The 62,064-nt window shown below is 44.1% G+C and overlaps 1 protein-coding gene and 2 long non-coding RNA genes across 5 annotated transcripts in view; 1 reads left to right on the top strand and 2 right to left on the bottom strand.

Moving 5' to 3' along the window:
• The first annotated feature begins 1,342 nt into the window (after positions 1 to 1,342).
• Positions 1,343 to 9,136, top strand: HMGB1 (high mobility group box 1). The gene is made up of 4 exons (XM_008926143.3): positions 1,343 to 1,505; positions 1,785 to 1,930; positions 2,860 to 3,034; positions 5,026 to 9,136. The coding sequence occupies exons 1-4, from the start codon at positions 1,356 to 1,358 to the stop codon at positions 5,200 to 5,202; spliced, it is 648 nt and encodes a 215-aa protein (XP_008924391.1). The 5' UTR covers positions 1,343 to 1,355; the 3' UTR covers positions 5,203 to 9,136.
• A 1,297-nt stretch (positions 9,137 to 10,433) lies between these two features.
• LOC108639434 lies at positions 10,434 to 34,263 on the bottom strand. 3 transcript variants are annotated; one of them, XR_001920480.2, is made up of 5 exons: positions 27,972 to 29,289; positions 26,187 to 26,346; positions 25,055 to 25,232; positions 16,622 to 16,874; positions 10,434 to 11,479 (listed from the first exon to the last, which is right to left on the bottom strand). It is a non-coding gene; the product is annotated as an uncharacterized LOC108639434 (long non-coding RNA). The 3 variants fall into 3 exon arrangements; XR_001920479.2 differs by lacking the exon at positions 10,434 to 11,479 and adding an exon at positions 33,898 to 34,263 and having other exon boundaries at positions 16,115 to 16,874; positions 27,972 to 28,083; XR_001920478.2 differs by lacking the exon at positions 10,434 to 11,479 and having other exon boundaries at positions 16,115 to 16,874.
• A 5,389-nt stretch (positions 34,264 to 39,652) lies between these two features.
• The window catches only part of LOC108639418, a 27,448-nt gene continuing 5,036 nt past the window's right edge, over positions 39,653 to 62,064 (bottom strand). The window contains exons 2-3 of the long non-coding RNA XR_001920456.2: positions 52,756 to 52,823; positions 39,653 to 39,898 (exon numbers count right to left, since the gene is read on the bottom strand). This is a non-coding gene — a long non-coding RNA (uncharacterized LOC108639418). The remainder of the gene's footprint in view (positions 39,899 to 52,755; positions 52,824 to 62,064) is intronic.

Here is a 62,064-nt window from a genome sequence, read left to right as displayed (position 1 = left end):
CTTCACAGCTTTTCCCTAATAACGGGACTCTTTTTTTCTTTTTTTTCATTTTCTTTTTTTCCCCCTTTTTCCCTCTCACCCCCAGCAGGTCTCTTGAGGGACTTCTGAAGTTTCCCTCTGCCCCCTCACAGGGAAGCGTCCAAAATGGCGGGAAGGAGGAGGCTTTTAAACGCCAGCCCTTCGGCCGCGGTGCCCATTGCTCCCCGCGGCCCCTCCGTGCCCTGAGACCCCCCCGCCCTCACCGCCAACCCCGCGGCCAGCTGGGAGTGCCCCGGCCCGGCCGAGCGTCCGTGCCGTTTGGCGCTGGAAGCGTCTCCATGGCAGGCAGGAGCGGCTCCTGGTTCCTCAGCCTTCTTGTTTACTTGATAGAAACTTCAAACCGGACGTGTTTAGTCACAGAGCAGAAATCTGTTTCTGTCTATCCGCCAAACCGATAGGAAATGCAGCTTCTGTGGCAGTACGGGCAGGCACTGCATGCCCTTTATTTTTTTTTTCCTTCCACACTTTTTTTTCTTCTTCTTCTTTTAACTCCTGCTGAAGAGCAGAGTTTGTCAGGGTGCAAGTGACTTTTTCCAGGGAGCTATGGAGAAATAGTCTAGATGTCTGACTTGGGTGTGAAAGTTCCAGGAAGGTATTTTTCAGTCCCTGAAAGAATCAGATAGTCCTCATACTGAGCTTTGCAGGCTGTGTGTAAATGTCATACTTTTCCCTGCCTAGGTTAGAACAAGTTTGTCCAAGTGCAGTGTTTCATTTTCGTATTTCTAGGTATATATACAAAGAGGGAGTAAGTTTTTGCAGTACATATAAAGGAGAGTGACAATATATGTCACATGACACATAGAAAATAATAAAAAATACACATATTTTGTAAGTGAACACCCAAGGCCTACAGGGATGTAGATACATGGGCTGTAGAAAGAAAGAATTTAGTAACCCAGAAGGCCAGCTGAGACAGGATACTTGGGTACTTTTTCCCTTCTCTTGATAGAATTTATTCTGCCCAAACATACGATAAATACACTGGTAATAATCATAGTGTGCAGTCTCCACTGCAGTACTTGCCTTCAGATTTCTTAGAAGGAGAGTTTTTGTTTGCAGGAAACCATAACTGGACATTTTGAAGGGCCTTTGAGATTTCAGGTTGCTTGCATCCAGGTTGCCTCAGACAGGGATGACAGAAATGTTCAGTAAATTTTCCAGAAGGCAAACTTCTTCCTCTTGTGTGATTCCAGAATACTGCTCCAGTGGGCCTTGTTTGGCGTGATCCTTCATTGTGACTTACTTCCCACCTGAGTTTGTTGAAAGTACAAGTTTTAAAGGTGTCTCTCTTGCTTTGTTACAGAAAATCAGCAAAAATGGGCAAAGGCGATCCTAAGAAGCCGAGAGGTAAAATGTCTTCATATGCCTTCTTTGTGCAAACCTGCCGGGAGGAGCACAAGAAGAAACATCCAGATGCTTCAGTGAACTTCTCAGAGTTCTCAAAAAAATGCTCAGAACGATGGAAGGTAGGAATAGTTTCTTAAAAAGAAGCCTTAAATGACTGCTTTGTGTGAAATACTATTTGAGCTTGTAAATGATTTATTTAGAAATTCAGGTTTTAGGTAAGTACGAAGTGCAGTTGAAGGATTAGTGGTAACTATCCGTTGTCCTTGTCTTACCTTTAGCTCCCCCAACTGAAATTTTGAAGTGGACTTCGATACATTTTTGAATTTTGAATCTTAAAATACTGTTTTGACCCTTCTGTATCCCTTCCGAGATATTCTGTGATTCTAATTACCTTCCAGACTATGTCTTCTAAGGAGAAAGGGAAGTTTGAAGATATGGCAAAGGCTGACAAGCTTCGTTATGAAAAAGAAATGAAAAACTATGTACCACCTAAGGGGGAAACAAAAAAGAAGTTCAAGGACCCAAATGCACCGAAGAGGCCTCCGTAAGTACATTTCTAGTTTTAGGTTGTCTTGTTCAGGACCATCACACTGGTGTGTATCTATAAAATGATAATTTTTTCCAGGTTTAGGAGCTTCAGAAATACCAGACTAAAGATAGGTTGAGATATTAGTTATGAATATTAGGCTTTTATTTTCAGGCAGGCTGTCCCACTATCAAAGTTGGAGTAATGGCAGCCTTTAAAGGTAAATGCAAAAATTGAAGATGTGTGATGCTGACTGATTTTTCTGATTTCTATTAAGAGAGTAATTCTAGTGTAATATAGCAGTAGAGTATTGTGGGCATCACCTGTTGGCCTTAGCAGAATTTTTGGTTGGCAGTCCGTTTAAAATTGGAGACTTTTACACTGAACAGGTTAGAGGGATGATCTTGCTCAAAACCAGCTTGGAGAATTAAAACCTCAGCTGCTACATAATGACAACTGGCTCCAGGTTTGTCTCCTACTACACACCAATGCTTTCCACAAATATGTTTTTGTGTGTTTGTTTGAAATGAAGCTAATGCTGAAAGGAACAGGGAAATTCCTTTACAAGCTAATGTTCTTATTTGGGCTAATGCTGTCATCAGGAAATCTTAACTTCCATAACACATACTGCAGCCCCTTGGCCTTTAACAGTTCTGACATAACGTTTGCTCCTTGGTATTATTCGCTCATTCCTTCTTTTTAAGATTTTCTCTGCGTACGGTATATAAAATTTGCTTTTCAGGGGGTCCTGCCAGAAACGGGAGAGCAGTGTGTATAAGTTCACAAAGTAGGTCATTCGGTTCTAATACCTTCCATTGTAATCAACATTTGTCTCACTTTGGGTGCTGCTCCGAAATGCTCCTAAGGAACAGTAACAAAGATCACAAAAGTTGCTGTGATAGCAAGGTCTAAAATTAAAATAATGTTGTCTTATTTTTCCTCTGTAGTTCGGCTTTTTTCTTGTTTTGCTCTGAGTTTCGTCCAAAAATCAAAGGAGAACATCCTGGTCTGTCCATTGGAGATGTCGCAAAGAAACTGGGAGAGATGTGGAACAACACCGCTGCAGACGATAAACAGCCTTATGAAAAAAAGGCTGCTAAGCTGAAGGAGAAGTATGAAAAGGTAACATTGATATCTATGGAGATGGTTGGGGGGGTCAAGTCTCAATTTAGACAGTTTTTTCCTTCTCATGAACTCTTGATACCTGATGTTGCAAATTATAATATTATCCGTAATTACAGATTTCATTATAGTTGTTGAAAAATACCACATAAGGGGACATATGGTTTGTTGCTGTAACGTCAAATTGCAGTCATTTGTCTTGAACTATTGGCATTCATCTGTAATTTTGGGCTGTCACCGATGGCTCAATAGACACCATGGTGTTTGTGTCGTTATTAAATCCATAGGTCACAGTGGTGTCTGAGTTAAGGGACTAGTAAGTAACACTAGTAAAGAATGAATTGGTTCTTCCTAATTTTGGCCGTAGTGATGAGCATCCCTGAACATTGGGATAATTGATACACATCGGTGCGTTTTAAAATTTATTCTTGGGATAATGACAAAACACTAAGGAGATGCTAGTTTTAGACATGTTTTTCCTAGACCTACTTTGTGTCCATCTCTTCTAGTAATTAACTTAGTTAATTATACATATAAAGCAGCTTGTCATACAGTTTTTTTAATTATTAAAGCTAAATCACATTGTCGTAATTGGAGCTGTAGAATTCTGTTGTGCACACGGGGTTGTGCTGTGCATGGTTTTATTTCTAGAGGCAAATTCCCATCCCAAGTATGTGGGAGCCAAAGGAGGGGGGGTGCACATTAGCATCCCCTGATGATGCTTTGCAGTGGGTCAGTGACCACCTATAGCTAACGTATAGCACATACGTCTGTTTGTGTGCCGTGACCTTCCTCTGGGTATTGCTTCTGCTGGCAAACAAATCCAGTTTAAAATCTTAGCACTGTAGTGAGCAAGGTGGAACCTTTGAGCCCTAATTACGTACTGGCGAGGAGTTGCAGGTCTAGAAGCTTTCCCATGTGATGCTTTGTGTACGGTATCATGGTAATTGTTTGTACATACAGCCAAGGCAATTCATAAGACATTTTCTTTACATGGTAGAATTATTAGTTTTTATGCAGAGATACTTTAATTTTCACTAGTATTGTCTTTATTTCTTAGACTTACAAATGAGTTTTTAAGGTGGAGTTATCTCAGTATTTCACTGCTTGGCCTTTGAGTTAGTGGCTATTGTATCTTCTCAAAATTTCATGCTGAGCTTCAAGGGAGTCCAAGGGACCTGTAAGATTAGTGGTGTAGTGTTCATTAGGTGGGAACTATTTAAAGATCTGGACCATCTGCATAAACATGTTGACTTTGCCCTGTAGCTGGTGTGTTTAAGTCTTGTAGATCAATTCTCTTACCTAATTGTTCTTACTGTTTTGGCATGAAGTTGGGAAGTCTTAACTGCTTTTCTGACTTGGCCTTCCAGGTATGGTTCGGACTTGCCTGTAACAGGAACTGAGTTTTGTGCGTTATAAACTACTGGAATGAATTTACTGTGTGCAGAAGGTGGCACTGTCTACCCTTTAATCAAGTTCTTATACCTTTTTATTTTGTAAATTTCTGTTAGGCAGAATTCTGTGTAACTGCTTTTCGCTGAGGCATAACATTGCAACTGTTAGGCTGGGTCATTCTATGTGTTCTGGGTGGGTAATTCCAGATTTGTGCCTCAGACAAGGGTTTTCCTGTGCATTTCTTTAGGCATTGTAGAAGGTAGGGCTAGAAAGGGACCTTAAGAGGTCTCCTTACTTTGTTTCCTTATGGGATAGTGGACTCAGCTGTGCCTTTGTCATAAGAGGCAGCAGCTTTTCCAACCTGTTCGCAGAAGCCTAACAGTGGAGATTCCTTAGCATCATAAGCAGTGTGTTCTCTTGTGCCAGTATTCTTTTTTTGTTAGAGGGTTCCCCTTTCTTTGGCATTGGGCTTCAGTTCACCTTGTAACTGAAGCTGCAGCTCCCAGTCCAACCCCAGTGGATGTGGAGAAAGGGCAGACACTTGGCCACTTGGCTGGTTAAATCTTTGAGATTCTTCCTGCTTTTTTTTCTCCAAGGATATTGCTGCATACCGGGCCAAAGGGAAGGTTGATGGAGGCAAAAAAGTAGTTGCCAAGGCTGAGAAGAGCAAGAAGAAGAAGGAGGAGGAGGAAGATGAGGATGAAGATGAAGAGGATGAAGATGATGAAGAGGAGGAAGAAGAGGAGGATGAAGATGATGATGATGATGAATAAGTCTCTTTTAGAGCAATTTCTTTCTTGTCTATAAAGCATTTAACCCCCCTGTACACAATTCACTCCTTTTAAAGAAAACAAAATTGAAATGTAAGGCTGTGTAAGATTTGTTTTTAAACTGTACAGTGTCTCTTTTTTTGTATAGTTAACACACTACCGAATGTGTCTTTAGATAGCCCTGTCCTTAGTGGTATTTCAATGGCCACTAACCTTGCCTGGTACAGTGTGGGGGTTGTAAATTGGCATGGGAGTTATAAAGCAGGTTCTTGTTGGTGCACAGCACAAATTAGTTATATTCGGGGATGTAGTTCATTTCTCATCTTCAGTTGTCTCTGATGCATCATAAAAATAATTGTTGTTCTGTTAACTGAATACCACTCTGTAATTGCAAAAAAAGAAGAAAAAAAGTTGCAGCTGTTTTGTTGACATTCTGAATGCTTCTAAGTAAATACAATTTTTTTTTATTAGTATTGTTGTCCTTTTAATAGGTGCCCTTGAGAATCACACTTTTTCTTTTCTCTCTTTTTTTTTTTTTTTTTTTTTTTGAGGGGAACTCATCTTTTGCTTTATTGAATGCCCATATGGGATCACGGGAATATTACAGTTTTCATCTTTCATATAACCAGCTGATAAACAAAGCTTTGATCTGCATACCCTGCATTATCATGATAGGGTAAGAAAAGAAATATATAGGCATATGATGAAAGAATATACTTCCATAACTGGAAACAAAACAAAAAAAAATTCAATCTCAGCAAACTGATACTTGTTCTGATTTTTGTGAAATGTAATATTCTATTGAGTTGCATGAATTTACCAGTCTTGGAGAGTTGAGAAGTACAGAGTTCAATTTTACAGAAATTAAATACTTTGGGGGGTGGGGAGGGAGGGAATGTTAAATTTTGTCCTAGAAGGACCCATAGGAAGAGTGTATGTCCATCCGGTGTAGAGAAATTTACATGTGTGACTCTGTTACCATGTAATGGAAGTTATATTTGTAAATCTCTGAACACCTGAGAGCGATGAGCGTACCTAAAATGTGTAAAGTTAAAAGCATGAAATGACCATATTATTTTTTGGTGACAGGTCTGGTGATGGCCACGGGCTTTATACCATGAAACTCCTGGTAGTAAATGGCCCACAAGAAATGAATTTTCTTTCTAAGATTTCTATAAATGATACCATTATTATTTGTTAAATCTATGTAAATTCATATTTGTATTCTTGAAATTCTAGTTTTAGCCCTTTAAAAAAAGTTGTATATTGTCTCAAATTGAAAATGAGATAAGATGTATTTTTCCTGTTAGGTTTTATACCGCACTCTTGATGTTTGCCCATTTTTAAGTTAAATATAGTTGTATGGAAAAGTACATTTTATTAAATTTTGCATTAAAAAGTTAAATGTTTATGGTATACCAACAATGTCTAATTTGGTCAAATACAGTTCTCTTCCAAAACCAAAGCTAAGGGGTTTTTTGCATATTTAGTAAAACTTCAAGTGCTGGCAGCTGTAACTATTTTCACATATACCTGCTTACCAGTTTGGGGGACAATTTGGCAATTTTGTGGTTACAAAATTATGGTTCTCTTAAGTGCCAGTGTTTAAAAAAAAAAAAGCATTCTTGTAATTTTACACGCTTTTGTGATGGAGTATTGTTTTGTTATACAATTTTGACTTTCAGATTCTTATTTCAATTTGCATTTATGTATAACTTCAGGAGAAATATTGAACATCTGAAATCCTGGATGATACTAATAAACTAATAATTGCAGAGGTTTTAAATACTTAAGTTAAATGGCTCACTTAATATCCGAAGGATTTGGGGGTTTTTTGTGTGTTGGTGTTCTCAGATATGTACATTCCTGCTTTCTGTTTCAAGCAGAAGAATAATGCTGTTTGCAAGGTCTCGATATAGAAAGCTTAGGACAGACAGACTTTTTTGTCTCCTTAAACTGGATATTACACATTCAAATGCTCGTAACTGATGACAAATAAATTTTCTGTGCTGAAGGGTTTTTTTGTTTCCCCAGGTCATCAGAGGAAAGTAGACACATTTCTTGTTCTTGGAACAAACATACTAAATGAGATCCCTATAGTCTTGTGCCATTGTTCTCAGTGCTTGATGCTGACAAGAAGTAACCTAGAGGATTCAACTGAACTTAAAAGAGTAGCTAGTGCTTACCTGGCAGCCAGGCGTGGCCTATGCCTTGTCTTTGGGGTTAGAACATTGAGAAAGTGTGTCAAGGCTGAAGAGGGTAGGTAATACAATAACTATAAATGCTAGAACTGCCTGTTTTAGTGCTGCAGAGGCTGATGTTGGGTGGGAGCAGCACCAGCACTTAAATAATCCTCTTGGTCAAAACTGATTCTTGACACAGATAGGTCGGACTTGACCATTCCAAGATTCCTTGATCTGAGGTCAGTTACTACTGACATTTGAGCTTGAATATGCCTCCCCTTGATCTTTAAAAGTGACTGCTTTCTGGGGAATAATGAGCAGTGAAATTGCAATTGTTTAGGCAGTGGTTGCCTACAAGGGAATTAGACAGCACTGGCATCACTGTCAAAACAGTAAAAAAGCATTTCCTACACGTTTAACCTTCACGTAAATGCTAAATGCCTGATGTAGAGGAGAAAAAAGGCTTTTCCTGTTCTAAACAACAAAAATGTTTTGGTCTGGAGAGAACTTGAATGCTAATAAGTGGTAGTAATGATACCTTGAATGCCAAATGGAGCCAGAATGATTTTATGGCTGTTTATCTCAAGTTGGTTCTGAAAGGAGGTACAGCTGCAGCCACCTGCCTTCCAGGTACACTCTGTAACTTTAAACTGGTTTAACTAAACAGAGGCAGCGTTCAATCTCTTCTGCCGAGCTTTCAGCAATCACACCACCCGTAGTAAAAAGTTGAGCTAATTTCACAAAAAGTTTCTGTCCAGGCAGATGGGCCCCTGCAAAGCTAAACTAATGGGTATAAAGTGGCTGATTTCTGCAGCCTAATTAGGGTGCTGTTGGCACTGCCGACACTGAGTCTCTTCACAGCTGCTTTTATCAGTGTAACCAGCCCATCGTGAAGGAGGAGAAGGGCTGAGTAATAGCTGGGTTTAGGCTTGCTAGAAAGCGGCAAGATGGATTTGACTGACTCCTCAAGAAGAGGAGCCAGGCAGACTGCAGCCACAGCATTAGGTTCTCTAGATGGGTGACAAGCCCAGCTTGGAAAAAAACTCTCCTAATTCTTGCTAGCCTAAGGGTTAGACCTGTTAGTTAGAGTAAACATTCCCATTCTGCCTTCCCAGCTATGCCTGACAGGAGATTAAAGGAATAAAGACAATGTGCTGTGTTGGGTTATAATGTTGGGTTATTCAATACAGTGTCTGTAACAGAGACATGGCAAAATACAAAGATAGTATTTAATTCCAGAGACGATTAATTTTCACTGTTTCCTTGCTGTACCATTACAGGCTTTTAGGACTCAAATGTACCAATTGTTTCATTAATAACAGAAAAATGCCAAATACTGTCAAACAACATTGCTTTATGATATTCTTTAGCTTACAGGTCTGCCCTTGACTACAGATCACATCTTTTTGGGGCTGCTTTAGAAGAAAATAACAGTGTGTGCCATTTTCCTTTGTCAGGCTGCAGTAGACATTATTTTAGTACCTGAAATACATTAAGGGACGTTTTACAAATGTGTTAGTCCAACGTGGTACCTAAGTGTGGGTATGTGTTTTCCTCAGACTTTGCTACTGGATTGCACCCTACATCTGAAAACCACTTTTGAGATGGTATTAATTTAGTCTAGAATAGATTCACTTTAAATTAACACCAGCCTTTATTCCAAAATAATGTACTTGTAGACAAGCTGTCAGACTTTCTTCCGATATTGGAATAAGAAAAAACAGGAAAAGTAAATCTCTGAGAGTTTTTTATCATTTTGCTGAAGTTGTCTTGTACTTTTTATTTTGTATATGTCGTGTCCTGGCTTTTCTTTTGACAGTACTTCAAGCTGAAAAACAAAGATGGATTTTTTCCCCCAATGAATTTATTATGAAGAATGAAGGTCAGATTGCTCTTACGGCTGCTTTGTGCTGCTGAAAAATACAGTGTGGCTTCTGCTTCAAGAGCACCTAATTTTGAAATCCATCTTGCTGAAGCAATTGCTATTAGAGGTGACCCGCAAGAGAGAAGAGCCTTCCCTTTTCCCACTTTATGATGGAATAAAAGACTTAAGCGCTAAATTAGCTTAGTCTACCTGTTTGCCACATCAGAAGCTCAAGCCTTCCCTGCAGCAGGAGTGCTCAAGATCAAGCTAAGTGGCAAGAGGCACAGCAGCACAGAGCAAGGAGGACAAGCAAATGTGGGGGTTTTTATAGCTACACCCTTTTAAAATCTTGCTTCTATTGTTAAAAAGTGTTTGACTTAAATGACGGTCATTTGGCACAAAGGAAGTTCATCCACATGCTTCCAGCAGCCCTTAACCTGTTAAGGCAGCAAAACCTCAATTCCTATATTTCTGACCTCCCAAAAGTTCCCTGGTAAAAACAAGAAAGACCAAGCACTACAGCTTGAATGCCTGGAAAGACCATCTCCCCACATATCTTACAGCAGCAAGAGGTCACCATTTAAATGCTTTTTGCAAGACACCATTCAAAAAATTAGGCTTACAGAGGGGAAACTAAGGACGCGTGCTGCCATGTTTGTCAAGTGCATTTGTTACCAAAAATTAAAAACCATCCCAGCCCAGGGGAAAATGCCTATCCCCTAAACACCAGCCAGTGGCATTACAGATGATGAAGGCGTGCAGCAGTGCAGGGCCACCAATGGCAACTGGAGTGGGGGGTTGCCCTGGCAGCCCCTGCCTTGCTGCCAGTTCGCTCCTGGTGCTGGGGAGGCGTGAAAACTGCCAGGAGGAAGGACGGTGTGGAGCTCTTGCCCATGGCCACACCATACTGAGCACAAGTTGTGGGTTGTGCCAGGGCTTGGTGCCACACACCTGGCTTGAAAATGTCAGATGCACAGGGAGCAGAGCACCGGGCTGCAAGCAGGGATAACAGGCACCAGCCCTCTGAAGACTCAGCTATGCAGTTAAAAGTAAAATCACAGTTCTCTTTAAATTAAACTCTCAAATTTGTGTGGTGGTGATCCTAGAGGAGAGAACTTTGTTGTAGAACGTGCGCTGGTAAATGATTGAATAACAGTGACTCATATTTCATTATCTGACTTGTCGCTTACGCTCGCTTTGGTTTTGTTGACACGCATTTCTACTGATGCCTGCCAATAAGGAAGGTGCTGTGAACTACTACTGTAATGTAAAACTGGAACTGGGAAATGCAGGTGAGGACTGATCACAGCCTGAGCCCCTCAGCACAGGAGCAGCTTTAACAGCAGGTTTTTGGGACTGAAGGCTTTGGGTTTGCTTTGTCACCCACCGGTAGCAAAGTGCTGGTGGGTTTGTGCTCTGGGGCAGGGGCTGAGAGGCACAGCACCCATGTGGGTGTCAGGGCATTTCACAGGACTAACCCCTTGGATCCTGCCTGGGACTGATGGCTGGTCCAAGAGTTACATGCCAGGAGGTGTAATAGTCTCCAAGTAGGAGGCTGCCAGTAAACCCGCCTATGGCAGGGGCCCTTCCTTGCACCAGCCCAGCTATGACTGAGACTCCTTCCAGCACTTTCCTTTGAGGTGGAAGAAGGAAATTATCTATTTTTGGGGAGCATTTGCACCAGATGTTCAGTGACAGCAACAACATCTCTAGCACTTCATGCTCTGATTCCACGCAGGAGCACTGAGGTTCTGCCTCTGCTAGGGGTCACTCGGTGGTGACCCTACCCCCTTCCTCCTGCCCTGCCTGACATCCACTGCTGCCAGCCCTGCTCCAGGAGGAAGTAGTGAGTTCACCTCCCCCCCAGCTGCTAGAGGCTGGATCTGTGCTCCCCAGATAGGACAGGAGTGTTGTCCTGCTGCCCCACCATCCCCAGGCAATCAGTGCCATTCCTGTGGTGCCAGGGGTGCTCAGGGACACCCCTAATACCGGGAGCAGCACCTGCCTTCCACACACCCACAACAGAGAAGGGGAAACCATAATGTCAGTGCTGTCACAGGGTGCAGCATTGCCAGGATGTGCTACTGCCTGGGATTGATGCCTCTGGTCTGTCGGCCTCGACGCTCGAATTTGAGTCCCCTGTTCCTACTGACGTGGGCTTTTCTTTCCATCTGAATCATTCAGTATGCCTTTGGAGCACAATGGAGCTGTGATTTTTTTCAAAGCCGCCAGCCTGCAGGAAACAGAAGGTCTCTGAATAAAAGGGAGGCTCTTGTTACAACTTCCCTCTTATTTACTGTTCCCAGTAGCAGAGAAGTAAAAAGACAATGAATGAAATGGAGGATTAATCATGCGTAGCACTGAAATATAAACAAGGAGACTACACATCCCAGAGCAGTGCTCCAAGCCATGGCTCGTGCCTGCAGTGTGCAAAAATCTTGCAGCACCATGACCACCTGGACTTAATGAAAAAGGGCAAAAGGCAGAGGAGGCTCCACAGGTGGTTTTTCAGAGGTAAACTAGCAAACTGGGAATTTTACATGGACTTTTCTCTGTTCAGTGCTCTCAAAAGTTGAATTCAAGTTGATATCCCCTGTGCTTAATCACTGGTCCATGACTTTTGCAGAGGAAACTCCCTATTTTCCCATTTTTTCACACTAATTTTAAAACAATAAAAGTTCAGGACAACTCCTTTGTCCCACAGAAGACTTTAAAAAATGCTTCAGAGAGAACCTACTGTGCTGCACGTTGTGTAGCTTTGCTCCTAAAAAGGGTTGTGGCCATTAGGCTTGCTCCCTTTTCTACTTGCTTTTGGGTCGGTATCCAAATACCAAAAGATTACTAATCATGTTCCTCATTTATTTTTTTAAATCAGAGTATTGATTAATACAGTAAAACCTGTATTTGATTTTCAGCTGTAGAATTTGAGCATTCACCCCAGTCTTTGCAAAGGTGTTGAGCACCTCAACTGATAATAAATTAGCCTTGGAAGGTTGTTTGTGTGAGGCAGATTACATGCATACAGCTTTGTGAAGGACTTCAGTGAAGCAAAACACAGGAAAGAAATGTGGAAACAGGGATGTGTAACACAATTCAAATGGCCTGAAATATCTGTAATAAATAGCTGATTTGTGTATCCGAATATCTGCATCTGTCAGGTAAGTTGATTTTTCTGGCCTTGGAATGATGCATTTAATGTGAGGGTTGAAGTGAAGTGGAGACCATAATTGTACAACTTACAGGGAAGCTGCTCCTTATCCTTAATCAAAAACTCCAACAAAGCTCTAAACTGTTCTTTTTACAGTTCTCTTTAAAAAGTATACATGAAAAAGTTAGTGAAAATTTATTTAAGCCACCTGCAATAATAAAACTGAAGTGACCCAAGTCTGAAAATACCACAATACGTCTCTAAGTGAATATAAAAAGCCAGAACATGTGATATAATTAAGCTAATAACCAAACCCAACCGATGTGTGTTAATACAAGACTTGGAGGATTATGTGAATACAAGTCTAGGAAACCAAAGCAGCAGTGCTGCTTAACTAATCTCTGCTAATAACTCTGCTACCCAGCCTTGGCGGCCTGGGGCAGGCAGCGGGCAGGGAGCAGGCAGCAGGCAGGAGCACTGCCAAAGGCTCCTGGCCTTGCTGTCTCCCTGCTTGCCTGAAGGCTTTACAGCTTGCACTGAGGGATTTGTTTCACTTTCTCTTTCTGCTGTGCAGGGCTGCACTGGATGGGTTGCAACATCCTCCATCAATTACTTACCCTGCTTGCATGGAAATCAAAATATGTATTCTTTTTAATAATAAAATTAATTTTTTTAATACTACCTTTAAAGCCATGCTGATGCTGCATTAAATTCGTCAGTGATACCCTTTTAAATGCCCTTTCTAAATACTTTCTAAGAGGGGAATTGCATTAACCTCTAAGCTGCAACTCCCCTGTTTACACACAAGCAAAGGTGCTGCCAGCCTGAGCCTGCCAGGTCCATCCTGGCCAAGACCCCTGCAGGCCCCACCAACCCAATCCCCTGGCACTTGCAGCCTCCAGGTGACTCATCTCCAGACTTTGATTTGCCAGTGGTTCCATGGTGAGGAAGAGAAGGTGGGGAAGAGCTGCCTGGAGTCTCTCATCATGGTCTGAGTGCTTCCCAGATAGGTCCTTCATTGCTTGCCTTTGATTTTATTCATTTTAGGGTAATTAATAATAGAGAGCTCCTGAGCAAACCAAATTTGGACAGTCTTTGGAGATCCAGATAACGAATTCTGGGAAGAGTCTGTTTTTAATCCTTCTACCCACTACAGCAGATGTTGGAGGATCTCAAGTCAGGATGTGGGTTTGCCGTGTGACCTGCTGAGGCCCCTGTGGTTGTGGCATCCCCTGAGCTGGAGAGACTGATTCTGTCCCAGCATTTTCCCATGAGGATGTGCACGCTGACAGCCTTGGGAGATCACGGAATCTGTGTGGCACTGGCTGACTCAACCACACACTGCCAATGCAGCCAACAGCAAACGCGGTTAAAAGAATGATTTTCCAAAAAGCTGCAGTTCCTCAGGGCAGTGAAATACTGAGGTTGACTCAATAGTTCATCCCTATAAAAAAACCCTCCACTCCTTCAAGAAGACTTACATTCTACACAGATGATTTTCATCACGTGCCAGTGAGTTACTGTGAGGGAGGGAGGAGCTGTGATGACGATGGAGCCGACTGGACTGGTGCGGCCTCACCTTGAATATTGTGTGCAGTTTTGGGCACCACAATATAAGAAAGATATTGAGCTCTTAGAGAGCGTCCAAAGAAGGACAACAAAGATGGTGAACAGCCTTGAGGGGAAGCTGTATGAAGATTGGCTGAGGTCACTTGGCCTGTTGAGCCTGGAGAAGAGGAGACTGAGGGGAGACCTCATCTCAGTCTACAACTTCCTCATGAGGGGAAGAGGAGAGGCAGGCACTGATCTCTTCTCTGTGGTGACCAGTGACAGAACCCACGGGAATGGCCTGAAGTTGTGTCAGGCGAGGTTTAGGTTGGATATTAGAAAAAGATTCTTCCCCCAGAGGGTGGTTGAGCACTGGAGCAGGCTCCCCAGGGAAGTGGTCACAGCACCAAGCCTGACAGAGTTCAAGAAGTGTTTGGACAATACTCTCGGGCACATGGTGTGACTCTTGGGGATCGTCCTTTGCAGGGCCAGGAGTTGGACTCAATGTTCCTGGTAGGTCCCTTCCAGCTCAACATGTTCTGTGATTCTGTGACTCGAAGCAGGTACTCTGAGACCAGGAACTGCAAAATGTTACCTATACCAGCGGCACTTCTGGGGGCAGTGGTCAGACTGGGGCATAAGTAAGACTGTGCTTTCATATTTTGGTGTTGTAACTGAGCTGCCAGATTTAATGTATTCCATTTCCAGGGGTTGATGGAAAATGCAGGGATGCTTGTGGTGCTGGCTATTCAGAGAATTGCAAAGAGATAATGGTACAAAATGACCTGACTCCTGGACTTTCCCCCACTGCATCCCTGCCAGCCCAACGGGTCCATCATCCACATGGCCCCATTGTCCCCCCCATCCCCATGAGTGGCAGGTGTTGAGTGGGGCTCTTGGGGCTCCTTCTGGAAACGCAGGACGCACCACCTACCCACCCACTGCTCATCCTGGTATTGAGATTCCATGGCAGTCTTGTCACATTCCACTGCTAGGAAATCCTGCTCCGACCCATGGTTTTGAACCTCCTGGACAGACATCCCATTGCTCTTATAGGCATTTTCCCTGAGGCCTTGAATTCAGGAGAATAAGATGTTAAATGAGCTCTGAATATGAACTGAAATACTTCCATAAAATCATCGGATCATAGAATCACTTAGGTTGGAAAGGACCTTTAAGACCATTGAGTCCAACTGTTAACTCAGAACTGCCAAAAAGTGCCACAACACACATCTTTAAATACCTCCAGGGTTGGCAACTCCACCACTTCCCTGGGAAGCCTGTTCCAATGCTTGACAAAATGCTAATAAGGTGTGCTGGATTTTTTTTTTCCCTTTCCCCCCTAACTTTCTAGTTTCAACTTCTGCTAGCAGAACCTTGATGAATCTTCATGATGAGAAGATTCCCAAAGTTCATAGAGCTTTGCTTGCTTTTGGACTTGGTCATGACTACTCCAGCAAGTCACCTGGAATTTTGTATAATTGCCATTATACGATAGATTGAAAAACATAGATTATATATTGTTATAAAGTTTGAGGGTCTGTCCTTGCCAGGGTCCTCACAGGCTTTAGTCTCCTTGCCAAGGCTTCCGGGTGCAAGACCTCTGGCAGGGAGCCTTAAACCTCGACCCTCAAAATTAAGGGGAATTTCTAAAAAGGGAGTTGTGTGTTCAGTGTATCACCCAGCCAGGGCAAGAAGGAGCACAGGAAGAGGGGTGCAGGGTGCTTGCTGCCTGCTGTCCCAGACCCCTGCGCCTCTCTCCTCCTGTGTCCCACGGGATGCCGCAGGTAATAGGAGCTGCACGAGGTGGTGACAAGCTGCCGGCGTTCCGGGTGTTTGATCCGAGGAACTTACCAGTGAGACAAGAAATGTCAAGATTACATCACATGAATAATTTTTTTAAAGCCCTGAAAAAGACCTTGTTAAAGTCCGTGTCTCTGCAGTGTGATCCCAGCTCCTTTTGGTTTTGCTTTGCATTTCCACTTCATAGGAACAGGCAGGCATACCCTCCCCCCAGATATCGCTTTTTAAAATCCTTTCCTTTGATTTTACAGTGCTTTTGTTCACCATGGCCTTGGCACTCACTGGGGCTGGTGGAGCAAGTGCCCCCCAAAGGAAAGATGTGTGGGATGCCCACTGGGCCGTGTGGAGCAGGCCATCACTCCAGCATCTGAAGCAAAGCGCAGGCCTTGGGCCTTTGGGGATGCTGGCTGCAGCCCAGCTTATCTGCACTGGGAAAGGATGGAGAAGATGTGGAAGTGGAGCTGCCAGCCCCTTTCCCATGTGTTTGCTTATGTTCTGGGTGGGCACCCTGGGCAGCCCAACTGTGCTGCAGGGAGACACCATAACTTCATAGAGCAAAACTGCACCTCGTTATTCCACTGATTTTGCAAAACTATTAAGGAGCATCCAACAGAGTATGTGACCCACACATGTTTAATTTATTTTATGGTTTCTGTTATGATATATGCTGGATGTGTTTTTATAAAATGAAGATTTATTGGAACCTGGAATTTTATGGCTTTAAGGTTCAATTGAGTCCAGATTGTGAGTTTCTCCTTTTGGAAGAGGAGAAGAAGGTTTAAAAGAGCCCATCTGCCTGTGGCACTTATGAAACTCTGGGCCAAGGATGACACCTTTTCCCTTAACTTCTACTATAACGTCAAAGCAAAAATTTACCATCAAATGTTATGTCTTCCATGTGTGAGGCTGTAGATATAGATCGTGGAAATTCTGTTGGGTTTCTTTCTTTTAAGTAATTATCTGTGCCATAAGAAAGTCAGGACTCGGTGTAGGATCCAAGGATGAGTGGCGACGCAGCACAAACCCAAACCGTGCATAATTATTGACAATGTGCCTTCACTTCAAAATGTGCTCTTGCGCTCTTGATTTTTCTCGTAAAAGCACAGCGATGCCTTTGCTGCCTGCAATGCTGAGGAAAGCAGAATGTTTTTAAAACATTGTAAGAGTGTAAGAGTAACTATTAAACACATTCCACGTATTCATGTAAAATTACGCACAAACCAAAGCATTTTCTTGGATGGTAAACATAGCTTAGTAAAGAATGACATCAGTTCAGAAGAACACTCAGACGTTTGCTCTGGGATCTGCCCAGGGAGGTGGTAGATGCCCCATCCCTGGAGACATTCAAGGCCCCTGCTCATTGCTGGGGGTTTGGACTAGATGGCCTTTAGAGGTCCCTTCCAACCCAAACCATTCTGTGATTCTAGGAAGTAGCTGTGTTGACTTCTGTAAAGGTATTTTGCCTTTGTGCCTGCCAAGCATGAGCAGGGCTGGGGGTCCTTGTGCTGTGGGGTTTCAGTAAGAGAACGTCTTATGACTGCCTACTCAGGAGCCTGGGGGAGCCAAAGTGTTCATCATCCACATGCAACATGGCAAGAAAATAAGGAAACGCTATATTTTTGCTTTGCTGCCAGTGTCAAACAGCCCCAAGTGCTCTGGTAGGAAGCGAACAGCATCCAAGGAAGCAGAGCCTGAGTCCAGCTCTCCGGTTACCACGACATAAGTAAACAAACAAGTTTATCACAAGTAATGAGGGCATTGTGCCAGCTTCAGTTAAAATAATGAAATGAGGAAAAAAAATCAAACCCAAACCAACAAATCATTACAGCATGAGGAAAGTCCTGAATGAAATTGATTGTTCATGCCAACTCCAGAAATATATCTTGTCGTAAACTAGGGCCTCCACATCTGCTTCAGCACCAGCAGATTCTTTATAAACAGCCTCTTTAATTTTATCTAACAGCCTGTTCACAGACATGCAGTCCAAAAATACATCTCCTTTTTCTCCTCACACTATCCTGAGCTTGGCAGGGCACCAAACATGAGGTTCAGCTCCTAGTTCAAAAAAGCCCTTCTTTAAGCATTGGCTGAACTTGATTTAATAAAAACTCTGTCCAGCTTCCTCCGGGCAGCACTAATGGGATGCAGAGCCCTGCACTTCTCAGGGGCTGTTCCAAACCTGCTCCGTGTTGGGCAGTAAGATTTTTTTTTATGGTGAAACAAAATTACTTTGCACGGGAGTTGGGGAACAGGCTAGTGTTCTCCAGAGTGTCTCCGAGGAGTGCAGAGCTTTGCTTTCAGATATGCCACCCTCTGAAAATGAGAGTGAGCAGGCAGCACAAGCCAAGCAGAAGCCACACAATGGGATGTCCTGATGCCACGGATACTCCAAGGGATGCTCCAGTGCCTCTGGTATCCAGTCCCCTCCTCCTGCTGGCCCTGCCTTCCCTAGAGGAAGGAGAGAAAATCATCAAAGCCCCTAATTTGGCTTCCAATCCCCAAGTTCCCCTGAGAGGGGAGATGAATCCATCATGCCCCCAGTGTGGCACCGCACTGCCAAGTGCTTATAGGTGCTTCTGAAGGAAAGACAGGGTATTCACTGACAGAGAGGGGGTGTTATACTGGGGCTTGTTCCCAGAGGTTAGCCCCGACACCTGTAGCAGGACAACCACCTCTGCACCTCCTGATGCTGATGTTCCCAAGCACAGCACCGATTTTCTGTCTGCTGATTGCCTGGGAAAACTGGAAGGGGCATTGGCTGCCTTTTAATGTCAGGACAAGAGTGGCTGATGTCACCTTAGAAGATGAAATACCTCCCTGCTTAATTGCAGACCCAAATTTCTCGAGGAAACTCGCACAACATCGCATTCACCACGATGCAGGATTTAGTGCTCATTAGCTCAGTAGTTGAAAATGTTTCATAATTATCCTGTTCGACAATCCAAGGCATGGATTTTGAGCCTCAAAGTTTGCAGTGATAAAGAAATATTAATGGCCTGGCACATCATGATGTTCAGGGGAAAAGGATGTTTAATAGTTTCTCCTTATGGTTCAGTTGTTTATTTAAATTACTTGGAAACTAAACCAGCAGCAAACATAACCACTGTTGTTGGGCAGCACAGTTAACAGTAAGTCGAATTTATTTAGCAAAAGATTAAATGGAGTAAAATAAAGGAGGGGGTAATTTCTTGAGTGTTCAGTGAGGCAGATCCCATTGCCAAGACATGGAGGAGGATCAACAGAAATCCCCCAGAGCCCATCCAGTCACTTGGTCATTCTGACAGAGGCAAATGAGCAGCACAGATGTCAATGAAAGGAAACTACTGCTTTTGGCAAAGGATGCTGCAAGTCTGTAGTGATAGAGAGACTCTCAGTTGCTCTGGGGGATGCTGGTGGCACCCTGGTGTTTTTTATCACCTCCTGGAGGGATTTTCTGAATGATCTTTGTGGTTGTGCCAGGAAGGCTTGAGAGCCTTGTGCTGCTTGGCTGTCAGTTCCCAGCAGCGCTTGTCCTCTGCAACAGGAGGAAAAAGTGGGGTTTGCTGTGGGGGCTTGTGATCCCTCCAGTCAGGTACCAAATTGTACTTTACAAAGCACTGCATTCGTCCTATGATACCTTACTGATCTGAACATGGCCGATGCCAGCCAGCTGAATTTCAGCTGAATATTTAGGAGAAACAAATCAAAGACAGTTAAATGAATCGGAGAAGTGGGTTTAGCTGCCCAGCTGTGAGCTGCAGTACACTGATCCTTCCTCTAACATACTACACCAGGAATGTATTTCAGTTCCAAATTATTAAAAATCTCTCCATTTTGCAAATCACATTTCAGAAGCTATTTTAGTTGTACAAGCATCCATTTGTTAGTAGTATCAAAGTGCTAGTGATACCTGTGTACGCTCTGCAGGATTTCCTTTCATAACTACATTTCACATCTCCCTAGCACAGGTTCAGATAACCTCAGCTGAGATGTACATGTAGATCTCCCCAGCATTTCTTTTTTTGGCCTGTCTCATGACTAGTTGGGTCAAATGGAAAAGCCACTTCTGAGTTAAGAGGCCCAGAGGGATATGGTGGGCAAGGGAGCAGGATGTAGGCATGCACAGGCACATCTACTCAGGTGGTGGCTCTACCATCTTTGGAGAGGGATGGGGTTTTCCAGAGCCTCATCCAGCCAACGTTGGGAACTCTCCAAAGTCCTTTCAGCCTTGCTTACTCCCACTGGAGCTTGCAGGCAGTGATACTCTGTCTCTGCGCATTCTGTACAGAGTGCCTCTTGAAATCCTCTCAGGCAGAGATGCTAAAAGCCTTCTCCCAGTGAAGGCCGGAGGATCCAGCTCACTTGGGCTTAGCTGATACTGCACTAGGAAGAAGGATAAGAAGGAGGCTTGAAAAGGTCACACTGAAGCTGCAATTTCCAAACCAGTGTGAAGGAACTGGATGCCTTAACACTCTCCAGATTAAACACTTGTTCTTGCCTGTTAATGGAATGTGCTGTAAAACAGCATCTTCTTTACCTATTCAAGGACAATTAGAGGGAGGGACTCGCTAATACTCAGGAAAAAACTCTTTGTCTGCAGAGGCTGCTTTTCCCCACAGGTTGCTGGTAGAAAATAGTGGCTTGTGAACAACCTGAGTCAATGGGGCTGCAACAACAGCAAAACTGGAGGAAAGAAAACACAACCTCACAGGAAACTTAAACAGTAAACAGAGAAATAACAGGTCTGAGGCACCCATAGGTTTCCTGGATTCATTTCCCTCCTTTTCCAGCATTTTGCTGAGCACTATAGCACTATTCAAGCCATTATTACATTAAGAAGTTTTTTGGCTTTTCTGCCTGCAAAAATACTCATCACTTTTAAATTGAAGGCATCACTGTCTTATCTGGTCTGCAGCCAGAGGGACTGGAAGCAATAGAAGTGTGAACTTTCTCCTTCATCTCAGAGAACATTAACTTCAAAGCCCAGCCATAAACTTTCAGATGTAATGACTATTTGTCCAAAAGAGAAACACATCAGCTTGATCAATGACTGAAAGGTATAAAACACAGAGGTTACATTTGCTAAACACTTGGGAAAAATACATGGTTTTAGTGGGGTGTGTGGAGGTGGAAAGTTACTACTGAATTATTTGGGCAGGCGGGACTAAGGGGCAGCATCAAGGTTGTCATGGGTGGTTGTAGGTTCAGCACTGAGTGGTTTCTGTCCCAGAGGAGGATGGGTTGCCATGTCAGAGTGTGCTCCAGTGTGCCCTTGGATGCAGATCTTCATCGTCAAGTGGGGACCTTGTGGCTGTGCTGGCAGCCACACTACTGTGATGCTATTCCAAAAAACTGTGGGAGAAAACATTTCTTCTTGCAGTTGCTCAGACAAAGCATTCAGGACCACCAGCACTTTCTCTTGTGTCTTTCTCTAGTCTCTGACTAGAGAAAAACCTGCTCTGGGTGCAGCTGCCTTTTCCCTTGAGCTCCAGGGCACAGGGGTCGGGTAGTCAGTGTGCTAACAGAGCTGGTAAGGCATGCTCAGAGATTTCAGGCATCTTTGGTAAGATTCCCCACATCCTTCCTATTGTTTTAACATGCTTTCCATTTTTCTGATGAAAATTCCATGGAAAAAGAGCGTAAGGATGTCTTTTTGTTTCCATGTCTTGAGTATGAGGAATCTAGATGAATGAGAATTATATAATGTGACTTTTTTCCCCAGTAAGCATTGCCTTTCCTGATAACATCCCTTCTCTCCTCAGCCATTAAGGCTTGTGGGAGGAGCTCAGACCTCATCCTCTCTCTAGGTGGTGGGTGCACAATCCTTGTATGCAGCACACAGTGCTTGGGGTGAGCACTTTGTAGGATTAATCAACTATTTGGTGAAAGTGTTTTCAAAAGAAGTAATTGGGACGACTTGCTGCTAGGCACCAGCTTCTGCTTGCTGAGGCTCCAGGGCTGGGGAATGTGGTCCAGACCTGTGTGATTCCCCTGTCTGAGGATGGAGAGGAGGAAGTGCCAGAGTACGAACAGAGATTTTGAAAGGTTTGTAACATCTTCTGCCAACATGTTTTTTGAATCAGCCTTGCGTGAACAAGTGAGAGCCCGGAAGAGCCGTGTCATCCTTGAAGGACAGCTGGGCTTGCTGGGGGGCTGCTCCATTTGGGATGGGAGACAAATGGTTGCTGCCACTGCATGGGGAAAAGAGATGTTGGTGGCGTTGCTGGCTGCTCCACAGGCTTTGTTAGCACCTTGCTTTCCACCCATGCTGTGCTTGTCTGTCCCCTAATCCCTCTGCAAGGTGTTAAAATGCCTCTATAGGGAACCAAAGAGCAAACATGAGCCCTTCTTGTTCACCATATATGCTTATGTCCCCAGATCCCTGTTGGAGTGAATGGAGCTGATGGGGTGCACCCAGGTTCCTTGCCACACAGGTTGGGTGATGAGATAGTGGCTCAGCTGTTGAAGTCTCTACCTGCCCCTAGATGTTTTCCGGCCTCTAGGAGGTCTCAGTGGCCTTCTCCAGGCTGTCCTCTCTCCCCTACTGCATTCCAAACTGAGCTCCTCCCAGCATCCTGGGGAACAAGCTGCGGGGGTGGCCATGAAGTGCTGGACCTGAGGATAGCAGTGGGGGCTGAGATGACATTCTGGAAACGTAAAGAACAACTTTGTGCTGAATCCATCTTGTCACTCTCCTCCTCATGGCACATCACCTTCTGCCCTGCCTTGGTCTCAATGGAGACTCCAGGGACAAGGACAGATAATAGTGGGTAGAAGTGGGGCAAGAGGAGTAATAGGGAGACAGGTAAGTAATTTATTTTAAGGGGCAGATGGCTTTACTCAGGCAAAACCAGTGCAATACCAGCAGGTCCCCCAGTCAGTTGATCCCTATGGGTGTTGGTGGAGCAGTGCTCAGCTTCCCCTGTAACACCACTGTTGGAGGGAGGCAGTCGGACTCCTTTTCCCCTGCAAAGTCATACCTGTGCTTTGTAGGCATGTTTCAGTGCATTTCAGTCTGGTCTTTGTGAAGGGATCCACTATAGCAATCCCTTTTCAGTGCCTGGAGTCCTATTTTTTACCTCCACTGGATCATGTCCTGGGCTTCAAAGCCTACAGGGAGCAGTGACCCATTTTATTACACTGTCATAAAGCAATGGCCTTTCTCTGTTCCTGTATAAATAATAAATAGTAATTATATTTGTACATGGAGGCCTGCCAGAGGCCATGAGTATGACTTGAGATTTACTTTGAAAAAAGGAAGAAGAAAACAAGAATCCTGACAGCTTTTTACCTGGCTGCACAGCTGTGCTGAAAGAGGTGCCCTGCGGATCAAAGGGAACCCGCTCCTGTTCTCACCAGGTGCTGCAGTGCTTCACCTATTAGAGCAGATATTAGTTATCAGGCAGCAGTGCTATGAACAGCACAAATGTGCACTTTGCTCTTCAGAGGCTAGGAAAGCCAGAAGGATGCCAGATTAGATTTAGGAAAGCACATATGGATGTGTTGCCTTCTTCAGCCTTCCTCCATTGCTCTGGAGGAAGACAGAAAGCACGGCTGTGGACAATCACAGCTGTAGAAGCATAATTGCAATTGCTGTCTGAGAGCTGCTTAGTGCTTCTGATAATCCTTGAGATCTGCAGTGAGTGCCTACAGTATGAAGGGGGAGTATTTGAAGGGAGCATATTGGGGGCAGGGATAAGAGCACAGGAACAACTCTGCAGAATGATTGAAAAAAACTACCTCTAACCTTTCAGTGTTTACATTTCACTGAGGGAAAAGATTGTCTGAGGCAAAAGCACAAGTTCAGAATGAAGCCCAGATTTCCTGATCTGGGATTTCAGGAGTTTGGAAAGTGTCTCTGATGCAAAGTCCTATATTGTGGCTTTCTCTAAAGGCTGAGCTCAGCTCTCAACCTCTTCACTGGCCAGAACTACAGAACCAGTCCACTGACAGCAAATTCCACCAGTTCTCTTCATACATTCAAAGGGATGCTTAGCTTCTGGGGACATAATGGGAAGGTGACAGCAGTGAAGTCTCATTTCAGTGTCGGGATCAACTATGTTTCAGAAAAACCTCCCTCTAAACCCCATACACTGCATAACAGATGGCACATCTGTTTCTATTTCCAGTATGATCTCACTAATCACTTTTTAAGAATCTAGCATCCAGGGTTAATCAACATGAGCTGAATTACAGTAAAGGTTCCTACAGCAACAGAAAAATCCTGTGCAACTCCCTTTCCTCAAGTTACCCTCTTGGACAGTGAGGTTCATCCTCTGAATTCTGAGCAAAGCCTCACGATCCCTGAAATGCCAGGGCCTCTCTCCAAAGACCTTCTGCCTCTCTAGGCCTTTGTCTATTTGACAAGGCAGATCTGCCAATAATTGATTTTCTGTTTGGTAGTCAAACTAAAAGCTAAAATGCATGGTACAGGTCAACCCCAAACCCCTCACAGAAATGGAAGGGCGGATTCCCAAGGAGACTTTGTCCTCAGCCCCAAGGCCTATGAAGAGAAGCTATCACCCACTATAACCCACTGCCAGTGGGGGGAAAGCCAGGTGTTTGTAGGTGTGCTTCTTTTAAAGTTGATTTATTTTAGCAGGACTTTTACAGTGTGCAGCTGGCTGTGGCGGCCAGCAGACATGGCAGTGTCCAGGCCAAGAAGACATTGGGGCTGGTGAGGGACTCCTGGAACCCTTTGGGGACCACCTGGTTTAACCTGCTTTGGCTGACCCTGTTTGAGCAGAAGAGATCTTGGCCTAGGCAATCTCCAGAGGTGCTTTCCAACCTCAACCATTGAGTGAGATTTATTTAAACCTCTGGCATAAAGCACAGTTATTTTCAAGTATTCCATCAATTCTCAACTCAATACAGGAAATGTGGCTTTCAAGGCCAACAGCACATTGAACCTTTACCAGACTGTGAGGTCAGAGATTCAGAGGGGCTTTAACAACTTAACAAACCAGGGAACTACAAAACATGCCATGCAAGTCAGACGTTTCTATGCAACAACCATATGATCGAAGGTTTCTCACACAAAACCATTTGCTGTCAGGACAGAGTGGAGCCAAGTCAGTGTGATTCAAGTTTTTAGAGTCAATTTTGTAAAACTTCAGAAGGAGTTACTTAGTGCCACCCAGTGTTGGCAGAAAGAAAAAGGAAGGTTAAATATGGTTACAACTGGGTGTAGCCCATTGAAATAGGAAAAAAATCCCAGTTCTTGCTTTCTGTATCGGGTGAGCAATTCCACAGAAACTGTGTAGCACTGACGTCCAAGAGATAGGTGTCCCAGAGCTGAAATGGCTTAGCCACCTTGTTAAAAAAACTTACCACTTTGTATATTCACTTTTCAAAGCAGGTAATTAGTTTGAGATGCAGATGGTCCCTTTTGCCACAAGACTCACTCCCCTAGTCTGACATCAGTGTAAGTGAGAAAGTTGTGCTGACTTTTCTGGTTAGGTGCTCAGGAGTTTAGATGAGAAACAACTGTATAAGATGTATCTCTTTCCTAGAATAAATAAATACAGTTAGATATTACCTTTTCCCCACTTTGTCTCAGATGTTGCACATGACCTGACTTTTCCTTGAATCCTTTAAAATGATACAGGATCTCATGTATATCAGACATGAAAATACTCTCCCAGTTAGGATCTTTGGATGGCTGAATAACTGCACTCATGCTTTTGTCCTTCAAAGGACTATATGGAATCACAGAATGGTTTGGGTTGGAAGAGACCTTAAAGACAACGTAGTTCCAATCTCCTTGCCATGGGCAGGGACACCTTCTACCAGACCAGGTTGCTCAGAGCCCCATCCAACCTGGCCTTGAGCACTTGAACACATCATGGTCCCATTTAACAGTCATGGACAGTGAGATTCTGAGCAGGCACTGTCCTCCCCAGACGGGAGAGCTGGGGCATGGCCAAGGGAGGATGGAGGAGATCTGGAGCCAAGAACCCAAGTGGGAAAGCTGGGAAAGGGAAAGCAAGGCCCTGAGATAGCTCAAATCCACCAGATATTGGTGGATCAGGGCCTCCCAGGGTTGTGGCTTCACTTGTTGTGGCCATGGCAGAGAAATCCTCCTTCTAACATTTTGGGCTCCTTCACTCTGCTCTGAAGTATTCTCATTGCCCAGAGGGAAAAAAAAGACAACAGTGGTTTGAGTGATTCTCTGCCCATTCTTTATTTCACCTCCTAGAAGAAAAAGGCTAAGGAGAGACTGACACAGGAGTTTATCTCAGACTGATACAACAGAAACCCAACAGCAAGCTGCAGAGTTAGCTGTCCTCTGAAGTGACATCACCTCCATGAGCTGCCATGCTGGCACTCCATATTTCTGTGTGGAAGGGCTCCCTACTGGCATCTTTACTTTTTTTTTTCCCACTCATGAAGCCATCTACCAGTCACACAGCCAATCCCTTGGATTTGTGCCTGCTGACAACAAGTCTCCTTTCTCACTTACCTTTCACTAAGTGCTGGGAAACAGGCCAGGCAGTGTGGCCACATATTACGTGCTGAAAACTCCTCTTCTGGGGCCAACACACCTGAGGTGTTTTTTTCTTTTCTTGCCAGTCCCATGAGGTTCCTGGGGGACCTGGGAGCTGGGTTGCCTCTGCTGGCTCCTGTTGAAAGACCTCCATGATCATTAATTGCATCTGCATGTCTCACTAGGGCCCTATGTATCCTAGGTGCTCTCCACAGCTATGAGAATCTTAGTCCTCCTCTTACAGAGCTCATAATTTAAAACCCAAGGCAGAAAATCACAGAAAATTTCTGTGACAACCGCTCAGCTCGTGCCTCAGGAATTCATCAAAAAGATAATTTTCCCAAAGAAGGCTATGGGACACAGTGTGCACAGAAGGAGTTGGTGGAGGAAGGAGATCAGACAAATACAGCATTCTTGGAAAAAAAAAAAATATCTGTGTGCATCCCCCCAGTTAGGAAGGTTTACAGAGTAGGTTCACAATGAGAGACAGTCCCCGCTCCGGAGGTTTTACAGTCTCAGCAATCAGAATGAAATAGTAGGAAGGGGAAAGGCAGAAGCAGGAGACCTGTCAGTCCCTGTGTTACACAGAACAACTCTGCTCAGTTTGCAGGTCTGAGGCATTTTTAAGCCTATAAATAAACTGAGAACGTTAATGATGCCATTAATCTCCACTGGCTGCCGTCCCAGCTATTTTCAGTGGCGAGGTTACCTTGTTTCTCCCAGCAAAAGTAGGTCTCAAGGGGAGGGTCAGGCGAGCAGTGGGGATGGATGCTTTGTGCCCAGGGCCGGGGCCAATACCCTCGGCGTGAGGACACTGCCACCATCCTTGGCAGCCCAAGGAGGAGGTGTCCCAAAAGCCAGCACAAACCAGACAAAACCAGACATCAGACAATAAATGATGGGAAAAAGCAGAGTGCTGCCAGCTGTAGAGGGAAGCCTGTGACTGCCCCTGGTGCAGCCCTGTGGCAGAGGTGTCTTCTCCATCTCCTGCAAGGAGATACCCTGATGGAGACCCTCTGCTCCTCTGTAGCTGCTGGGAGTCTGCTCCACCACCTCTGCCTTTCTGAGGACAGGAAGTGGCAGGGCTCAGAGCTACAGAACAGACGGGAGCCCAGGACGGGACAGGCCAGGGCATCCCAGCACACTAGCCCGGGGCAGGGAGTGGCTGGAGTGCAAGTCCCTGGGGAAAAGCTGCCTTGAGACAGCTTCTTGCCCGGTATAGCTCTGAGGTTCATCTTACAAGTATACCATGCTTTTGTTTATTTTATTATTTCTGTTACAATATGCCAGGAAAAAATATTATTCCTAAAAGAAAATAAGTTCACACTTACTGGAAAAAGGTGCTTTCAAAAATCAAGTCTACACATTGCTTTCTTTGACCTGCCTGCTCAGATATCCAAGACAGTTGGATACCATCACAGAGAAATTAATGTTCCAGTGCCACCAGAAAATAACACTGCCCAGCTTTTTCTTTTCTCTTCTGCAATGAGCTCAAGATGTTGAGACATTCACCAAGTAATATTACAAAAGAATCATTCACACTCTGGTCCCAGGTGACATGTGGCTACTGTAGCTATTAGGACTTACCCTCCCTCAGTGGTATAAGAGTCAGTTTTCCAAACTTCTCAGGAAGTACCAACTGTTTTTTGTTCTTTGTGTTGCTTAGTGTTGTTTCCTGAATGTTTATGTCTACAGTGGTCTGAATGCCTTTATAATGTACCAACTAGGAAAAATTAAGAGAAATTTGGATATTTTTCTTACCTTAACAATGATTTTTTGGGGCCAAAGTCAGCAACTTCTCTGTGGAAGATCCGGCCTACTTGACCTGGATTGAAGCTCACAAACAATGCAGTCTGTTCTCCCTCAGGAACTGCTACAAAATGCATTTAATTTACTTGAGTTTTGCTATTTTCCCTCAATTATATCCACTGGACAATCTGAAAGCACTGCTGATGCTATGGTTTCCATGCTGCACCTGCTGTTTACCCTCTTCTAGGGGACATGCAGGATATGATCATTGGTATAAACTGCAGGAGCATCACTCTCAGTAGGGAAGTGGGGGATAAAAAGCCCCTCAGAGGTATTCTGTGTCTGAAAAAACAGCATGTCCAATAAAGAACAAAATTTCAACTGCAATCTTGCACAAGATACACAGAGATACTCCAGACAGACTTAAACATTCAACTTGACAAATTAATCAGCTTGTCAAGCAAAGGAAGTCATTGTGGTCAGAGTGGTCATGGAAGGTAACTAATACTCTCCATTTGCAGCATCAGGCAATTAAGAATTTAAAATATTACAAGAGAGGAGAACTGAGATATTAGAGAAGAAAACATATACACAGGAGTGAAGACAGCAACATATAAAGGCGGGAAAATGGAAAAGAAATGCCAGAAATGTTTTATATTGACCCAAATAAATAACAACCTCAAATGAAATGGTTCAGGCTTGTTTCATATGGTAAAGATACAGGCTAAGCCAAGTGAATGGTCTCAGGCTAGTAGCAAAGAAGAAATTATTCCCCTAGAGCAAAAAAGGCATCTGTTTATTCATCTCGGTTATGAAAATGTCCTTGTCAGATATTGGCTTAGCTCTCTCTGGGCAGGTCACTTACCTCCTCCCAGCTTCAGAAGAGACCTCTAAACCACTGTCCCTGCAAACACGATGCACCTGTGCAGTTATCCCTCTTCTTCCCAGGAGCACTGAACTACCTGAGTGGTCTCAGAAGGCACAGACCTTCCCTATGCCTGGAAAATCCTGCTACAGAAAAATGTGACTGCTAGTAGCAGTAATACTGGAAGAGATCCTTGTACTTCCCTGAAGCCTCACCTGCACAGAATCACTCTGTGGGGACAGGGTTACATTAAACGTGCCTTTCATGGCAATACCAGGCAAAAAAATTCCTCCTTGCTCACCCCACTGCTGACCCCAGAGCATGGCTACTTGCTGTCACAGCGCTTCCTCGCACCAGGAGAGAAATACCGAGGACCAGGGTCCAGAAATGATCAGTCATAAATAAAATCTAGCAAAAACTTGTTGCTGCTTAGAAGAAATCACCAAAGAAAAAACCTAAGTCAGGGAGTTCCCTGCTTGGCACATCAATGATGAGGTGATGCAGCTCAGAAGTTGGAAGGAGCAGCTAGAGAAGCAGTGGGCATTGCTGCCAAAGGTTACCCTCAAACTATGGCCAGTATTTCCACATTTCCACAAGGATGGAAAGAAGGGTGACAGTGTCTCAGACAAGAAATAGGTGGATCAAGGTGGGAGAGCTGAGCCCTGCACCCAGGCTTAAGTGAATTGATACACGCAAGCCCTGACTGACAGCACTGGTGACTCCAAGAAGGCCTGAGGACTCACACCTGATCTACACATTTTGGGGAGCAAGAAAAGTAGTGATTCATCAGATCAGTCATAGAAATGTGAAATTCTCTTTTGTTAATGCTGACAACTAACTCTTATATTTGCCTGGTACAATGGGTACAATGCCTTTCCTTAGGGATACTCAGGTATGTGGCAGTAGAAGCCCATTGTTGCCTTCTGTAGGACCAAGATGATGCTGTGCTGGCCAGGCAAGAAAACAATGTTGCTGCTTTGGTTCTAAGCGAGTGCTGAACAGGACAAAAGAACACTGGAAAATGCCCACAGCTACATAAATGTGGCATCCCAGTGTGCCCTGAAGCAGCAGAGCCTCCTAGTGCTGCTGGTCTGAGTGGACTGCGTTAGCTCATTCGGGTTTCTCAGAGTCCTGGAGGAGACATTAGACAGTTGTGAGATTCAGTCTCTAATTAGGTCCCTGTAGTGGTAAGATTGCTTCCTTTATAATCACTCAGTGGGAACTAGTACTTTATCCTCTGTACTCAAATTTTTATTTCTTTCACCCTCATTTTCTCTCCAATGCCTGGAATCTCCAGTCCACTGGATGACAGCTGCAAAAGCCTATGACATTCACTGTAAGGATGATTCTTTTCAGCTGCTTCACATTTCCTTTTGACAAGCTCTTCTAGTGATATTTACTGCAACTAATGAATTAACTCACAGCTGGACCACTTGCTAGTCTTTTCAATCCAGAGCTGTTTTAAATCTTGATTAGCTGGTTTGATTTGTAAATCTCACAGGACTGCTAACTCCAAGCTGTTCTGTCTTACTCTGTGTTCAGGAGACAGTTCCTGGTTATGCAGAGCAGTAGTACATTCAGGGGGACTCCACCTCTCCAGCAGGTAGAAAAACAGTGTATTATCCAGAGGAAGCAGTTCAGTTCACAGGGAAAATTATTTAAATAGCTGGAAAAGAAAAAGTCTTGGTATTTTAAGCATCTGTGAAAAACAATGCAATGCAATACATATTACATTTCACAAGCATCTTGCACAAGTGATATTACACAAATGCATCTTTCTCCATATTTTTGCAGATCCTCTTTTCTGTTTCTAGCTTCTGAGCACATCCCTAGCAGTCCAGCATTTCAAATTAGGATCCTTATTTGAGTTCAAACATGAAATTAGTCTAATTTGTATAGATTCTGCCCTCTCAAGTCCCAAGCTTCTTATAGGGGTCAGCAGGTGTTCGGCTGTTGTGACTGTCAGGTCATTTGCATTTTGGCAACCAACTGTGGCTTTAGGCACCCAATTTTCAGCGATTTGACTCCCAATTCTAAAAATTTGGCCTGGAGGTAAGCAGCAAACTGGAATTTGTAGCCCAGAGCCTGGGAACATGCTAGTCATGTAGTTGCTTAAGTTCAGGTTGAAAAGTGAATGCACATGCAGGCTCTTCACTTGTTTGAAGACTTACAGCAAACCAGGAAGTTATTAGTATCAGAGCCCAAACTGACTTGAGAGTCAAACAATATCAAACAAAAGGTGTCACCCCCTTTTCCTGTTTATATCTTGCTAGTTTAGAAGACAAGGGAGATGAAGAGTCAAAGAGTTTCTCAATTTGGTGCAACAAGGCAGTTGAAATCGAACCAGCAAACTGTACATCATAACAGTAAATACATGGCATCTCTCTCCTCAAGACTTTAAAGTTTTTGCTGTACTTTTAAACAAACAGGCAACCTATTTTGAAATGATGGGGTGGAGCAGGACAAAAGAATGCAGTGCAATAGCATTCAAGAGTTTAGACAAAGTGAGCAATAAATGAAACTACAGGGGAGGGTAATGGTCTGCCTTGATATAATTATCTCAGGAAAACACTGTAACTAAAGAACTTCCTCCTCAGAAAGTGTCATTTGATTTTCAAATAACACAGGTCATTAGGACTACAGTTCCATGTTGTGTCTGCATGATGGTTTATCAAAGCAGGATCAAATTACTGCCAGAGTCCTGGGAGGAAGCTCTAAGGTAAAGGAAAAATACTGTACATGCTGGCTTACCACAACACAGTGTAGAAATGAGCAGAACTTGCTGGACTCATGGCCCAGCCTCATCACATCAGCACAGCACAGGCCAGACTGCACCTAGCCCTCTGTTTTCACTGCTGGTGAATACAGTATTTTCTTTCACACAAGGACAATTTTAAAAATTGTCTTTTCTAAAAGGGAACTGGACACAGTCCCTCCTTGAAAGATGAGATTGACCAGGAAACCCTGCAGAGAGAACGGTCAGCATTGGGAAAAATGGAGTACTGACCTGTTGGGATGTGGGGTTGTTGGGTGCCTGAGCTCTTATGTGTTTTGTCAGCCACTGTGAAGGCAACAGAGCCTGGGAGTTGCCTTCCTGACCTCCATATTCTTAGAAGATTTCTCAAAAGACTCATGTTGGGCACAGAAAAGCTGGTACTGAACAGACAAAAGGCAAACCCCAAGTATATTTATTTGGTTTGACTTAAAATTGGGTAGGTCATAGTTCCCAGCATAACTTGGGTTTTCTTTAAAAAACAAAACACTATCAGTAGGTGTCAGTTCCCTTGGAAAGGTTTCCTTTGTCTTGAAGGAACAAGAGATTGAAAGAGTGAAAGAACCCAGCAAATGAGTCCTCACGTTCAGAGTTATCTGGAGGTTTGGCCTCGTTCTTTATTCCCATCCTATCTTGCTGAGGCACTCACAGACACACAGAATAAATTTCTAGTAGGTAATCACTCCCACAGAGCCCTACGCTCCTCAGTTTACGTTAGAAAAACACTCTTTGTACTGCAGAAGATTAAAAAAAAGGAGGTGCATTTTCTTTTCAGCCCTTGATAAGGTTTTAGCTGCAAATGCAAGGCAAGAGTCACACTGTCTTCTTTCCACAGAGGCTGCAGATGTCAAACAAAAACATCACAAATTTCCTGGCTACCTAAAGGACACCTGCTGTACATGACTTGCAGGCATCACCACCTCTGACAAGATTTGTTACCTACACCATTGATGTACAAATCCTCAAGAGAAGGCCCAGAAGTTGGCTGTCCCCCAAAATGGCCTCTTTTCTCCACTCAGGTCACTTTAGGGGGCGCTGAGTAAAGAGGGGTACAGCAAGTAGCTGCCAGGCTCCCAAACAGATACTTTTGTGGCTACAGTCCTTACTAGACTCTTTCATTGTCCCAAGCTTCACCACTACAAGGGAAGGAAAAGACTGTTAACAAGAGGGCACAGGACCACGGGATGACAACATGGATGGCCCCACCGGCTGGCAGATGCAGTTGCATGTTACAGCTGAGTCAGTCTAACAGCTTCTTGCCAAAGATGTGGTCAGCTCCTTACTGGCTCTAGTACTGTGTTCCCACTCCTGCCTTTGCTGACTCCTACCCCCTAGAGTGAAATGCTGTTTCACATATCTAAACCAAAGAAATCAAACTAAATCAAGTAAGTCTCGTGAGTCCCAGCCTAGATTCTCAGCTGCTAGACCTTTCTTACAAATTGGGAAAGGAAGAAAAATAAGGAGAGGGCAGAGACAGGACCTTTAAAGGCTTGGATTCACAGTGATCCCATACTATTGCCCCTGCCCCTCCTTCTCTCCCCAGCTATCCCTCCAGCAAGCTCCAGTTTCAGACCACAGTACTTCTCAGAGGCCTAGCCCATGGAGGAACCAAGCTGCTCACCAGCTCCTTCCTCAGAACACGTCGACCTATTCTGTAACCAGCAATCACAGCACAGATGGAAGGAATAACCTCTCACCTCAGCCTCACCTGGGTGCTGAGCAGGAGGCAGGAGCTGGGAAGCAGGATCTATAAATCCTGAGATTTACCTGCTCACACAGTCCTAGCAGGTGTCCCAGTGATGGGTGGTTCCCACCTGAGCTCATAGATGAGGAGGAGGAGGAAAGGAGGAAGAACGGTTTCAGATGAAGTGGAGTTAGGCAAGACAAAAGAGTGCTTGCTAGCAAAAGAAAATGAATGATATAAATAAAGATATGAATAGTTTTCATGTTTAAACAAGAAATGTGAAAGGTGAGAAATGAAGCAGAATTAAGAGATAGCATTCTGGAGAGTGAATGAGAGAGATTTACAGCTCAACATCAGTTCCTGTGTAGCTCAGGTCAAACACTGCTTTGCATTTGAAAGTCAGCTACACTGAGTGCTCTGAAGGATCCCCTTGGCTGTCCATGGTCTACAGTCAAAAGGTAATGCAGAGCAAACCTCTTCAAGGCCTGACATGGCTCTCTCTCGCACTGTACCTGAATGCCTCACAAGTATTAATTTCATACATCTCAGGGGTACAGGAGCACCATTTTTCCTTGGAGAATGAGGGGCAAAAGGCAGAAGGATGGGAGCAGCTTACCGAAGGGAGTAACTGGCAAGGCAGAAACCTGGATAAATATGGCCTAAGTCCCAAGCTAGCATCTGAACTTCCAGACACACCCTCTTCTCCTCCAAAACATAAGAAAAGAAGAAACAAATCCAAAAGTATACAGCAGTGGTTTAAGTCATTTTAGAGTCTTGGCTGCAACCTCCCATGCAGCAATCACCACGCAATCCTGGCTGCTTTCACCGCTACCATCTTACCTTTCCCTGTCAGGTTTTCTGTTGCATTCTGCCTGAGGCAGAAGCCGTTTAAGCTTTCCCATTACTCTACGTGTGGCATGCAGTATCATGGGGTATCTCACAATTTTTGATGCTGAGTTTTTGACTCAGAGTCGAGTTTTTAACTCAGGCTATTTCATATCACTTGTATCTGCCTTCTGAAGGTTTTCAACCCCTATAAGCAGCTGACAGAAGGAATATGAGTGCACAAGAGCCATCCATGCACATGGCTCAGGTTTTACTATCTCTGCTTACTCTGAGATTTTTGGTATCAGGGCAATTATTGGAGTTGCAGGCGATAGCCCTTGAGGGCAACAAGAATCTGGATAGTGAACCTGACCTTAGGCCAGCGAGCCTAAAAGATCTGTGTGCAGCAGAAGCTGGTTTATAGGAATGAGCTCCTGCAAATTCGTTTATGCAAACTGATGTCCGAAGTGCTGCTGGAAGCATTTATGCGATAGATACGTGACTATGTGTTCCTATTCCTAACTATTCCTATGTGTATCCTCTCTGCCTGCCCTTCAAGGCTTTGCTCTGAATATAGTGATGCATAATATTCCTGAGGAGTCTTGGGAGAGAATGCAGAGGGTCAAGTTTGCTTCAAAGCAGATCTTCAAACATCTGTTTGTACTTATGGCACGAATATTTAGCACAGTACAGCACATAGCTGCCTGTAGCTTCAAGGCAAACACAAATGCTAAGAGGTATTAAACACTCATAAACAAGATAGCCTGGAGCAGCTTATCAGATAGGTGGTAATGGGTGGGGAAAGGCTCACTATATATTTAAAGCCCAGTTGTTTTCCCACTGAATTTTGCCATGTCAGTAACGGGCGAGGGAGAGGAAGACTCTCGTGTGTTTTAGCCTGGAAATATTGCTCAGGTCAGTCAGTTCTAACTTGCTCCTGCTGTGGCTCCTGCTCGCTGTTCCATCAGGGTGTAAGGGCAGCCTCAGGCCAGCCACTCTCTGACTCATGAGAGGAAAGAGACAAGGGCCAATGCCAGCTCCATTTTTGACAGCTGGGTCACCACTATGGCAGGTTACTCCCATGGCAGAATGGAGATTACCCAAAAGGATAAGAGGTAATATCCCTGGCAGCAGAGGCCTTGCTAGCCGGCCATACAGGAGCATCTGGGGGAGACTCTGCCCTCAGATTATTGTTTGGTTGGAAAACAAATGAGCAGATGAAGACATTATCACCCTCTGTTGCTTGATACCACTCTACCACCAAAGGCTAGAGTGCAGCTGAGACACAAGGACACTTTTACTATTATCTGAGTGAGAGGTATCATGATTAATCTGATAGAAATTATTGGTGCTTTAGTCCTTTCCACACCTTCTAGGTGAATCATTTGGCTGGCTTGAATTGTCTATATCATCTCCTATTAGGATCAGATGATTGCCAGTTCTGGTGCAAAGAGGGGACAGAAACACGGGGTAGAAGCTGTAAGGACCTGAGGTACAGAAGCAGTGCTGTTTTTGTTGGGCATAAACTACTATAGACTACATCTGAATATTTCTAGTTCACAGTCTTCTGTCTAGTCTAACCCCATGTCCTTGGAGATTTCAACTCAGATGCCATTTGGAGCAGCTCTGCCCTGGACGTATGTTGACCGTAATCTTTGCCAGCAGAGCAGTAAAAACAGCTGGGTGGGTCAGTCACCTCACCATCATTTGCCAGACCTTATTTGTCAGAGGCCTAAATCACAACACAAACACTAGAAATCAGCCCAAAATGGATATGGCTAGACCACAAGACCTGAAAATTCTCTGAAAATGTGCAGCCTAACTCAATAAATAGTGCCTTCTCCAGGATAGATAATTTGGGTTCTCCAAGCAAAACAGTGCCAAAAAGAAAAGCAAATCACACCAATATTTTTGGCAATATGGAAACATCCCTGAATATTACAAGGTACTTAGTACACAGGCAGAAGCTTCCAATGTAGATCCACATTCACTTCTGCATTTCTGGAGGTGAAGAGGGGTTTTCAGTCATGTTGAGCTAATGCAACTGAGCCAACAGGAATTAAAGCTATGCCCTTTACTGCCTGTTGAGACATGGTGAAAGAAAGCAGCTACCTTAAATCAAAGGGTCCAGATTCAGGGAGGTACTCCAGCTAGAAATCAGAAGGCAGTTTACAGATACTTTGATAACTTGAGCTTTTATCATTCCATAGGCCCCCAAGATCAGTTGGTGAGAGCTGAGTAAGTTTCCTCATATGGTATTTGAAGGCAAAGACAATCTACATTTGCTTCCCACAGGCAAGCTCAGGCAGCTACAGCGTGTTATAAAAAGAGGAGATTAAATGCAAGTTTTGCAGCACTACTGTCTGCAAAGATACAATCGGTTCTATCATTAGGAGCTTAAGAGTTAGGATTTTAAATCTGGTGTAGGCACCTTTGAAGCACCAGTTTTGTCAAGAATATCCCATGCTTTGTCCTATCTTGAAAACTGAATTGTTTAGTTATTAGAAGAGATTAATGTAATCTCTGTGTCTATGAAATTGGCTTTTGAAACTGCTTGCTTACTGTACTATCTCCAGTGCAGTGAATGAAATCTCTGCTGGTATTCACGTTGCTATGAATTACGGGTCATACCTTGTTTGAGCCCAGCATGTGCTGGCATCACCAATGGGACAAAGTGCTTGGCAGGCTGCAGAAGGAGGCTCATTAGCTGGCAGGGAGAGCGAAGCTGCTGTTCTCCAGAGGCCACCAGCAACATACCATGTTGCTTTGGACCCTTAAGTGAAAGCAGGCCCAGTAAGAGGTGTACTGAGATGGCTGGGGCAGAGGGTACACAGCAGGAGCGGAGCTTGGGGGAGCTGGGTGGGTTTAGTCCATAGGCAGGGGGATAGAGGGTGATCTAACAGGAGCCTATTGTAAATCATGCCTCCCTCAATGGGGGACTGACAGAGCCCAATCCCTCCTGCAAGCAACAAATGGACAAATGAGGGAAAACAAGTCCAGGCTGGAGCTTGGGAGAGGAGAATGGACATTAGGGAAAACATCTCCCAAGAGGGAGACTCTCCATTCTCCATGTTTGGAGGCTTTGAAGACTTCACTAGACAATGCCAAAGCTGATCTGATGTAGTGTGATAGTCCTGTGCTAAGCAGGGTCTTCAGAGGACCCTTCCAACCAACATTTCTGTGTTTCTGTGCTTTTCCTAGTGAAGCAAATGAACACTGTTCAGCTCCATGAATATGTGAGTTTTTATGCTAGCTAAGGAGCTGGTCCTGCAGTCTTCCTTCTGAGAAACTAACAGTAAAGGTTAAGAAATCCTAGCCCTTCTCCTCCATGTTGCCTCCTCCTCTCTCAGCCAGCAGCAGCATGTTGTACTCTCCTCCAGCCCACACTTTGCCACAGAAACCTGACTTGTGGTCCTATATATGTGGTCTTGCCATGAGTGTTGACAGTCCAGCTGCTTCACTCAGATTTAAATGATAGAAGAAGGGATATCCCAGGGCAGGAGGCAATTGCTGCCGGTATTTCTGCTTTTTGTCAGCTAACCCAGACCATGCTTCCTTGCAGCAGGTTCTGTTCCCTTGACTATCCTGGCGATAGTCCTTTATTTCTGCTTCCACACAGACACTTCAGGAGGCTCCTTTTCTGCTAAACAGAGGAATCATGAAGCATTCTCTGGCCACCTGAAGCAATTTCTCTCTCTGGCCAGAGATTGGCAACTTCACACCCCAAACTCTGTAATGCTTGCTAGTTCTTTTCATCCTCTGGGTGTCCCCTCTTTTGGGAAAAGGGGACCTATTTGCTGAGTTTTTACTTACTCATCATGGCAGCACTGACAAGACAAGCTTCTAACAAGGCATCCCTCTGCAGTGCTGCAGCCCTACAGTGCTGCCCTGGGTAGCAGGTAAAATTAAAAACATAGGTTTTTAAATGGTATTCTTTCCTTTTTGCAGCAGCTGAAAATCTAACTTGTTTTCTGTCTTTCCCAGAAGTAACCTTGACTGCAGTGGCTTGAGAAGTGCCCTGGCAGTAGCAAGGTTCTTATTAATGACTGATTGCTGCAGTGCAATGGATGATTTGGTGCTCTGATACAGGGAGAATGGCAGAAGAGAAAGAAGTCAAATGAGGGGTGCCTGTAGTTGTTATGCTTCCCCTGATGAACCTGGCAGAGACTGCAGAAATGGCTATATGACTAATGGAAGTGCTTGAGCAATATGGGGAGCCTCACACCCCAAAACACCACAGGCACAGACAGTGTCACCACCAATACTGCTGCCCAACACTGATGGAAGGGAAAAAGAACCAACATCTGTATCCTCTGCTCTCAGACAGAAAAAAAAAAATCTTTTGTATTTTGATTTCTTTTGGACTTTGTAAACAGTTTTAGAGACTGTTTATATACAACTTGCTTTGTCCAGTTGGATACTTGTTCTGTCTGTTCTCTCCAGCTGTAAGCACCTCCTCACTAATTGCTCTTTCTTGGGCCAAAAGCTTTACTTTTGCCATCTGAATTCCATAATGAATTGACAGCACACACATAAAAAGTTCCAATAATGCCCTCAATGTCTCCCATGGCTCTGAGATGCCCTCAAGGCCAGACCCAAACTTCAAAGTGAAGACATGGCACTAAAGTGCTGCCTGACTTCAGGGCTTCTCTCCACCCAAGAGCATGCTGGTAGCCGAGTGCCTGTGCTAGCCTTTTCACCCCAAACTATATTCAGTCCACAATGACTTGTTCCCAGCAGCTCCGTTTGTTCTCCTCAGCTGACAGACAGCGGCCCCACAACCTTTGCTCACTGTCCCAGGTACCCTGACAGGGCCAGTCATTTTGGGGAGCTCTGCAGCAGCAGTATTGTGGTAGCTATGATGATCCTAATTACAACTGAATTGAGACAAAATGGAAAGCAAAGATGGCATCATGGAAAAATGCACACAGAGCAGCTACAGTTCCCTCAGAGCTGCACTAGCACCCAACACTGCACCTTGCTGGAATGTGCTGCAATTAGAAAGCCCACCCGCATGAAACACATTTTCATCTGTCAGGGATACTGTCAGAAGGCCTGGGGGGAGCTGCTACACATACTGGATTGTATGCATGCTTTGGAGCTGGAGGAGTACCAGCATGTGCTGGGAATTAACAACATTTTATACGCACACACAGCTTTACATGGTCTTACTGGTATATGAACGTTTGCTACTGCTTACAAGACAACTAAGTTCTGACCTACCTACAGAAAGGATCTTGGGTATTTTTTTTTAAAGGCAAATGGATAGGTCAGAATGGAATCATAGAATCATTTATGTTGGAAAAGAGTTATAAGATCTTCAAGACCAACCATTAGTACATCACTGCCAAGTCCACCGCTAAACCATGTCCCTCAGTGCCACAGCTACGCACCATTTACATACTTCCAGGGATGGTGACTCAACCACTTCCTTGGTCAGCCTGTTACAATGCTTGACAACCCTTTCAGTGAAAAAGTATTTCCTAATATCCGATGCAAAGATTCCTTTCCCACTTTGAGACAGGTATTCAGTGCTCTGCCTGTCACCAGCAGCAATGCTGTCATGTAAACCAACCCACAATCAAAAATGTCAAAATTTTGCAGTGACACCAGGCTCAGAGCCAGGTATTGATTTGCTGGCTCTTTCTGTTTCTTCCCTCATCATTCCCTGCAATTGGAATTATAAGGGAGAACAGTACCTGTGCTCCCGACCCCTTAAGCAACCATCCTGAAGCCCTGAAGTCTCTCCTGATTGCTCTTGGACTTCTTGGTGCAACTTCATTTCCGCCAACCTGAAAAAACAATAATGGATAATAATCTGAGGGCTGTATGAGGCTACTTAGGAAAAAGCCTAAGTGACTGCTATACTTTACATTTGGTTCTACCTTCTCCTGGTGCCATGATCCTGCCCATATCCATTCAATTTTTTCTTACAGTGAACTGCTTTGGAGCATGTGTGTCTTGTTCCTCACTGACTCCAACGTAGCATGATTCTGCTTATGAGCACTGGCTCTTAGGAACCACAACAGTGACATTAAGAAAGTTAGCAGAATCTCTATGATAAAATGCCTGGTTATACTATTAATAAAAGCCATCCACATATCTATAGTATTATTAGTTAATGCTGCTCTGCCTTTGGCTAGTGAAGCATAACTAGGTTATAAAGACAGATTTGTATCGATAAGGCTTCTAGACTGAAGAATTAAATCATATTTACCATCAGCAATGTGTTGTTAAAAGTATGAACTGAAAACTCACCAGTCACCAACCTTTAATATTGCCTGAGCACCAGAAAACCTGAAAAAGAAAAGTTCTTGACTCTGGCGCAGTAAGGCTGCCACTTAGATATTTTTGAAATTTAATTGAGCAAACGTCATCATTCCTAACACAAACCATCTTGCAGTGAGCATGCTTTTGAGCGCTCAAAGCAAAGCAGAAAGGAACACTAGAACCCTTAAGAGTTAGAAATTATTCCCATATTAGGTACTATTTCCACAGTGAGCTGCATTCCCAGTTTATCCATTTTCATTATGCCAATTTATTGCATTTATGTGCCAGGGATGTGCGTTTAGATTAAAATCTCATTTTTGTAGGTGCTACATGAACAAGTCATGAGACAGTCCCTGCTCCTGGAGACTCCAACATAGTGCCACGGTGACCTGGAAGCAGAGGATAAAGGACATGGCCAATAGGGAGAATCTGCAAATTGATGTGTCCAGCAAAAAGGCACATTCTTCAGAGCAGGCGAAACCTTGCTTTTAGGAGAAAAATTGTATGACACGAAAACGCACATGGGCTATGCAGACATCTCATTTATATTTAAGGGTAGCTGTAGTGCTCTGTCTCATAAAATGAGACAGATTAAAAGCCTGAGAAATTTCAGTCCCCTCCATCTAGGAAACAAGTGTATCAGGTGACCATGTTCCTCCACAGCGACCTGCCAATCCAAAATTTAAATGGATTTGGGAAGGAGAGGACAGTTCAGGCTCTGTACCCATTGCAGCTTGCCCTGTCTGTTCCCACTGCCAGCAGTAGCAGCATCTTCACCACTGCAATCTTCCTATTCTCAGAAAAAGGGGCTAAAAGAACTAACACTTCTACACCTCAGATGTGACAATAAATCCCCCCACGGTCTGCAGTGTTTTATAACAGCAACTTTTATTTTCCGAAGAGATTTTGGCATGAAGGAGCCTGACTGCGATAGTAAATGTGTGGACATGTCAAGTAAATGACTGTTTGAAAAGAGGGCTCAACCATGTAGCTAGAAAGTCATGAAGGACTTCAAGATGTACCTATACTGTGCCAAGTGAAGGTGCTGCATGGCCCAAGGTGCCCCCAGGATTAGGATCAGCACAGCCACATTGGTCAAAGCCTGGCTGAACAAGCTTTGCTTTTTTGCTACCATGTAACCCAGCGCTAATGCAGATATCCTCGTGTCCTACCCTCACTATCACCTCTGCCTGGCACTGCACAGCAGCAAACGATGGTACCAGCTGGAAACAGCTGCTACGGGGGTGCAGTGGGGACACATCTGCAAGCTTACACATCCTCTCTGTGTGGGACCTTGGTCTCTCCTTAATTCTCAGAGATGGCCTAAGGATCTGTTTTATAGGAGCTGGTAGGACCCAGTGGCACAGATGGGACATCCAAAGTAGCTTTAAATCCAGTGAGGGGGGGGGAAAGCAGCTGAGAGTAAGTAGTGGTGAGACCAGACACTGGAATCTGAAGGTACAGGCAACAGATTATTAATGAAGAGACTTCTTTAAGTGTCTTGGTAATGTGGCAGTGAGAAACCTTGTTATTACTGCTTCAAAAAGAGTGCATATATAACATGGTATTGTGAAATCTTGAAATCTTTGTACACAAATACAGTTAGGAGAAGAAAAAAGGAAAACTTAGCCATATTTCTGAATATACTCTTCTGAAAATAATGTTGACACAGCTAGAACAGGCCTGCTATATTCAACTCTCATGCACGTCTTCATTCCTATGGTTTAATAATCATAACGAAATATGAGGGGAAGGTAAATAGTCTTCATTCCACATCTCTGAGGATAATAGTAAGAAGGAAGAGATTTCAAACATTGTTAATGACTTGTAGAGCTGCACATTGCTTAAAACATTGACCACAAGCCAAGAAATACCCCTCAAGGCTGCAATCAAAAACAGTTTTTGGCTCTGTGCTGTGAACAGAAACTTTATTTGATCAACAGTTATTGCAAGACTTGCTGTTGAGAGTCTGGAAGCTCCTCTCTAATGTGGCACCCCTCACTGCAGCCAAAGCCTCCTGCGTGGCAAAACTCTGGGCTCATGAAATGCAGCTCTGGCTCACAGCTTCAGGTTAATCATGATGACCACTGAGGAGAGCTTTGACGCTTCCCCCTTGGCTACCATAGAAGTCTGTGTAACTTTTCATGGGGAAATAAGAGAGATCTGAGACTGGCAAAAAAACGCCTCTGTTTTTGTGACAGGATGTTGAGTTGGGAGAATGAAATCAGCTGAACTAGATTTTGTGAAGAGGTTCAGCTTTCTGCTTTCAGCAGTTGTACAAGTACAGGGGCAATCCCTGGCCTATGAGCCTCGCCAGGCTAAGAAGAAAACAGATGTGTATGAGGCCTCCCAGCCAGAAAATCACCCACCTGCCAGAGAATACTGGTAGAGAGAAAATGAAGGAACTGAAAATTATTTTTAAGAGAGTTTCTCAGAAAAATGACAGACTTTCTCAAAATATTTTATTTTTTTTTTTAAATGTGAAAAGTAGACATTTAAGTTGAAATTTGGAAAACTTAAGGTCTATTATTCCTATATCAGAAATGTGTTTTCTTCAAAAAAGAGTTTTGAGAAGTGCTTAAGAGGAGTTGTTAAGAGCGGAAAGTAATTTTCAACAAGAAACAACAAGCTATACTGATTCGAGAAAACCAAATGATACTGACTACTCCTGAATACCACACACCAAACCCTATCCAACTAAGTGCTTAGGGACATATGGATATTTGGCATCTCCATGCTGGTGGTTTGGTGACCTGGCAAAAGAGAACCTTCTCCAACAATGAGAATAAAATTTAAAAAAAAAAAAATAACAGGCCCCTGTTCAGCAAAAAGAAACCAATGGGGCACAGAGAATTCTATGTATGTCAGAGACACAAGAGCTCTGATGCAAAAAAATCATGAGTTGCCTGAGATCCTTGGGAGAGAATAAGGAATTTCAGACTAACGTGCCATAGGAGAGAGCCCTAGAGCCCAGACAAGCAACTGGGTGCTCACAGAGGTCATGAGCAAAAGGGCCAGAACACAGAAAAACTAAACAAGCTGGAAATAGATGTATTTTGGGTGTGTGATGTATGCTGACCCCAAAACTGGAACAGGTTGCCTAGAAAAGTGGGTGTCCCATCACTGGAAATGTTAAAAGTCAGGTTGGATGATCCAGTGACAGATGTCCCTGCCCACAGCAGAGTGGGGGGACTAGATAGTCTTTGAAGGTCTCTTCCAACCCAAATAAAATTATCATTCTATGATTTCCTATTTCAGCACTAAAGTAAGAAGCCTAAAATTTGCTGGTTCTGACCGTCTGAAATACCATTAAAAGCAATGTGCCTTTTCCAAGTACCATCTATGGTGTGGTTTTTTTCAAACAGAAAAACATTAACATCACTTCTCTCCTTCTCAACTTCTCCCCCCCCTCCCCAAAATGGGGCAACACAAGGAGTTTGCAATGAGTTTTAGAGTCTGTGACTTTCTTATTCCAATCCAGATAGTATGAAAAGAGGGCATAATAAACAGTTATGTTCAAAGATTTACCTTTCTAACAAGAGGGAAGATAGAGTGGCAAAGTACAGAAGAAGGGAAACACTGGGAAAGAGGAAAACCATGTGTGCAGTGTTGCCTCCAGGCTTGACAGAAACAAAACAAACCACATACAGGAAAATAGAATGCTTATTTCCAGTGAGAAATACACAGCTTAATATCCCAGCTAAAGCCAGGTGGAGAGTACAACAACTCTGTGTATCCCTGTCATATGGCCAAGGTGAGCATTTGCTTTCTGCAGAGTGGCCTTGGATGGGCAGAGAGACTTTTTCTGTATGTCGGAGATTATGCGACTGTTACATCCGATCCCTACTTCAAAAACCACGTAGTGTTTCCATAGCATGGTAATGGTTGCAGGTACAGGTATCAACAAGTGAGGTCTAGAGAAAGGGTGGAGGGGACACCCCAGGCTGCTGGGAGCAATTAAAGCCCATAAGAAAGGTTGGTACTTACTACTGTGAACAAAAAGCTCATTTTTAATTAAAAGCAAATCCCAAGAAGAGTGTGTTGCATCAGATGGCAGCACACACAGATTTAGGGCACACTGGGGAGTTCTTCAGTGTTGACCCCTGTATCTTTTGTCTCCTGCCTCAATAAGCCATAGAGGTGTTCAGATGCAATTCTGTCAATGTGCTCTAGAATCACCCTGCTTGAGCAGGGAGGTTGGACCAAATGATCCACTGTAGTCCCTTTCAACCTGATCCATTCTGTGATTCTGTGGTATTTGGGAATTACTACAGAGGTAGACACAGCACCTAAAACCCCTTGTGCTTCCTTGACAGGGTGCTGAGGGCCAACAGTGTGGCACTGCTCCCATTCATGTCTCTGTGTAACCATGGACCTGTGGCTGGACTCCTGGTTTGTAAATACTTCACCTGAGATCAGGTGCTGGCCTGGTCCCCAGCCAACTCTAGCGGCAGAGGATTGTGAGGGTATCTCAAAGCTTGTCCCTTCTCTTGTAGTAAAGGCAGTCCCTGAAGTAGACGCTGCCCCATTATTCACAGGAACTACTGAGACCTGAGAAGCAGCTGGGATTTGGCCCAACACAGTGCACACTGGTCACAGAGAGATATCACGAGTAGAGCCATGGTTATTTCTACTGCCTCAGGAAAAGAGCGCCTCCATGCTAAGACATGCTTTCCTTACACAGGCTCTGCACAACCCCCTTCAACTCCCAGAGCTCCTGCCTGCCAAGGAGGGAAGGGGACCAATGACAACACAGTGGCTCCCCAGCATGGGTAACATTTGGTCATTCAGGAGAGTTGGGGAAAAAAAACAGGCCTGAAGCAAACAGCCCCATCCCATCCAGCCATGCAACATGACTCAACAGATCCACACAGGCAGGGCTGTGCAGGCTGTGAGCGGAAACCAAGCACTGCACACGCGGTGGGCTGGCAAGCTGGGCTTTTCTCCTTTTTTATTTCTTTTCTCTTTTCTTTTTTTTTTTTTTTTCTTTTTTTTTTTTTTTTTTTTTTGGTGGAATCTTATCCTTTTCTTTTATTTAAGCAACACTTCCAAGAGGAATAAAGGCTGGATCAAACTCCTGCCTCATCACAGGAGCTTCTCACAAAGATCTGCAGTGCAGCTAGGAGGAATTTTGCCTGTTTTCCTCAAAATGTATACAGCTGGTGCCTTTGCAAAAGGACAGAGAGGAGGAGCCTCACAGCAGGGAGAAGGCTGAGACAGGGAGTATACTCTCCAGCAGGGAGAATCTCCTCAGCTTGTGTAAGTTGCCAGGGTAAAGAATTGCTCCGGCAAGTTGCACAGGCTTTTACAGCAGCTTTGAATTTGATCCTATAAAAAACAAGTATCAACAACTTAATCACATGCCTGGGTCACATGGAAGCAAGGGCAACACTCAGTAGCAAATGTTGGTTGTTTTTTTTTTTTTTTTTTTGAGTTTGTTTGTTTTGTTAACATAAAGTGGGAGTGAGGAGTGAAATTTGGGTGGGGCTTTCTACTATTCACTGGGAGGAAATAAAAATGCTTTGCAACAGCTCCTGCCTTGTTTGGGTCTCCCTCAAGAGCACAGGGCTCTCCAGGCTCTGCCAGGGTCGTAATAACTCACTTTTTCCAGGATTCACAGCCCCCAGGTTGTTCTGCAGCTCAGAGGAGCTCTGATAGTGTTCTCACTAGGTCTCATCGACTGAGCCGAGCTGGAGTGGGCCGAGGGCAGGAGCTTTGGCTCAGTGCCTAGCACAGCCTTGAGCGGCTGGCAGCAGCGCTTGGCAGGGCTGTGTTTGGAAAAAGATGACGGTATCCAGAGTGGGCGATGTCAATCTCACGGCCTGCAGAGGGACACGGGGATGAAGGCTGTGCAGGGCATCTGTGCTGCCGGGAACCTGAGTCATGCCGGTGCACAGCGCCTGTGTAGCAGTGCAGCCCTCGTAACCTCACCGCAGCCGGGAGCACAGGCTTGCCGAGGCATCACGCAGCTGACAGCGCTCCCATCAACACCTGCCTCTTCCCAGCAGCGGTATGGAAGAAATCCTGGCTGGCAGGCGCGTGCTGCAAAGCAGGCCTCCCTGGAGACAGGGGTTGCACCAGCAGCACCGCCTCAAACCCAGATTGCTCACTGCCTGGTCACATTTTACTGGTCACAGTGGGTTATTTTTTTCCAAAGACACATGTCAAAATCATCTTGTCTGAAAGTGTCTCAAAGTGAAACAGTTCGTTTTAACTCACAGAAACCTCTGACTTTCATACTGTTCTGTCTCTACCTCTCTTTGTTTTCTGGGGTAGCAGAGACCCCAAAGACTCAAATCAACCAACAAAACACTTTTTTGCCCCCTTTTTTACAATTTTCAAATGAAAATCCTGTCTTTTCTCTCTTTTCTTTGCCTACTTCTGTCATTCAATACTTGTGGTCTATTTTCTTTACCTACTTCTGTCATTCAATACTTGTGGTCTATTTTCAACAATCCTGTTCACGTTAGACATAGATTATTGCAATGGGCCAAAATAACAGAAGGTCAGCAAATGGTCTACCTGCCCAATTCATCACAGGGAGTGCAGCAAAACAGCCCTCCCAGACAGAAAGCAATCAAAGCTTGTCTTACACCATGAGGTCTTCATGTAGATGCAGCTATTTTGGCAAAGCTAAGCTTTACTGATGAATCTCATGTGCACACATGTAAAACAGCACAACTGTGCATACCTGAAGCTGGAGGAGCTGCTTAGAGCCAGGCTCCTGCCTCCTCACATTGCAACCCACACTGCTCAGCCAGCAACCAGCTGTGGGACATGCTTGGCTCAGCTCTTTCCTTTTAACTCTTCTGGTACAATTAAAGCAGCACAGACTGAAATGTGGCTGCAGTGATGCTGCTATAAAAATACAGGAAGGGAAACTAAATTTAACAGGGTACGACCCTTCATACTTGCATAACTGTTCACACTGATAGTCGTACCAGAATCAATCTCCTTACAAAAATAAAAATTATCTCCCTAGCTGAAAGTCCTGCACAGGCACAAGCACTATGGGAAAACCCCTGTGCTACTCAGTAGGAACAGTTTGTGTCTTGCAAAGTATCCTTCTAGTTTAGAGGAGCCAGAAATATAAAGGAGAATATTTGCTTTTCTTTTAAAAATAGCTTGTTCTAAGGAATGTCTTTTTCAACCATGAGAAGATGGAAGGGATACAAGATCTAATAACCCACCTGGAAATACTCTGTATGGAAAAGCAGTTCAGTCAGTTTGGGGATTATGCCAAAGAATTATCAGACAGGCCTTGCTTGATATGATTTGGGTTTGTGGCAGCTTTTAACAGCCCAGCAGGATTTCCCAAAGCTGAGGTGTTTTTAAGCTGCCCGGGTATGTGCCTGGCCCTTATTGCCGTCCTGGCTGTTGGCCAAAGTGATTTCTGGTTGTGAGGGAGTGAACAAGTGAGCATCCTTACGACTTGGAAGGAGCTCAGTTCTTGCTTGCTGAGAACTCTGGAGACACAGAATGGGACAAAACAAGTACAGAAATGTATCACAGTGTGGGAGCTGATAAGAAGATGGCATACTCCTGTAAATTTCAGCTATTTAGGACATGGCCCATAGGCTGTGGGACAAGTTGTATGCAGAAGGGGGTAAACCTGGATGCAGGAGAACAAGAGGTTTTCTCTAAGATCTGTGTGTATCTCCCACTCGGAGGCAATCATACATCAGCAGATTTGTATTCTGATGATGGAGAGGTGAACCCCAGTGGCTTCTCCACAGCTGTGATTCTGCCCCTCATCTTTCATGGTCATGAGTGACCAAACGGCCTCAGGAACAGCAGCACAGTGTTAAAAACTGTGAGAGTTTACAGAAGTCTACAGCAGACCCTCTTCTGCACTCTTTTCAAGAGGAGGGAAAAACAGTTCAACAAAAAGGTAAAGATGGGACACCCCCCTGCCTCCAACCCCAGTATTTTTTCAAGGTACAAAAGGACTTCTAAAGAAACTATCCCACCTCCTGCAGAACAGGACAATTGAACTCTGACATCCGTGATGAATTTCCAAATGAAAATTTATGGATTTTTTAGGAATCTTATTTTGGGGTGTGGGGAAAGAAAGGAGGAAAGAAGGAAAGTAAGTTCCATGGAAAGCTGCCATTCTTCATTGAATCAAAAATAGAACTTCTTGGAAGTTTACCAATCAGGCATTTTTATGTGGAAAACATTAACTCTGCAGATTGGGCACTGTCCAAGTTAAAATACACACCGGTTTTGGACAGGAATAGAGTTAGGGGTCTAGATGTATTCCCTCTCAAATATGTGCCAAACAGTCCCTGCTATAGCAGGACGTGAGACACTCACAAAACCTGTTACTTTTCTGGAGCACGTTATAAGTCTGGCTTTAGGTGTCCAACTGTGCATCCACAGGGTTTCTGGGAGGTCTTAGGGAGTCCTGGAACGTAGCTTGCCTTTTACAGTCAGTGGAGATCCAGACGGTACACTTACTGGAGTCCCTGAGCTTTTTTTCTTTTTGCCTGAGTTTGACACCTGCGCTTGGAGAGATGACCTATGCCTGGCACCACACTTGCAGTGAGGGGACTGGAGGAAAGGGATGTCAGAGTGTGGTTTTTCAGGAATGATAACAGGACTGTTATCCAAGTGTCACAGTCCAAGTGTCTTTTTCTGAAGAATAAATCCATCTGTAGCACAAGTCAAGGCACAGAAGGAGCAGGAAACAAGCTGGGAAACTGGACATCCCCTGGGCTATGATGGAATTTGGCATTTTCTAGAATTTAAGGATCGCTACATTGATATCTACTAGGGATGGTGTTTCACACTTGATATTGATGCTTGCCATGATTCTTTGGGCAATGGATGAGAACTGGAAATGGGAACAGTTTTTAGCTTAGGAGGCTTCCTCCTCCCACTAAAACGTCCAAGACTTAACCTTGCTCTACATGTGATCTCATGCATGGTAAGGAGAATTTTGAGGTTTTTTCTAGCCCTCTTCAAACTCTTCCTCTTTCTTCAATGCTTGTCATAACAGTATTGGATCACCCACCTTTTCCATTTGCTTCTCTGCATACACCTGCCCATGCAATTCCTCTGTGCTTCACCTTGTGCTGAATTTGATGCTGTTCTTGGTGAGTCAAATCCAACGAGGCATCGAGATGACCTGACTTTCACCTAAGGAAGGCATGGTGCTGACACTCCTCTTTGGTTCTGCACCATGAGAAAATCCTTTATAGGATAGGTTTGTGTTCCCTTGCTCCACCTGTCCTCAGTCTCACATTATTGCCCTTGGAGCCACACACTGCATGCACCCCCAGTGAGCAGGGCTTTTTCACCTGGGGCTGCGCTGAGAATACCTGATTGTTTCACTATAATTTGGATGGAGAAGGCTGTGTTCGTATTCTCGCCTGGGGCACAGCACAGCTCTTGAGCAGGACTAGTATTTCTGGTTTCTTCACAATACCAACTTTATCAGCCAGATGAAAGCTGAATTACTGAGTTTTTCCAGAGGGTCACAACAAGCTTGGCTAGAGCCTTGTGCCAGTTAGCTGTGTCCTCCGAGCGCCCATGGCTGAGGCTGCCCAGAACACAGCCACTGGTGCAAGCAGTCTCTCTCTCTCATAAACACATAGAGCAGCTCAGCATTCTCTTGCTTCTCTATTTTCATGCTCCAGTTGCTCAGAATGATGCCAGAAGCAGGACGGGACTCAGTAGGGCCAATACATATATGTCTGCATACGTATGCAGGTAGGTGTATACCTGTGTATGAAAAATGGACTAAGCGCATTCTTGCTTTTGAATAGTATAAAGCTAGCATTTTTGCTGGTGATAACTTCCAAAGGGTAAAGAGAAGTCACAGCAGAGCTGATCCAACATGGTGTCCTCACTGATGGGGCAGGAGAACTGCTTCATTCATACACCTAGCAAATGAACAGTTATGTGCCTGTTTGGCAGCCTGTCATTTAGATAGGGATAAGCTCCAGCAAGACTAAACCAGAAGCTAATGAGAGGGGGGAGACTGGGAATGTATTGAAAAATGCCCTGAGAAGGGAGGTAGAGGACATAGAGGAGCCAAGCTTGTCTCTCTGTCCAAGTATTGAAGTATTCAAGCTTGCAAGGACGCAAGTCATATGATCTGTGCAGGCCACAGGCACCTCTCCTGCAGAGAGGGCAGATGGTGCACTAGGTCAGGATGTCTCATGGAGAGAGGCTGAGCACTGAAAGAAGGATGGGAGGTTTTTAAGGAGCAGTACAACCCATAGCTCTGAGAGGCAGGGTCTGGCATGAAAGTGTGAGCAGACTGGGATGTTAGTTGCTCTGGAAGAGGTAGTACATAACAGCTGAGCAGAAAAGTTAAACTAAGTGTTTTTTATCCACTGAGAAAGTACTGGAAGGTGGTGGCTGATCCTTAGGAATAGGATTAGTGAGCCAAAAAGCAGCTGTGATTACAGGGCAGAAGCGCTATTGATGCACTTTCTCAAGGCTGGGCAAGTGCTTCCTCATGTCCTTGTCTCTAAACTCAGGGAGCTGATTCTCTCCTTTTTTTTGGCTGTCAACATATGCTGGTGTAAGCAGGTCTGTCTCAATGTTGTGCTAATGGCAGAGGAGTTTGTGGAGAAATGAGGGATAGGAAGGAGGTTTGTGAAATGGCTCATGCATTTCTGAGGTATAAGGAAAAGTCAGAGTCAACTGGGAACAGGTGTTTGGTTTTTGGGAACCCTGTGTGGGAGAAGGGTTTGGAGGACATCAATGGGGTTTTGAATGATTCTAGGCAGGTAGCTCTGGGTGAAGGAAAGGAAGACCTGCCTTTGGGAATTCCTGCTACGGCTCCTTCTGTGGCCACAAAGGCACAGTCATGCTTGTGGAAGCCACTGTAGCTACTGAAGGCTCATGACAGCTATGCACAGAGGACCCCAAGGGTCAAGAGGCAGTGACAGGAGCTGCACAAAAGCTCTAGATAAGACCAGCTTTCCTCCAAAATGCCTGACATCCAGGAACATGGTAACCAAGGTTGGTCATTTTAAGTGCAGCAGTATGGAACACCTTGAGACTGCTCCGAAGAAAGTTGTCAAGTCTAGGACATTGGCTGGGATCCACCGGAGATGACAGGGGCGTGCCTGCAGCAGGGTTAGGAGTGCCTGTGCTGTTATCTTCTGGTGGAAAGGGGTGTTGCTGCCTGCCTGCCAGCCTCTCACTTGTGTGGGAGGCACCTACACAAGGTGGTCTTGCAACACTGCAGGGGCAGAAATGATCAAGCCACCTGAGCTAGGTGTGAAGTGAGGCATCACAGAATAGCTGTGATATGGTCTGACACATACCTACACAATCCCCACATCATCAAACTCTACACCCAATGGACTTACTGTAACTCAAAGGAGGATTACTGACTAAGACCACATTTTTTTACTTTTTAAAGGAAAAAGCGGTGCCTCATCAAAAGACAGTGTAAAGCAAGAAAACCCAATAAAGTCACAGTGCCAGGAAGTACAGAACAAACCCACATCCCATTAGAACTAACATGCCTGTAGCTTTGCATCCAAAAATATTAGTCCATTTATTGCCCATTAAAAATTCCCTTTGTCTCTTCTCAGTTGTGGGGCATGCTTGAGATCTTAAAGATGGCACTGTCAGTCTTTAAAGTAATATTTGAGATTAATTTCCTCATTAACTTTCAAATGCAGGACACTTTGAAAACCTTTTCCTAAGGGCGTCCCTGTGTTCTTTCTGAGGGAGTTACTGTTGTTTTCCCACCTCCCCTGAAGGGTTGTTTATAATACCATCTCTCCCTTTTAATCCTCTTTTCCTTTCATGTCTAACAAACAGTGTTAAACAGAACACAGGGTGAAAAAGCAGATCTCACACATTATAATCATCTATAGCTGACTGAAGAAACGCTTCACAATTAGAGGTCTCGTTTTGTAAATTAATGCTCAAGAAGCTTTTTCCTATGTATTTTCCAGATCAAACCTCTGTTCTTGGGAGCTCAAGGTTTGTATGTACAGTAACTAAGATAAAGGGTTTCTGAGCTGATATGCAGTCTGTACAGACTGAGCTACTACAAACAGGATTTCTCTTATGAGATCCTGTACAGAGAGACGTCTACAGATATTCACACAGGAATATGGGCAGTACTGAGATGTTGAACTATGACAGAAAACATTACATTTCAAAACTAGCCACTGTTTCTGCTGTGTTTTTACAATATGTCTCGATTTTTCTAGCTCTTTTTGCCCTATATCTGAGCACTTTAAGATGTGAATATATTTATAGTCACAATTTTTCCATGGGGTGGTGTGGAATTCCACATTATACAGATCTGAGAGGCTATAGTTTGATGCTGCACTTCTTTCAGCAGCAGCGCCAACATAAGCATCCCTTGATTCCCCTTTCCCCTCTCCCACCACTCACTCACCCCTCAGCTGTGCCAGTTTCAATGCTGTGTGGGAAACAAATCACAGAACACATCCAGGTTAAAAATAGCTGAAAAAGAGAGAGAGACAAATGAATTCCAGAACCTAGACTAATGTCCTACATGTACATCCAAAGCTGATACAACAAAACCTTTTTAGCTCAGATTCAATCTGTCTGTCCAGCTCCATCAATAATTTTTACCTGATTTCACAAGGGAAAGGTAGAAGTTTCAAAAGCTATTGATTTCTTTCCTAAATTTTGTGCAAACTGATGGTTGGGTGAGGGATAGAGACCTCAGTTAAAGAATTGCAGCCAGCAGTCACCTGGCTAGTGAGTATGTGCATGCTGGCTGGCCACGTATGCACTAGCTGGTCAGACAGCATATATGTACTTGCCTGCAGCCCAGTAAAGGATCTTAGAGCACAGAGTAAGGCAAGAGTTGGGCTTGTTGCAGTCATTTTATTTTAGGAGGAGAGGAGAGAAGGGAGATGACTATGAAGCCATGGTCACAGACCCACAGGAAACCAAGAGCCATTAGTTCCACTGCTCGCAAAGCAATTCGTTTCAAAAAACCCTGAAATTCTACAAAATAAGACCTCTTCTTCAAGTGAGACAGTAAATCATACAATTTAGGAGGAAGCTGAGAGCTCAGCCTAACATTCCTGTTCAGACTTCAGCAACCACTTCTGCTTTTAGCACTCCAAACACCAGTGGAAACCACGGATACTGATTTCTTTCCCATAGTCAAATATCACTTAAAGCCCTTATTTCTCCTGAATAACTCTTTAAGGCATTTGCCTAATCTCTGTTCCTACCTGCCTCCTTTCTAATCTATAAGAGCTTACCATGAGCTCTCCTCCATTCTCTTCTTTTGTATCCTTCATGCTTCTCCTCTGGCCAGTGAATGGCCTCAACTTTGGTACAGGGTGGTACACAAAATATTCAGCGAATTGTATGTGAAAATTATGAGTATTTTGGTGCAAACAAAAGCTGGCTCCTCCCCACCTCTTGGCAGAGGGAAGAGACCTTGCCACTTTTGATGACCTGCAGAGGGGACTGGGTAGAATGGGAGTCACAGAGGGGTGTGGGAGTCATGAGGCACCCTATGAGCTATTGCTGCAGTCCATGGACAGAAACAGAAGGGTCTTTATATTCCTGTTCTCATGCCTTCTTTTCATCAGTGCTCCCACCTGAGAGTGTCGCCATCAGCTCTCCAGCACTTGAGGGTGTGCCCTCTGCCATGCCCAGGAGACCAAGTGCCAAGCACGCAGTGTCTGGTTGCACATGCAGGATGCAAGTGGAGCTGTGTGGCTGCTTGCCCCTCCCCTCTGCTTGAAGGGAGCAGCAGACTGTCCCTGAGTCAGAAGCAGACACTGTCCTTAGCAGAGAAAGCTTTCATCAGAACAAGTCTCTGATAGAAACTGTGTCTATTCCTATCATTTGTATGTTTCCCCAGTAACAGAAATTATCATCACCATAGGCAGGCCTTGGGCTTCTCCAGGTGGGAAACCAGAGGTTTTGGGCAACTAGGGATTTTCCTGGTGTGGGAAATCCCTGGGTGGCAATAATCCAATGTATTGAGCTCTATGCCATCCCCGCTGCAGGCACTCGAACATTACTGGGAGTTGCACCCAGTGTGATCTGTCTGCAGATACTCCAGTCTCACCACAGCTATGGAGTGAGGTGTGACGGGAAAGACCTGAGATGGCTCTCAGGGAATCTGCATGCATTAATTCCCATGTCATTGCATACCTCTGAGTTTGCTCCAGTCTGCGCACTGGGTTAGCTGCTAGAGCTCAGCTCAGCTCCTGCAAGAGAAGTGTCCTCCTAGACCTTCCTAGCACTGATTCCACTTCCAGAACTAGTTTCTGTAGGGAATTCTTTTCCCCCCAAATGGAAGAATACAACCATTTTGCAAAGGTGACACTGGGGACCTGTAAAGGAGATCTAAAGCAGAAGCTAGGGCTGCCTTGCTTGAAGGGAATGCTAAAAGGTCCCAACCTCTCTCCTCACCAGACACAGGAGTGTAGGAGGTGCTGGTGAATCGCTACCAACATGGAGCAGCCTCATGCAGAGTGGAGCAGCCCTTACATTGCTGTAAGTGATGTTAGGATCTTACTTTATCCTTCGGCAACTACGGAATTTGGGGAAGTGGTGGCAAGGGATAATGATCAGAAAGCTGGCAGAACTTCTGTAATTGGTGTATCAAAGGTCCTTTTCCTCTCCTCCAGTCACATTTTAACAGTACCCTCTTTTATTCTATGTGTCAGTAAACAACAAAATTATTACTGATAAAACTTGCCTGAAGCAACAAGACACATGTGAACAATAAAGCACTGAGAGCCACATTTTCAAAAGTGTGTGTGCAGAAATGTCTATTGTACAATGTATAAGCAGCATGTGGTCTGGATGTGGCAAGCAGCAACGAGAGAGGAAAAGGGGAACAGATGGAACCTGTACATGAGTGACAAGAGCGGACGTAGGCTCAGATCAAGTTTTGTACTGTGTAGAGGCTGAGCTTTTGAAAAGCTTTAAATAATAACCACATTTTAAGGAGGACTGCACTAATGGGGCATGCAGATAAGTGCCCTGAATGGTGGAATTGCAGAGGACACAGCAGTGGAGACAATGATATACACAGAGCATATGAAAAGTTTGGTCTGACATGCTAGCCATGCATACAATCAAAGGTGTGCACGTTTCAGAAACATCAGCCTCCCTGAAACCTCAATGACTTAGCAATAAAACATCAGGAAACAATAAGTCAGGGTCAGAGAGGTCTGAGAATTCCACACAGCTGAAATAAAGATTGAGCAAGAGGAATTAGCATCAAGAAATCAGATTCAGATGTTTAAAGCTGATTGTCTGAACCAAGTTAATATAATGCACCATGTGTCACTTCAAAACGTTCGGAGCGTGCAGCTGGGAAGCCCTTCCCATGATTGTGAAATGCAGCAGCTTGCTGTATCTGAGAAGGCTGGCGTAGACATGTCTGCGAGGAGGCTATAAATGATGAATTGGGATTACAGCCTTTACTATCCTGGTTGAGTTTTACCAGTTCTCTGGGCCACTAGCACAGAAAACAAGCCTGGCAGCAAGGCCGTATGAAGCTCCTACCTTCACATATTCTGGACTTGCCCTCTCTCTCTTTTCCTCTCCCCATGGACTGAAAATGCTTGTGCTCTTTTAGCCAACTGCAAAGCACTCTGATGATCAGCACCCCTTGCTCTTGCTTTCATTCTGTTTAAAAGAACGCCTATTCAGCTATCCAGTCTTTTCAAGGAGAATTATCCTCTCTCCATTCCACCAAGTCTAGTGTTGGAGTACACAGCTCTAGAAAATTATATTTACAAACCATCAATGCTATGGGACAATCACGTTTTCACTTGTCTTCACACAGGTGCAGAAAGAAGCCTTTACCTGCATTAATGCAGACTAGCACAACAAACACCTCTGTGGGACACTGCAAGTCTGCAAAACTTGCACACTTTCAGTGCTAATTTTTTTATTCTTGGGTAGGTTTATATCATTCTACAGATACACATCTCCTTCAGCCTAGCAAAGTAATCCAAAAATCCAACAGTGTCCACCTGAAAACCACACCTTGTGGAGAATAAGAATCCCATAGGTATGAGGGTTTTGCAGGATGGCAACTTGTTTGGTTTGTGGATTTGTTAAATTATATAGCTGGTGGGAGTGGCTCTTTCCTGTGACAAGATCAAACACTCATCAGTCCTTGGGTGAGAAACTAATTAAGCAGAGATCAGCATAAATTCTATAACAATACTCCTCCATGAACTATCTGCTCAAGGAGATCCATTCTGGATTGGGGTGAAGGTGTACATACAGAAATATTTGACAATACAAGTATTAGGCTTTCAGATCATAGATCTTTTCCCCTGCTCTATTCACATGCATTTTCAGGGCAGCTGGACGTGCATTATACAGTTACAGGCTAAAACTTTTTCTGGTACATCTCTGTGACACTAAAGACAAATGTGACACTGTGATTTATCTTGTGAACAAAACAGACTAGGGTGTGTTCTGTCCCCCATCAGCAAGTGGCACAGCAGAACTTTTATATATGGTAAGCTCCTCTCCCACAGCCACCCCAAAACAAAAAAGGGTGGCCAGCCTGAGGAACAGCATCTCAGGAAGCACTCAGAGGCAAAGGGCAGAGGTGTGTCAGGGAATTCTCGAACCCAGGCCTTCTCCTGGAGCAGGTACAGCCAAGACAAAGTCACTTCTTTCACTCTAACTCCAGTACTTGCTGATTTCAGAAGACTATGTAAAATTCAGTGTCTTTTGTCACTTGAAGCTGAAGTGCACGGTCTGGGTTTTCCACCCATACTATGGGATGTTGGTTGGGGTTTTCTCTGTTGCCAACAGCTTGAAATTTCCATTTGCAGCTCCTTCCTGTTTCCTTTTCAGACATGCATCATACAAACCCAGAAAGGCTGCACAAGTTTACCAAAATGGTGAAAAGAGAGAACATTCCTTACCACAATGAAACTTTTAATGTGCCTAGTCAACACTGAAGCAGCAGAGGCAGACCTGGGCAGGCGTTTCCTGATGTTCTGTCAGGTGCCCATAACCACATCCTGAGGATACATACCTTGGTACCAATGGCTACCTGAAGTCCATGTCCAGAGCTCCCATCCTTCCTGGAATGCCACCCAGCATACTCAGACATCAGCACTTAGGGACTGGGAAGCATGCAGGGGCATTTTTTTAATTTAAAATTTGCAGCACTACTGCTGCCTCAAAGAGAGTTGGGTCATTTACTGCAAGTGCTGAAAAGGACTGTGTATGTGATGGGGTGGCATACATCTCATGTGCCCCCAGCATGGGAAGAAACATCTAGGAGAGGTCTACTCCCATTTCATAGGTAGACCCCACGGGAAGTTGGGACTTGCTACCTAGAGCCTATACCTGCCCACAAGCCTCACAGTCCTGAGATGCCCTGGCCATATGGCACCTAACTATGTCTGGGGACCTCAAAGCCATACAGCACCTCACTGTGCCTGGCAAAGAGCTGGTGGAGCCCGTGGCACTGTTCCACCTTACTGCAGTTCCACAAAAGAGCTTTGGTTGTTTCCAGTAGCTCCTCACCCTACCCCACCAGCACAGAAAGTGAGTGGTGGCAGATACATCACAAGGAGCAGGAGATGAGGTACCTAAAACAAGTGAGGAATTTTAACCCCCTTTGCTTTCCCTTTGCTCCCCCATGTTGCACCTGCCATTAGAATGACCAAAATTATCCAGTGATATCATTCATCACCCATAGCAAAGCTCAAAACAGGTGAATTCCCCATGGAAATTACCTGGAGCAAACAGGCTTGTCTCAATGCCTAGAAGAATATCTCTGACCGTTTACTTCTCTCCCAGTCATTTTATCAAGAACTGAAGCTCATTGAATTCATGATTCACTCCCCACTCAGCACTGGCTGACTGTATTTGCATGCCTTGTGATAAGAATCATGTTATTCTTTGCTTGGGTCCAGGGCGGCTCTGATATGTGCTAGAATATCTCTGGCTTGTTACAATTAAAATTATTCCAAATTTCATGGGAGAGGCATTTTCATGCATTGCCTTTTTTATAGAGGGCTTCAGTGGGAGTTCACTCAAAGCACCAGATCAACAACAGAGAAATCAATAAATACCTTAGCATGGTGCTTTCCTTGCCTAAATTTGCATCAAACTTGTTTGCAGCCAGCGGGACAGGAGAAAAAAGTCATTTATAGTATGTGCTGTGGCACTGCTTGCCTGAATTTTAGGAGTCAGCAACTTTATGAGAAACTCTTGACACAGGTTGCAGATACAGTTAAGAATGTCTCTCCGCCTACTGCAGGAAGCTGGTTACTGTATCAAAGATCAAAGTTGTTCACACCAATGCAAGAACCTTATATACAAGCAAAGAGGAACTTTAAGTGTTTTGTTTTGGATGCGGGATTTTGCTGCTTTGTGCATATTGGTCTCTAAATTTGACTATAAACTGCTTGAATCAATTCAGAAAAAAAAACAAAACCACTTGGTGCAGCACCACCCAGATTACTCACAGGCTAATCCTCCTGTTGCAGGGACAAGATACCCTGTTATCAAGACGTTTGATATGACTTTGAAAAGATGGGTTTACTGAAAATCATGTTAGAGACTTATTTAGAGAGTGTAATGATCTTAAGTGGTCGTGTTTTAAAAAGGCTAACAAAAGAGTACATGATCCGAAATAGGCATATATTGCAGGGAAGTCATTTCCCTCTGCTACACATACAGTATCTGCAGAACAGGCAAATGCTTATCAGGAATTGAAGCTCATTGAATCAGTCAACTGTTTCACAAACATAAACTAAGAGATTTTATTTTTTTAATACATCTCAAAAAATCACAAAGATAGACAGGATCTTTTCAGAAGTTGTTCTTGAAAACAAGTGTCTGTGGGATAAAACACAGCTAGGAATTACTGTTAAGAAACTTTTGGTCGGCTTTGGCAGTTTTGATGCAAACCTGACTGCTGCTGGAGTCACTGTGGCAGGACTGCCATGGGAGGAAAGAGTGGTAGGGGAACTCAACTGAGCATGTCTGCCCTCTTCTCTCTCCTCCACTACAGGATAAGAAATCTGAGAAAAGACAAATAAACCAGATTTTTAAATTGTTTCAGTGGCTCTAGTGAGCTCCTGCACACAAACAGGATTCACGAGCATTTTGGATTGATTTCCTTTCAATTCTGCTCTTTCTGCATCCCTGTTCTGTTCTGGTTTACTATTCTTCAGCTCCCTGTACAAACAGGATCTTTCCTTAACAATGTCCTGCCACATCATCTTCCTTCCTTTGTATACAGGCTGATCCTGCCTGTTACACACCATGTGGCTTCCTAAGGCACCTCGTTTCTCAATGCTATCAAAAACAGGAACCAAAAGCAAAGCAGCAATAAAACACTAAATTCTCACCATAGTTTAAAACAAAATCTTGAAAGTTTCTGATTCAAGATGACTTCTCTGTTAATGGATTTTTTTTTTTTCTAGTTTAGTGCTCTGCAGAATATGTGCAAATGAGGTGTTCCTACTATTTATCAGATTCAAATGCCTCTCTGGCAAGGTCTGCAACACTGGCTCATGCTGTTCCTCTTTTTTTTGGTGTTAAAAAGTGAACTCAGCTAAGCAAAGTGCATATTGCTTCACTGTTCACCTCTTTTCTCCCATCTTGTAAGGCTTTGCTGTCTGAGTTTTCGGTCTGGGGAGATTTGACAGCATGTCTACAGGGAAAAGAGAAAACCACAGGCCACAGTACATATTGCACAAATGCTGTTATTATTCTGAGGACTGAAAAAACAAGGAAGGAAGCTTGAGGCTGGTGGTTTGGCAGGTGTGAGGCCTTTTTCACACAGACATCTGTTTTAAGTGGTAGCTCTGGGCTGGGGGGCAAGCAGGGAACGCCTGTCACTCCCACCTCTTCTCTGTGTCACAGCACAAGGGGGTTTGGGCTCCTGATGAAGCGATGTCACCTATTGCTCAATCTGTGCTTCAAGACTCTGCTCTCTCATATTTGTGGGCCAGGGCTTCAAAGTGAGGTGATGCCTCCCTGCAAACTCTGTGAGACAGAGCTGCTGCTGCTGCTGCCGCCACAGTACCGCACACAAAATGCATGGGGTTAGAGTATAAAACATGTGAACAACAACACGTATGCTAAACTCAATGCAAAGACCTAATGAAAACCCTTTGGATGCTACCTCGTATCCCACATTAAAGTGAATTTTTCTAATCCCTTTAGATTATTTCTAGTGTTTTGGGTAACACTGCTAGTGATCCCATTACAGTTTTGAATTAACTGCTTAATTTGGCAGGATGTTACAGCACATTGTCCATGAAGCCTTGCACCATATTTGATGGAATTCATTAGTGTTTGATGGTTAATTATCTATGCAATAACATATCTGGGATCCCCACCTTAGAAACAATCTAGAAAGAAATTGCAGTTTTTAGGGCTGGATCCTGCTCTGCTAAACCACATGTGTAGGAAGGAAAAAAAAGGGTTTGCATAATATCCTTGCCAGTAGGGATTCTCTGGGACAAGTTAGTGTTGAGCCACATTGTTATTTTAAATGACAATAGGTTCTTTCTCCTGTAGCTCATGGCCAACTTTAATGAATATTTAGCAACTTAATTATCTTAAAGACTGATACTCCTCTGTTACAGATTGCAGATATTGGTCAGCAAATTCAGAAGTTACTGGGGGAAGGGCAGATATGCAGAAAAGCAAAGATTGAGATATATGTATTCAGCTGTCATTTCCATTAGAAATTGAACTGAAGCCATTTCAAGGTGAGGGGCTGTGGTTAATCCCTCCCAACACACTCAGTAATATATATCAAATCGTGTCTCCTTGTCCAAGGAGAGTCAATCAAGCACCACTTTATTCTGGGTAGGAGAGGGGGCTAAAATTTCATGGGGACTGCTGGGCTTTATGGCTTCTTTGGAGGTTTTAAGCTGTGCTGTGCCATGCTGATGTGCCTTCATTGAGAACTGAGCAAGGGGTAGGTGACATGGTGAGAGAACTCAGCTCCTGTCTTTGCTTCAAGTTGCAAACGACAGAATAAAATCTACTGATGTCCACACCAGAATGGGCAAAATCCTGGCAAAATGAAAGGCTAGGCAGCATTTTGACATTATGGGAAAGGAAGACAGAATTCCTGACATGAAGCATCCTTCTACCATGCTTAATATGATATCTAGAACTGCCATGTCATTTGTGTTGGTCACCTGTGACAAGCACCATTGCAGTGCTCACAAAAATCTAATAAACTTTGGAGTTGGACTCCAAGAAAAAAATTGTTTTGTTCTGAGGATTAAAAGAAAAAATAAGAAAAGCAAAGCCACAAAAGGAAGCCTGATGTTCCAGTTTTGGTATCTTAATTTTTTTTTCTTCTTCCTATCTGACAAATATCAGTGTGGCAGCAAACGGAACCCTCCCAGTTCACATGGCATCACAGCTTAACTGTGCTGGTAAGTGGTGAATTGACGCTTCGCTCTAGCATGGCCCTAAATTGTACCATTTACATGTGGTTATAGTCAGAGAATACATTTGGTAGGAAATGGCACCTTGTTACTTCTCAGATTATCTGCCCTCTATGGGGTAAATATTTTAAACATCATGCTGGGTTTTAGCAGAAACTTCCCTATTAAAGTAAATGGGATCTAAGAGAGGATAAATGCAAGCATGCAGTACAGGGGTGTTAAACCTATAAATCTTCTGTATCTCATGCTTTGTGCTTTAATCACTGACAAAAGACAAGTGTTTGCTGCCTTTGTAAGGT

This window comes from Manacus vitellinus, unplaced genomic scaffold (genome assembly GCF_001715985.3).
Source record: "Manacus vitellinus isolate BGI_N305 unplaced genomic scaffold, ASM171598v3 scaffold_2_pilon, whole genome shotgun sequence".
Lineage (NCBI taxonomy): Eukaryota > Metazoa > Chordata > Aves > Passeriformes > Pipridae > Manacus > Manacus vitellinus.
This window is presented reverse-complemented; position numbering and strand designations above follow the sequence as displayed.

Bases quoted from the DNA above. Each gene is read 5' to 3' on its own strand.
- HMGB1 (XM_008926143.3), top strand. From the start codon at position 1,356: ATGGGCAAAGGCGATCCTAAGAAGCCGAGAGGTAAAATGTCTTCATAT. The intron at 1,506-1,784 runs GTAGGAATAGTT...ATTACCTTCCAG, and splicing joins AATGCTCAGAACGATGGAAG to ACTATGTCTTCTAAGGAGAA. The intron at 3,035-5,025 runs GTAACATTGATA...TTTTTCTCCAAG, and splicing joins TGAAGGAGAAGTATGAAAAG to GATATTGCTGCATACCGGGC.